This window comes from Saccoglossus kowalevskii, chromosome 1 (genome assembly GCF_978046115.1).
Source record: "Saccoglossus kowalevskii chromosome 1, keSacKowa6.1, whole genome shotgun sequence".
Lineage (NCBI taxonomy): Eukaryota > Metazoa > Hemichordata > Enteropneusta > Harrimaniidae > Saccoglossus > Saccoglossus kowalevskii.
The window spans coordinates 41,020,519-41,085,120 of record NC_140641.1 but is presented as its reverse complement, the minus strand read 5'-3'; the positions used below and the strand labels follow the sequence as shown (position 1 = coordinate 41,085,120).

Sequence of the window (64,602 nt, the reverse complement as noted above, 5' to 3'; positions counted from 1 at the left end):
AAAAACAATCTATTGGAGAGGAAAGCGAAGATGTGATAGACGAAAATGAAAGTTATTATGACATGGCGGTGGTTCGGCTATATTTTTGCAGATTGATACACAGAATGATTACAGTATTTTGACACAATTACAAGGTATAATATTGACATATTTGGTCTATTGAAAACATCATGTTTAGTACAGTATATTATAGATATATTTAATCTACTGAGTACGTCGTATTTACATTTTCGGTCAACTGATAACGGCGATTTCTACGTCAGCACTTTCAAACTTGCTATATGAGTAACGATATATACTTTTGCCCAGTTTTGCATGAATTGATGTTATTTGATTATTTTTTAGTTACGATATGACAGTATCAATTTCTTTATTTTGTGCAATATTTCTTTCTTTGAGCTTCATGTAAAGATGTGAATTTACTATGTAAATTGCTTTTAACTGCGTAATAAAAAACAGCAATGAATAGCGATATGTGTTTCCGATTCCCACGTCAACACGTACACACTTGCTATATGAGAGGCAATATATGTCTCCGATTTTCACGTCATTATGTACACACTTGATATATGAGTAGCGATATGTGTCCCCGATTCTCACGTCAACATGTACACATTTGCTATATGAGTAGCGATATGTGTTCCCGATTCCCATGTCAACACGTACACAATTGCTACATTAATAGCGATATGTGTTTTCGATTCCCATGTCAACATGTACACACTTGCTATATGAGTAGCGAAATGTGTCTCCGATTTCCACGTCAACATGTACACACTTGCTATATGAGTAGCGATATGTGTCCCCGATTCTCACGTCAACATGTGCACACTTGCTACATGAGTAGCGATATGTGTCCCCGATTCCCACGTCAACATGTACACACTTGCTACATGAGTAGCGATATGTGTCCCCGATTCCCACGTCATTATGTACACACTTGATATATGAGTAGCGATATGTGTCCCCGATTCTCACGTCAACATGTACACATTTGCTATATGAGTAGCGATATGTGTTCCCGATTCCCATGTCAACACGTACACAATTGCTACATTAATAGCGATATGTGTTTTCGATTCCCATGTCAACATGTACACACTTGCTATATGAGTAGCGAAATGTGTCTCCGATTTCCACGTCAACATGTACACACTTGCTATATGAGTAGCGATATGTGTCCCCGATTCTCACGTCAACATGTGCACACTTGCTACATGAGTAGCGATATGTGTCCCCGATTCCCACGTCAACATGTACACACTTGCTACATGAGTAGCGATATGTGTCCCCGATTCCCACGTCAGCATGTACGCACTTGCTATATGAGTAGCGATATGTGTCCCTGATTTCCACGTCAATACGTACACACTTGATATATGAATAGCGCAATGTGTCTCCTATTCCCACGTCAACATGTGCACATTTGATATATGAGTAGCAATATGTGTCCCCGATTCTCACGTCAACATTTACACACTTGCTATATGAGTCGCGATATGTGTCCCCGATTCTCACGTCAACATGTACACATTTGCAATATGAGTAGCGATATGTGTCCCTGATTTCCACGTCAATATGTACACACTTGCTATATGAATATCGATATGTGTCCCTGATTTCCACGTCAACATGTACACACTTGCTATATGAGTAGCGATATGTGTCTCCTATTCCCACGTTAACATGTACACACTTGCTATATGAGTAGCGATACGTGTTTCCGATTTCCACGTCAACATGTGCACATTTGATATATGAGTAGCGATATGTGTCCCCGATTCTCACGTCAACATGTACACACTTGCTATATGAGTAGCGAAATGTGTCTCCGATTTCCACGTCAATATGTACACATTTGCTATATGAGTAGCGATATGTGTCTACGATTTCCACGTGAACTCGTACGCACTTGCTATATGAATAGCGATACGTGTCCCCGATTTCCATGCCAACACGTACACACTTAAAGCTTGCTATATGAGTAGCGATATGTGTTCCCGATTCCCACGTCAACACGTACACACTTGCTACATGAGTAGCGATATGTGTCTCCGATTTCCACGTCAACACGTAGTACACATTTGATATATGAATAGCGATATGTATCTCCGATTTCCAGGCAAACACGTACACACTTGCTATATGAGTAGCGATATGTGTTCCCGAATTCCACATCAACATGCACACACTTGCTATATGAGTAGCGATACGTGTTTCCGATTTCCACGTCAACATGTACACATTGGATATATGAGTAGCGATATGTGTCCCCGATTCTCACGTCAACATGTACACACTTGCTATATGAATAGCGATACGTGTCCCCGATTTCCATGCCAACACGTACACACTTAAAGCTTGCTATATGAGTAGCGATATGTGTTCCCGATTCCCACGTCAACACGTTCACACTTGCTACATGAGTAGCGATATGTGTCCCCGATTTCCACGTCAATATGTATACACTTGATATATGAATAGCGATATGTGTCTCCGATTTCCACGTACACACTTGCTACATGAGTAGCGATATGTGTCCCCGATTTCCACGTCAACATGTACACACTTGCTATATGAGTAGCGATATTTGTCCCCGATTCCCACGTCAACATCTACAAACTTGCTATATGAGTAACGATATGTGTTTCCGATTCCCACGTCAACACGTACACACTTGCTATATGAATATCGATATGTGTCCCTGATTTCCATGTCAACATGTACACACTTGATATATGAGTAGCAATATGTGTCCCCGATTCTCACGTCAACATGTACACACTTGCTATATGAGTCGCGATATGTGTCCCCGATTCTCACGTCAACATGTACACATTTGCTATATGAGTAGCGATATGTGTCCCTGATTTCCACGTCAATATGTACACACTTGATATATGAATAGCGAAATGTGTCTCCGATTTCCACATCTATAAGTACACATTTGCTATATGAGTAGCGATATGTGTTTCCGATTTCCACGTCAACTCGTACGCACTTGCTATATGAATAGCGATACGTGTCCCCGATTTCCATGCCAACACGTACACACTTAAAGCTTGCTATATGAGTAGCGATATGTGTTCCCGATTTCCACGTCAACACGTACACACTTGCTACATGAGTAGCGATATGTGTCCCCGATTTCCACGTCAATATATACACACTTGATATATGAATAGCGATATGTGTCTACGATTTCCACGTACACACTTGCTACATGAGTAGCGATATGTGTCCCTGATTTCCACGTCAACATGTACACACTTGCTATATGAGTAGCGATATGTGTCCATGATTCCCACGTCAACATGTACAAACTTGCTATATGAGTAACGACATGTGTTCCCGATTCCCATGTCAACACGTACACAATTGCTACATGAATAGCGATATGTGTCCCCGATTTCCACGTCAACACGTACACACTTGCTATATGAGAAGCGATATGTGTTTCCGATTCCCACGTCAACACGTACACACTTGCTATATGAATATCGATATGTGTCCCTGATTTCCACGTCAGCATGTACACACTTGCTATATGAGTAGCGATATGTGTCCCCGATTCTCACGTCAACATGTACACACTTGCTACATGAGTAGCGATATGTGTCCCCGATTCCCACGTCAACATGTACACACTTGCTACATGAGTAGCGATATGTGTTCCCGATTCTCACGTCAACATGTACACACTTGCTACATGAGTAGCGATATGTGTCCCCGATTCCCACGTCAACATGTACACACTTGCTACATGAGTAGCGATATGTGTCCCCGATTCCCACGTCAACATGCACACACTTGCTATATGAGTAGCGATATGTGTCCCAGATTTCCACGTCAATACGTACACACTCGATATATGAATAGCGCAATGTGTCTCCTATTCCCACGTCAACATGTACACATTTGATATATGAGTAGCGATATGTGTCCCCGATTCTCACGTCAACATGTACACATTTGCTATATGAGTAGCGATATGTGTCTCCGATTTCCACGTCAATATGTACGCACTTGCTATATGAATAGCGATACGTGTCCCCGATTTTCATGCCAACACGTAGACACTTAAAGCTTGCTATAGGAGTAGCGATATTTGTTCCCGATTCCCACGTCAACACGTACTCACTTGCTACATGAGTAGCGATATGTGTCCCCGATTTCCACGTCAATATGTACACACTTGATATATGAATAGCGATATGTGTCTCCGATTTCCACGTACACACTTGCTACATGAGTAGCGATATATGTCCCCGATTTCCACATCAACATGTACACACTTGCTATATGAGTAGCGATATGTGTCCCCGATTCCCACGTCAACATGTACAAACTTGCTATATGAGTAACGATATGTGTTCCCGATTCCCATGTCAACACGTACACAATTGCTACATGAATAGCGATATGTGTCCCCGATTTCCACGTCAACACGTACACACTTGCTATATGACTAGCGATATGTGTTTCCGATTCCCACGTCAACACATACACACTTGCTATATGAATATCGATATGTGTCCCTGATTTCCACGTCAACATGTACACACTTAAAGCTTGCTATATGAGTAGCGATATGTGTTCCCGATTCCCATGTACACACTTGCTACATGAGTAGCGATATGTGTCCCCGATTCCCACGTCAACATGTACACACTTGCTATATGAGTAGCGATATGTGTCCCCGATTCTCACGTCAACATGTACACACTTGCTACATGAGTAGCGATATGTGTCCCCGATTCCCACGTCAACATGTACACACTTGCTACATGAGTAGCGATATGTGTCCCCGATTCCCACGTCAACATGCACACACTTGCTATATGAGTAGCGATATGTGTCCCCGATTCTCACGTCAACATGTACACACTTGCTACATGAGTAGCGATATGTGTCCCCGATTCCCACGTCAACATGTACACACTTGCTACATGAGTAGCGATATGTGTCCCCGATTCCCACGTCAACATGCACACACTTGCTATATGAGTAGCGATATGTGTCCCTGATTTCCACGTTAATATGTACACACTTGATATATGAATAGCGAAATGTGTCTCCGATTTCCACGTCAATATGTACACATTTGCTATATGAGTAGCGATGTGTTTCCGATTTCCACGTCAACTCGTACGCACTTACTATATGAATAGCGATACGTGTCCCCGATTTCCATGCCAACACGTACACACTTAAAGCTTGCTATATGAGTAGCGATATGTGTTCCCGATTCCCACGTCAACACGTACACACTTGCTACATGAGTAGCGATATGTGTCCCCGATTTCCACGTCAATATGTATACACTTGATATATGAATAGCGATATGTGTCTCCGATTTCCACGTACACACTTGCTACATGAGTAGCGATATGTGTCCCCGATTTCCACGTCAACATGTACACACTTGCTATATGAGTAGCGATATTTGTCCCCGATTCCCACGTCAACATCTACAAACTTGCTATATGAGTAGCGATATGTGTTTCCGATTCCCACGTCAACACGTACACACTTGCTATATGAATATCGATATGTGTCCCTGATTTCCACGTCAACATGTACACACTTGCTATATGAGTAGCGATATGTGTCTCCTATTCCCACGTCAACATGTACACACTTGCTATATGAGTAGCGATACGTGTTTCCGATTTTCACGTCAACATATACACATTTGATATATGAGTAGCGATATGTGTCCCCGATTCTCACGTCAACATGTACACACTTGCTATATGAGTAGCGAAATGTGTCTCCGATTTCCACGTCAATATGTACACATTTGCTATATGAGTAGCGATATGTGTTTCCGATTTCCACGTGAACTCGTACGCACTTGCTATATGAATAGCGATACGTGTCCCCGATTTCCATGCCAACACGTACACATTTAAAGCTTGCTATATGAGTAGCGATATGTGTTCCCGATTCCCACGTCAACACGTACACACTTGCTACATGAGTAGCGATATGTGTCTCCGATTTCCACGTCAACACGTAGTACACATTTGATATATGAATAGCGATATGTATCTCCGATTTCCAGGCAAACACGTACACACTTGCTATATGAGTAGCGATATGTGTTCCCGATTTCCACATCAACATGCACACACTTGCTATATGAGTAGCGATATGTGTTTCCGATTTCCACGTCAACATGAACACACTTGCTATATGAGTAGCGATATGTGTCCCCGATTCCCACGTCAATATGTACACACTTGATATATGAATAGCGATATGTATCTCCGATTTCCACGTACACACTTGCTACATGAGTAGCGATATATGTCCCCGATTTCCACATCAACATGTACACACTTGCTATATGAGTAGCGATATGTGTCCCCGATTCCCACGTCAACATGTACAAACTTGCTATATGAGTAACGATATGTGTTCCCGATTCCCATGTCAACACGTACACAATTGCTACATGAATAGCGATATGTGTCCCCGATTTCCACGTCAACACGTACACACTTGCTATATGACTAGCGATATGTGTTTCCGATTCCCACGTCAACACATACACACTTGCTATATGAATATCGATATGTGTCCCTGATTTCCACGTCAACATGTACACACTTAAAGCTTGCTATATGAGTAGCGATATGTGTTCCCGATTCCCATGTACACACTTGCTACATGAGTAGCGATATGTGTCCCCGATTCCCACGTCAACATGTACACACTTGCTATATGAGTAGCGATATGTGTTCCCGATTCCCATGTCAACACGTACACACTTGCTACATGAATAGCGATATGTGTCCCCGATTTCCACGTCAACACGTACACACTTGCTATATGACTAGCGATATGTGTTTCCGATTCCCACGTCAACACATACACACTTGCTATATGAATATCGATATGTGTCCCTGATTTCCACGTCAACATGTACACACTTAAAGCTTGCTATATGAGTAGCGATATGTGTTCCCGATTCCCATATACACACTTGCTACATGAGTAGCGATATGTGTCCCCGATTCCCACGTCAACATGTACACACTTGCTATATGAGTAGCGATATGTGTCCCCGATTCTCACGTCAACATGTACACACTTGCTACATGAGTAGCGATATGTGTCCCCGATTCCCACGTCAACATGTACACACTTGCTACATGAGTAGCGATATTTGTCCCCGATTCCCACGTCAACATCTACAAACTTGCTATATGAGTAGCGATATGTGTTTCCGATTCCCACGTCAACACGTACACACTTGCTATATGAATATCGATATGTGTCCCTGATTTCCACGTCAACATGTACACACTTGCTATATGAGTAGCGATATGTGTCTCCTATTCCCACGTTAACATGTACACACTTGCTACATGAGTAGCGATATGTGTCCCCGATTCCCACGTCAACATGTACACACTTGCTACATGAGTAGCGATATGTGTCCCCGATTCCCACGTCAACATGTGCACACTTGCTATATGAGTAGCGATATGTGTCCCAGATTTCCACGTCAATACGTACACACTCGATATATGAATAGCGCAATGTGTCTCCTATTCCCACGTCAACATGTACACATTTGATATATGAGTAGCGATATGTGTCCCCGATTCTCACGTCAACATGTACACATTTGCTATATGAGTAGCGATATGTGTCTCCGATTTCCACGTCAATATGTACGCACTTGCTATATGAATAGCGATACGTGTCCCCGATTTTCATGGCAACACGTAGACACTTAAAGCTTGCTATAGGAGTAGCGATATTTGTTCCCGATTCCCACGTCAACACGTACTCACTTGCTACATGAGTAGCGATATGTGTCCCCGATTTCCACGTCAATATGTACACACTTGATATATGAATAGCGATATGTGTCTCCGATTTCCACGTACACACTTGCTACATGAGTAGCGATATATGTCCCCGATTTCCACATCAACATGTACACACTTGCTATATGAGTAGCGATATGTGTCCCCGATTCCCACGTCAACATGTACAAACTTGCTATATGAGTAACGATATGTGTTCCCGATTCCCATGTCAACACGTACACAATTGCTACATGAATAGCGATATGTGTCCCCGATTTCCACGTCAACACGTACACACTTGCTATATGACTAGCGATATGTGTTTCCGATTCCCACGTCAACACATACACACTTGCTATATGAATATCGATATGTGTCCCTGATTTCCACGTCAACATGTACACACTTAAAGCTTGCTATATGAGTAGCGATATGTGTTCCCGATTCCCATGTACACACTTGCTACATGAGTAGCGATATGTGTCCCCGATTCCCACGTCAACATGTACACACTTGCTATATGAGTAGCGATATGTGTCCCCGATTCTCACGTCAACATGTACACACTTGCTACATGAGTAGCGATATGTGTCCCCGATTCCCACGTCAACATGTACACACTTGCTACATGAGTAGCGATATGTGTCCCCGATTCCCACGTCAACATGCACACACTTGCTATATGAGTAGCGATATGTGTCCCCGATTCTCACGTCAACATGTACACACTTGCTACATGAGTAGCGATATGTGTCCCCGATTCCCACGTCAACATGTACACACTTGCTACATGAGTAGCGATATGTGTCCCCGATTCCCACGTCAACATGCACACACTTGCTATATGAGTAGCGATATGTGTCCCTGATTTCCACGTTAATATGTACACACTTGATATATGAATAGCGAAATGTGTCTCCGATTTCCACGTCAATATGTACACATTTGCTATATTAGTAGCGATGTGTTTCCGATTTCCACGTCAACTCGTACGCACTTACTATATGAATAGCGATACGTGTCCCCGATTTCCATGCCAACACGTACACACTTAAAGCTTGCTATATGAGTAGCGATATGTGTTCCCGATTCCCACGTCAACACGTACACACTTGCTACATGAGTAGCGATATGTGTCCCCGATTTCCACGTCAATATGTATACACTTGATATATGAATAGCGATATGTGTCTCCGATTTCCACGTACACACTTGCTACATGAGTAGCGATATGTGTCCCCGATTTCCACGTCAACATGTACACACTTGCTATATGAGTAGCGATATTTGTCCCCGATTCCCACGTCAACATCTACAAACTTGCTATATGAGTAGCGATATGTGTTTCCGATTCCCACGTCAACACGTACACACTTGCTATATGAATATCGATATGTGTCCCTGATTTCCACGTCAACATGTACACACTTGCTATATGAGTAGCGATATGTGTCTCCTATTCCCACGTCAACATGTACACACTTGCTATATGAGTAGCGATACGTGTTTCCGATTTCCACGTCAACATATACACATTTGATATATGAGTAGCGATATGTGTCCCCGATTCTCACGTCAACATGTACACACTTGCTATATGAGTAGCGAAATGTGTCTCCGATTTCCACGTCAATATGTACACATTTGCTATATGAGTAGCGATATGTGTTTCCGATTTCCACGTGAACTCGTACGCACTTGCTATATGAATAGCGATACGTGTCCCCGATTTCCATGCCAACACGTACACATTTAAAGCTTGCTATATGAGTAGCGATATGTGTTCCCGATTCCCACGTCAACACGTACACACTTGCTACATGAGTAGCGATATGTGTCTCTGATTTCCACGTCAACACGTAGTACACATTTGATATATGAATAGCGATATGTATCTCCGATTTCCAGGCAAACACGTACACACTTGCTATATGAGTAGCGATATGTGTTCCCGATTTCCACATCAACATGCACACACTTGCTATATGAGTAGCGATATGTGTTTCCGATTTCCACGTCAACATGAACACACTTGCTATATGAGTAGCGATATGTGTCCCCGATTCCCACGTCAATATGTACACACTTGATATATGAATAGCGATATGTGTCTCCGATTTCCACGTACACACTTGCTACATGAGTAGCGATATATGTCCCCGATTTCCACATCAACATGTACACACTTGCTATATGAGTATCGATATGTGTCCCCGATTCCCACGTCAACATGTACAAACTTGCTATATGAGTAACGATATGTGTTCCCGATTCCCATGTCAACACGTACACAATTGCTACATGAATAGCGATATGTGTCCCCGATTTCCACGTCAACACGTACACACTTGCTATATGACTAGCGATATGTGTTTCCGATTCCCACGTCAACACATACACACTTGCTATATGAATATCGATATGTGTCCCTGATTTCCACGTCAACATGTACACACTTAAAGCTTGCTATATGAGTAGCGATATGTGTTCCCGATTCCCATGTACACACTTGCTACATGAGTAGCGATATGTGTCCCCGATTCCCACGTCAACATGTACACACTTGCTATATGAGTAGCGATATGTGTTCCCGATTCCCATGTCAACACGTACACACTTGCTACATGAATAGCGATATGTGTCCCCGATTTCCACGTCAACACGTACACACTTGCTATATGACTAGCGATATGTGTTTCCGATTCCCACGTCAACACATACACACTTGCTATATGAATATCGATATGTGTCCCTGATTTCCACGTCAACATGTACACACTTAAAGCTTGCTATATGAGTAGCGATATGTGTTCCCGATTCCCATATACACACTTGCTACATGAGTAGCGATATGTGTCCCCGATTCCCACGTCAACATGTACACACTTGCTATATGAGTAGCGATATGTGTCCCCGATTCTCACGTCAACATGTACACACTTGCTACATGAGTAGCGATATGTGTCCCCGATTCCCACGTCAACATGTACACACTTGCTACATGAGTAGCGATATTTGTCCCCGATTCCCACGTCAACAACTACAAACTTGCTATATGAGTAGCGATATGTGTTTCCGATTCCCACGTCAACACGTACACACTTGCTATATGAATATCGATATGTGTCCCTGATTTCCACGTCAACATGTACACACTTGCTATATGAGTAGCGATATGTGTCTCCTATTCCCACGTTAACATGTACACACTTGCTATATGAGTAGCGATACGTGTTTCCGATTTCCACGTCAACATATACACATTTGATATATGAGTAGCGATATGTGTCCCCGATTCTCACGTCAACATGTACACACTTGCTATATGAGTAGCGAAATGTGTCTCCGATTTCCACGTCAATATGTACACATTTACTATATGAGTAGCGATATGTGTTTCCGATTTCCACGTGAACTCGTACGCACTTGCTATATGAATAGCGATACGTGTCCCCGATTTCCATGCCAACACGTACACATTTAAAGCTTGCTATATGAGTAGCGATATGTGTTCCTGATTCCCACGTCAACACGTACACACTTGCTACATGAGTAGCGATATGTGTCTCCGATTTCCACGTCAACACGTAGTACACATTTGATATATGAATAGCGATATGTATCTCCGATTTCCAGGCAAACACGTACACACTTGCTATATGAGTAGCGATATGTGTTCCCGATTTCCACATCAACATGCACACACTTGCTATATGAGTAGCGATATGTGTTTCCGATTTCCACGTCAACATGAACACACTTGCTATATGAGTAGCGATATGTGTCCCTGATTTCCACGTCAACATGCACACACTTGCTATATGAGTAGCGATATGTGTTTCCGATTCCCGCGATAAAACGTATACACTATATGAGTAGCGATATCATTACAATGAATACAATGCAGAAACTAAGGCTCACTATTTCAGAATAATGCAAACAAATCTGATATCGATTTGGCGAGTTATTGAAAGAAGGAAATAGGAATACTTGTGATTGTAGGCGAACACATACCGTCACGTTGATGTACTTTTTTATTTATAGTATGATGAATATGTCAGTTATGACAGTATATAGCCAACCAGACAGCAATATATGTAGACATAGCCTCAGGATAAATCATTTTATCTGTTCCTGCTAGAGATTAAATTGGTGTGCACAGAAGTTGATGACAGCGAGCAATGGGAACAGCATACATAAGTACTAGGAAATGATGACACATCTCATCCTAGTATTACTGCTTAATCATGGTGTTAATGCGTAATGTTTTCGTAATTAGTGAATTCTAAGTTGAAGGGACGTATTAAAACGACTTGATCCTCACTTTTTCTAAAGAATAATAATATGGCATTGTAACATTTCATTGTCATTTTTGCGTCATAGAAAATTTAATTTACGCTGGAATATCCAATCAAATTTACGCTACGGTCTCGAAAATGAACTTGTACTAGATTTCACAGGAAAGCAAATCGTTGTTATCTTTATTTCAAAGTGTTTACAAATGTATACTTACATACATTGCATAGCAATGGGAATAAAACATATATATATATACAATTTCAGAAAGAAAGAAACACATGGCGTGTTAGTATTGCTTATTTATAAGACTTCAGAAAAATTCAGTACAAAAATGATGCACTCATATGAGGTATATTCTAGTTTCTTCGTCTTCTAATTTAACCACATACAGAATAATTTGACAGTCTAAAAATTTATTAGAAAGTAATGGACTGACTAGATGTTTTCGTCAGCAATGAACAGGCAAGAACAGGCACGATGTTAAAATAACAATGTACTTCTGATATGAGGTGCCTATAGTTTAACATCATCTGTAGAGTGGCATGTGAGAAAAGTATGCAATGCATAATTCAGTTTAAACTCTATAACAAATAGAACACAAATTCAAACACAGTCTTATTAATTTGTTTACCTTAAAATATGACACATTTTAAACTTTTCAAATACGAGGTTATTTCGATTTGTCACGGAAATTGTATGCCGATGCAATTCCTATTACCGACTGGACACGACTTTCATTTGTATGATGAGTTTATTATTTAGTCTAAATCATGCTGTTAGACAGTTTGCCGTCTAACCAGTTAATATGCATACATGTATTTATGTTTAAATCCACCGACGCACCACCATACAGAAAATAAATGGTCAGCCCAACCCTACAATATATATGCCATAGATCTGGTTTCCACAACAAATGTATGAATATCAAATTAAAATGATTGAAAAGATGGTAGGTAATGTTCATTTGTGTAAAGTAAAACAATTTCATCTATACCTGAGTATAAGGTATGTGACTGCACTGCACTTAATGTGTCGACATTGATACATTATTCTACTCATGACAGTGACAGTGACCTTCGTATACAGGATGGGTTATAATTATCTTGAGTTATTGTCCTTGAAATGAACATTGTATATGGATGATAGTGACAAGCATGGTAATAATTTTCTTGAAAACGATAGAATCGCATTATTTTATCATGGAATTTAGTTTATTTGAAATTTCGTGTGTCATCTAAAATGTAAATAATCTTAACTTAATTTGATTTAATTTCCACATAGTGACTCACATTACTTTGCAGTACGCTTTGCATGATGAATGTTTTATTACCACTATCGATGTTGTAACCAGAAAGGTGGCCTTGCCATCGGAAGAAGGTGCTGATGAACGATACTAATGAATAATGTATGCAATGAGTCGTTACCATTAATATCATCGTTTTTCATGTTTAATGGCAATGTACCTGGCAACTATCACAATATCTAGATAATCATCTATCCCAAGATGTATCGTTGTTATATCAACAACTTACATTGTCCTATGACGTGCGCTGATTTATTTTATAGAACCATGTAGTGCGGTAGCTATTTCCGGTTTTGACGTGAATCTGAGGTTAAGAGCATGAATATCTCGTGCAGTGTTTATTCAATTACCGTTCGTTCATCAGCCACTTGGTGTGATGATTCCATATCTAACAATAACATTTCCCGATGACCTGGCGGCAATAACACAACCTAGCACCATTCATTATATGACATTGTCTTCCATGTCTTTCATATGGTATTTCAAAAGGTCAAAACATAGCAAGAGTCATCCCAGATTGAGCACAAATTGGATGTATTCAATATTAATTTGGATTTGAAAATCCCGTTTTATAGCATTCGGTATTGGTATACGGTTCATATAAAACATCAAATTAGTTCACTTTCACTGCTGACGGAAAAGGTGGAACGTTGTGAGATGTTTCCACAGGCTATGTACGAGGTACGAGTTGTGCATCACTAGGTTTAGAAAACAAAAATTAGTTTACTGAAAAATGTCGGTGCTTTTCTATTCTTATCTGCTATGATTGGCGTCATATCTCCCCCATCGGAATGTTACGTGAGCGGCAAAATTATGCGAAATTGCGTATATGTGCATTATGGGAAAATAATGATGATATTAAAAGAGGTGTTCTTTTTATACAGATGTCAGTATAATATACATGTAGTATGTACAAAAATATCTCTCCTCCATGGAAGTCACGGATGATATGCATAGTTGAGAAATATTCCGTGTTCACATTGAAGACTGTCATGATTTTTTCAATAGACTGTCTATCGCCATTGTCTTCACGAATTCTGTAAAGTTTAGAAAAATATCAATAAATTAATAACGAATAATGAATTTGTGACCCTTTGGGAATATGTAGTCGAGTGTAACGTTAGAGAATATGGTGGTCACGTGGTACGTCGGTAAATATGGGCACGTGTTACATTGGTGAATATGGTCACGTGTAACATTGGTAAATATGGTCACGTGTAACATTGGTGAATATGGGCACATGTAACATTGGTGAATATGGGCACATGTAACATTGGTGAATATGGTCACGTGTAACATTGGTGAAAATGGTCACGTGTAACATTGGTAAATATTATCACGTGTAACATTGGTGAATATGGGCACGTGTAACATTGGTGAATATGGGCAAGTGTAACATTGGTGAATATGGACACGTGTAACATTGGTGAAAATAGTCACGTGTAACATTGATAAATAATGTCATGTGCAACATTGGTGAATATGGGCACGTGTAACATTGGTGAATATGGGCACGCGTAAGATTGGTGAATATGGGCATGTGTAACATTGGTAGATATGGGCACGTGTAACATTGGTAAATATTGTCATGTGTAACATTGGAGAATATGGACACGTGTAACATTGGTGAAAATAGTCACGTGTAACATTGGTGAATATGGGCATGTGTAACATTGGTGAATATGGGCACGTGTAAGATTGGTGAATATGGACATGTGTAACATTGGTGAATATGGGCACGTGTAACATTGGTGAATATGGGCACGTGTAACATTGGTGAATACGGACACGTGTAACATTAGTAAATACTGTCATGTGTAACATTGGTGAATATGGGCACGTGTAACATTGGTGAATATGGGCACGTGTAATATTGGTGAATACGGGCACGTGTAACATTAGTAAATACTGTCATGTGTAACATTGGTGAATATGGGCACGTGTAACATTGGTAAATATGGGCACGTGTAACATTGACGAATATGGGCACGTGTAACATTGGTAAATATGGGCACGTGTAACATTGGTGAATATGGGCACATGTAACATTGGTGAATATGGGCACATGTATCATTGGTGAATATGGGCACGTGTAACATTGGTGAATATGGGCACGTGCAACATTGGTGAATATGGGCACGTGTAACATTGGTGAATATGGGCACGTATAACATTGGTGAATATGGGCACGTGTAACATTGGTGAATATTGTCACGTGTAACATTGGTGAATATGGGCACGTATAACATTGGTGAATATGGGCACGTGTAACATTGGTGAATATTGTCACGTGTAACATTGGTAAATATGGGCACGTGTAACATTGGTGAATATGGGCACATGTAACATTGGTGAATATGGGCACGTGTAACATTGGTGAATATGGGCACGTGTAACATTGGTGAATATGGGCACGTGTAACATTGGTGAATATGGGCACGTATAACATTGGTGAATATGGGCACGTGTAACATTGGTGAATATTGTCACGTGTAACATTGGTAAATATGGGCACGTGTAACATTGGTGAATATGGGCACATGTAACATTGGTGAATATGGGCACGTGTAACATTGGTGAATATGGGCACGTGTAACATTGGTGAATATGGGCACGTATAACATTGGTGAATATGGGCACGTGTGACATTGGTGAATATGGGCAATTATGTAAAACCTTCTGTTCATAATTGTTAAAAATATAAAAAAAAAATTCTATTCATAGCACCCGCGCCATTTTGTTACTGCGTTAATAAATAAAATGACTTCATTTACATTTACCATTAACAAAAAATTAAATATCTGAAAATAATGATGACATTTGGTTATACTTAATAATGATAATGCAAATTATGATGGTATAAATGACAAACCTATCAACTTAAAAAATGTGCATCCCTTAATGACGACAGTTCATAAGTGGATGTATGTATGCCACGTGTCGCGTTGCAATTGTCAATGATATATGAATAAATTAGAATCATTCAAGCTATCAGTCACCATTCATTCTTCATGGGTGTTGAGAAATAAAGGCAGTCAATTACCATTCTTATATCTGTAGTACGTTATGTCTAACTGCGAAATGGACAACGGTACTCTGCATAAGTATACAATACGCTGTTAAGTGCTGTATTGAAGAATAGGCCGATACACCGTTTCCATGACAAAACCCGATTTCTGATTACCAGTTATCATGTTTTAACGCTTTCTTTTCACGTGGAATTATATCATAAAACGTATGTACTGCATTATGAATGTTTTTTGTTTAAACGTTGTTGCTTACCAAACCATTCATACCATTAGTTGTAACGGATTACGTTCGAATTTTAGAAAGTGAAATTCAATTCCTGTGAGAATATAGTACTAATGTTTAACCGTTAGGTTCTAGCCCATAGCATATTATCTCTGCACGCTGGATGTGCATTTACACTATACGTAAATGGCTGACATCGACATTGGTCTGAATATGCAATTTAAATGGGTATGAAGTGAAGTTGAATGCAAACATTACTGATTAAATTACTTTTCTGTAAAGAGGGTATTTTTACTTTCGCTTTGCTACCAGTAATTCCAATTTGTACAGACAATTGGCAACTGTCAGATGAAGGAATTCAATTGCCTAGTAAGATTTATGACATCCGTAACCTGTGTTCGATCTACTATCTATCGAATACAACTGAGATAAAAGCACTGAGAGCTTTTAATCGTTTCAATGATTACTTAGCATCATTGATTCTGTATCTATTTATTGCCAAAATATGTCAATCTAATGTGCTCTGAGCATTGCAAGTTATGCATTAAAATGGTCATTGACCTTTGACCTTCTCATCTGTGTGAGTTGGCAATACCTTCTCATCTGTGTGAGTTGGTAATACCTTCTCATCTGTGTGAATTGGTAATACATTCTCATCTGTGTGAGTTGGTAATACCTTCTCATCTGTGTGAGCTGGTAATACCTTCTCATCTGTGTGAGTTGGTAATACCTTCTCATGTGTGTGAGCTGGTAATACCTTCTCATCTGTGTGAGTTGGTAATACCTTCTCATCTGTGTGAATTGGTAATACCTTCTCATCTGTGTGAGTTGGTAATACCTTCTGATCTGTGTGAGCTGGTAATACCTTCTCATCTGTGTGAGCTGGTAATACCTTCTCATCTGTGTGAGTTGGTAATACTTTCTCATCTGTGTGAATTGGTAATACCTTCTCATCTGTGTGAGCTGGTAATACCTTCTCATCTGTGTGAGTTGGTAATACCTTCTCATCTGTGTGAGCTGGTAATACCTTCTCATCTGTGTGAGTTGGTAATACCTTCTCATCTGTGTGAGCTGGTAATACCTTCTCATCTGTGTGAGTTGGTAATACCTTCTCATCTGTGTGAGTTGGCAATACATTCTCATCTGTGTGAGTTGGCAATACATTCACATGTGTGTGAGTTGGTAATACCTTCTCATCTGTGTGAGTTGGCAATACATTCTCATCTGTGTGAGTTGGTAATACCTTCTCATCTGTGTGAGTTGGTAATACCTTCTCATCTGTGTGAGTTGGCAATACATTCTCATCTGTGTGAGTTGGTAATACCTTCTCATCTGTGTGAGTTGGTAATACCTTCTCATCTGTGTGAATTGGCAATACCTTCTCATCTGTGTGAGTTGGCAATACCTTCTCATCTGTGTGAGTTGGTAATACCTTCTCATCTGTGTGAGTTGGTAATACCTTCTCATCTGTGTGAGTTGGCAATACATTCACATGTGTGTGAGTTGGTAATACCTTCTCATCTGTGTGAGTTGGCAATACATTCTCATCTATGTGAGTTGGTAATACCTTCTCATCTGTGTGAGTTGGCAATACATTCTCATCTGTGTGAGTTGGTAATACCTTCTCATCTGTGTGAGTTGGTAATACCTTCTCATCTGTGTGAATTGGCAATACCTTCTCATCTGTGTGAGTTAGTAATACATTCTCATCTGTGTGAGTTGGTAATACCTTCTCATCTGTGTGTGTTGGTAATACCTTCTCATCTGTGTGAGTTGGTAAAACCTTCTCATCTGTGTGAGTGGGCAATACATTCTCATCTATGTGAGTTGGTAATACCTTCTCATCTGTGTGAATTGGTAATACCTTCTCATCTGTGTGAGTTGGCAATACATTCTCATCTGTGTGAGTTGGTAATACCTTCTCATCTGTGTGAGTTGGTAATACCTTCTCATCTGTGTGAATTGGCAATACCTTCTCATCTGTGTGAGTTGGTAAAACCTTCTCATCTGTGTGAGTTGGCAATACATTCTCATCTATGTGAGTTGGTAATACATTCTCATCTGTGTGAGTTTGTAATACCTTCTCATCTGTGTGAGTTGGCAATACATTCTCATCTGTGTGAGTTGGTAATACCTTCTCATCTGTGTGAGTTGGCAATACATTCACATGTGTGTGAGTTGGTAATACCTTCTCATCTGTGTGAGTTGGCAATTCATTCTCATCTATGTGAGTTGGTAATACCTTCTCATCTGTGTGAGTTGGCAATACATTCTCATCTGTGTGAGCTGGTAATACCTTCTCATCTGTGTGAGTTGGTAATACCTTCTCATCTGTGTGAGCTGGTAATACCTTCTCATCTGTGTGAGTTGGTAATACCTTCTCATCTGTGTGAGTTGGCAATACATTCTCATCTGTGTGAGTTGGCAATACATTCACATGTGTGTGAGTTGGTAATACCTTCTCATCTGTGTGAGTTGGCAATACATTCTCATCTGTGTGAGTTGGTAATACCTTCTCATCTGTGTGAGTTGGTAATACCTTCTCATCTGTGTGAGTTGGCAATACATTCTCATCTGTGTGAGTTGGTAATACCTTCTCATCTGTGTGAGTTGGTAATACCTTCTCATCTGTGTGAATTGGCAATACCTTCTCATCTGTGTGAGTTGGCAATACCTTCTCATCTGTGTGAGTTGGTAATACCTTCTCATCTGTGTGAGTTGGTAATACATTCTCATCTGTGTGAGTTGGCAATACATTCTCATCTGTGTGAGTTGGTAATACCTTCTCATCTGTGTGAGTTGGTAATACCTTCTCATCTGTGTGAATTGGCAATACCTTCTCATCTGTGTGAGTTGGCAATACCTTCTCATCTGTGTGAGTTGGTAATACCTTCTCATCTGTGTGAGTTGGTAATACATTCTCATCTGTGTGAGTTGGTAATACCTTCTCATCTGTGTGCGTTGGCAATACATTCTCATCTGTGTGAGTTGGTAATACATTCTCATCTGTGTGAGTTGGTAATACCTTCTCATCTGTGTGAGTTGGCAATACATTCTCATCTGTGTGAGTTGGTAATACCTTCTCATCTGTGTGAGTTGGCAATACATTCACATGTGTGTGAGTTGGTAATACCTTCTCATCTGTGTGAGTTGGCAATACATTCTCATCTATGTGAGTTGGTAATACCTTCTCATCTGTGTGAGTTGGCAATACATTCTCATCTGTGTGAGTTGGTAATACCTTCTCATCTGTGTGAGTTGGTAATACCTTCTCATCTGTGTGAATTGGCAATACCTTCTCATCTGTGTGAGTTAGTAATACATTCTCATCTGTGTGAGTTGGTAATACCTTCTCATCTGTGTGTGTTGGTAATACCTTCTCATCTGTGTGAGTTGGTAAAACCTTCTCATCTGTGTGAGTGGGCAATACATTCTCATCTATGTGAGTTGGTAATACCTTCTCATCTGTGTGAATTGGTAATACCTTCTCATCTGTGTGAGTTGGCAATACATTCTCATCTGTGTGAGTTGGTAATACCTTCTCATCTGTGTGAGTTGGTAATACCTTCTCATCTGTGTGAATTGGCAATACCTTCTCATCTGTGTGAGTTGGTAAAACCTTCTCATCTGTGTGAGTTGGCAATACATTCTCATCTATGTGAGTTGGTAATACATTCTCATCTGTGTGAGTTTGTAATACCTTCTCATCTGTGTGAGTTGGCAATACATTCTCATCTGTGTGAGTTGGTAATACCTTCTCATCTGTGTGAGTTGGCAATACATTCACATGTGTGTGAGTTGGTAATACCTTCTCATCTGTGTGAGTTGGCAATTCATTCTCATCTATGTGAGTTGGTAATACCTTCTCATCTGTGTGAGTTGGCAATACATTCTCATCTGTGTGAGTTGGCAATACCTTCTCATCTGTGTGAGTTAGTAATACCTTCTCATCTGTGTGAATTGGTAATACCTTCTCATCTGTGTGAGTTGGCAATACATTCTCATCTGTGTGAGTTGGCAATACCTTCTCATCTGTGTGAGCTGGTAATACCTTCTCATCTGTGTGAATTGGTAATACCTTCTCATCTGTGTGAGTTGGCAATACATTCTCATCTGTGTGAGTTGGCAATACACTCTCATCTGTGTGAGTTGGTAATACCTTCTCATCTGTGTGAATTGGTAATACATTCTCATCTGTGTGAGTTGGCAATACATTCTCATCTGTGTGAGTTAGTAATACCTTCTCATCTGTGTGAGTTGGCAATACATTCTCATCTATGTGAGTTGGTAATACCTTCTCATCTGTGTGAGTTGGTAATACCTTCTCATCTGTGTGAGTTGGCAATACATTCTCATCTGTGTGAGTTGGCAATACATTCTCATCTATGTGAGTTGGTAATACCTTCTCATCTGTGTGAGTTGGCAATACATTCTCATCTGTGTGAGTTGGTAATACCTTCTCATCTGTGTGAGTTGGTAATACCTTCTCATCTGTGTGAGTTAGTAATACCTTCTCATCTGTGTGAATTGGTAATACCTTCTCATCTGTGTGAGTTGGCAATACATTCTCATCTGTGTGAATTGGTAATACCTTCTCATCTGTGTGAGTTGGCAATACATTCTCATCTGTGTGAGTTGGTAATACCTTCTCATCTGTGTGAGTTGGTAATACCTTCTCATCTGTGTGAGTTGGCAATACATTCTCATCTGTGTGAGTTGGTAATACCTTCTCATCTGTGTGAGTTGGTAATACCTTCTCATCTGTGTGAATTGGCAATACCTTCTCATCTGTGTGAGTTGGCAATACCTTCTCATCTGTGTGAGTTGGTAATACCTTCTCATCTGTGTGAGTTGGTAATACATTCTCATCTGTGTGAGTTGGCAATACATTCTCATCTGTGTGAGTTGGTAATACCTTCTCATCTGTGTGAGTTGGTAATACCTTCTCATCTGTGTGAATTGGCAATACCTTCTCATCTGTGTGAGTTGGCAATACCTTCTCATCTGTGTGAGTTGGTAATACCTTCTCATCTGTGTGAGTTGGTAATACATTCTCATCTGTGTGAGTTGGTAATACCTTCTCATCTGTGTGCGTTGGCAATACATTCTCATCTGTGTGAGTTGGTAATACATTCTCATCTGTGTGAGTTGGTAATACCTTCTCATCTGTGTGAGTTGGCAATACATTCTCATCTGTGTGAGTTGGTAATACCTTCTCATCTGTGTGAGTTGGCAATACATTCACATGTGTGTGAGTTGGTAATACCTTCTCATCTGTGTGAGTTGGCAATACATTCTCATCTATGTGAGTTGGTAATACCTTCTCATCTGTGTGAGTTGGCAATACATTCTCATCTGTGTGAGTTGGTAATACCTTCTCATCTGTGTGAGTTGGTAATACCTTCTCATCTGTGTGAATTGGCAATACCTTCTCATCTGTGTGAGTTAGTAATACATTCTCATCTGTGTGAGTTGGTAATACCTTCTCATCTGTGTGTGTTGGTAATACCTTCTCATCTGTGTGAGTTGGTAAAACCTTCTCATCTGTGTGAGTGGGCAATACATTCTCATCTATGTGAGTTGGTAATACCTTCTCATCTGTGTGAATTGGTAATACCTTCTCATCTGTGTGAGTTGGCAATACATTCTCATCTGTGTGAGTTGGTAATACCTTCTCATCTGTGTGAGTTGGTAATACCTTCTCATCTGTGTGAATTGGCAATACCTTCTCATCTGTGTGAGTTGGTAAAACCTTCTCATCTGTGTGAGTTGGCAATACATTCTCATCTATGTGAGTTGGTAATACATTCTCATCTGTGTGAGTTTGTAATACCTTCTCATCTGTGTGAGTTGGCAATACATTCTCATCTGTGTGAGTTGGTAATACCTTCTCATCTGTGTGAGTTGGCAATACATTCACATGTGTGTGAGTTGGTAATACCTTCTCATCTGTGTGAGTTGGCAATTCATTCTCATCTATGTGAGTTGGTAATACCTTCTCATCTGTGTGAGTTGGCAATACATTCTCATCTGTGTGAGTTGGCAATACCTTCTCATCTGTGTGAGTTAGTAATACCTTCTCATCTGTGTGAATTGGTAATACCTTCTCATCTGTGTGAGTTGGCAATACATTCTCATCTGTGTGAGTTGGCAATACCTTCTCATCTGTGTGAGCTGGTAATACCTTCTCATCTGTGTGAATTGGTAATACCTTCTCATCTGTGTGAGTTGGCAATACATTCTCATCTGTGTGAGTTGGCAATACACTCTCATCTGTGTGAGTTGGTAATACCTTCTCATCTGTGTGAATTGGTAATACATTCTCATCTGTGTGAGTTGGCAATACATTCTCATCTGTGTGAGTTAGTAATACCTTCTCATCTGTGTTAGTTGGCAATACATTCTCATCTGTGTAAGTTGGTAACACCTTCTCATCTGTGTGAGTTGGTAAAACCTTCTCATCTGTGTGAGTTGGCAATACATTCTCATCTATGTGAGTTGGTAATACCTTCTCATCTGTGTGAGTTGGTAATACCTTCTCATCTGTGTGAGTTGGCAATACATTCTCATCTGTGTGAGTTGGCAATACATTCTCATCTATGTGAGTTGGTAATACCTTCTCATCTGTGTGAGTTGGCAATACATTCTCATCTGTGTGAGTTGGTAATACCTTCTCATCTGTGTGAGTTGGTAATACCTTCTCATCTGTGTGAGTTAGTAATACCTTCTCATCTGTGTGAATTGGTAATACCTTCTCATCTGTGTGAGTTAGTAATACCTTCTCATCTGTGTGAATTGGTAATACCTTCTCATCTGTGTGAGTTGGCAATACATTCTCATCTGTGTGAGTTGGTAATACCTTCTCATCTGTGTGAGTTGGCAATACCTTCTCATCTGTGTGAGTTGGCAATACCTTCTCATCTGTGTGAGCTGGTAATACCTTCTCATCTGTGTGAATTGGTAATACCTTCTCATCTGTGTGAGTTGGCAATACATTCTCATCTGTGTGAGTTGGCAATACATTCTCATCTGTGTGAGTTGGTAATACCTTCTCATCTGTGTGAATTGGTAATACCTTCTTATCTGTGTGAGTTGGCAATACATTCTCATCTGTGTGAGTTGGCAATACATTCTCATCTGTGTGAGTTGGCAATACCTTCTCATCTGTGTGAGCTGGTAATACCTTCTCATCTGTGTGAATTGGTAATACCTTCTCATCTGTGTGAGTTGGCAATACATTCTCATCTGTGTGAGTTGGCAATACATTCTCATCTGTGTGAGTTGGTAATACCTTCTCATCTGTGTGAATTGGTAATACCTTCTCATCTGTGTGAGTTGGCAATACATTCTCATCTGTGTGAGTTGGCAATACATTCTCATCTGTGTGAGTTGGCAATACATTCTCATCTGTGTGAGTTGGTAAAACCTTCTCATCTGTGTGAATTGGTAATACATTCTCATCTGTGTGAGTTGGTAAAACCTTCTCATCTGTGTGAATTGGTAATACCTTCTCATCTGTGTGAGTTGGCAATACCTTCTCATCTGTGTGAATTGGTAATACATTCTCATCTATGTGAGTTGGTAATACCTTCTCATCTGTGTGAGTTGGTAATACCTTCTCATCTGTGTGAGTTGGCAATACATTCTCATCTGTGTGAGTTGGCAATACATTCTCATCTGTGTGAGTTGGTAATACCTTCTCATCTGTGTGAATTGGTAATACCTTCTCATCTGTGTGAGTTGGCAATACATTCTCATCTGTGTGAGTTGGCAATACATTCTCATCTGTGTGAGTTGGCAATACATTCACATCTGTGTGAGTTGGTAATACCTTCTCATCTGTGTGAATTGGTAATACCTTCTCATCTGTGTGAGTAGGCAATACATTCTCATCTGTGTGAATTGGTAATACCTTCTCATCTGTGTGAGTTGGCAATACATTCTCATCTGTGTGAATTGGCAATACATTCTCATCTGTGTGAGTTGGCAATACATTCTCATCTGTGTGAGTTGGCAATACATTCTCATCTGTGTGAGTTGGCAATACCTTCTCATCTGTGTGAGTTGGTAATACATTCTCATCTGTGTGAGTTGGCAATACATTCTCATCTGTGTGAGTTGGCAATACATTCTCATCTGTGTGAGTTGGTAATACCTTCTCATCTGTGTGAGTTGGTAATACCTTCTCATCTGTGTGAGTTGGCAATACATTCTCATCTGTGTGAGTTGGCAATACCTTCTCATCTGTGTGAGTTGGCAATACCTTCTCATCTGTGTGAGTTAGTAATACATTCTCATCTGTGTGAGTTGGTAATACCTTCTCATCTGTGTGAGTTGGTAATACCTTCTCATCTGTGTGAGTTGGCAATACATTCTCATCTGTGTGAGTTGGCAATACATTCTCATCTGTGTGAGTTGGTAATACCTTCTCATCTGTGTGAGTTGGCAATACATTCTCATCTGTGTGAGTTGGTAATACCTTCTCATCTGTGTGAGTTGGCAATACATTCTCATCTGTGTGAGTTGGTAATACCTTCTCATCTGTGTGAGTTGGCAATACCTTCTCATCTGTGTGAGTTGGTAATACCTTCTCATCTGTGTGAGTTGGTAATACCTTCTCATCTGTGTGAGTTGGCAATACCTTCTCATCTGTGTGAGTTGGCAATACCTTCTCATCTGTGTGAGTTGGTAATACCTTCTCATCTGTGTGAGTTGGCAATACCTTCTCATCTGTGTGAGTTGGTAAAACCTTCTCATCTGTGTGAGTTGGCAATACATTCTCATCTGTGTGAGTTGGCAATACCTTCTCATCTGTGTGAGTTGGCAATACATTCTCATCTGTTTGAGTTGGTAATACCTTCTAATCTGTGAGAGTTGGTAATACCTTCTCATCTGTGTGAATTGGTAATACCTTCTCATCTGTGTGGGTTGGCAATACATTCTCATCTGTGTGAGTTGGCAATACATTCTCATCTGTGTGAGTTGGTAATACCTTCTCATCTGTGTGAGTTGGCAATACATTCTCATCTGTGTGAGTTGGTAATACCTTCTCATCTGTGTGAGTTGGTAATACCTTCATACTTCTTTTCACGTATACTAGCTTCTTTTTTAAATTTGGTTAAGTAAACAAGAGCGTGATTAACAGCTAAATCAATCTGGCTCTACCAACAATATGGGATAAAACATTGATTACAACTCATAAATAATAAAAACATTGCAATATAGTAACTCAACAGAAACTTTGAATTAGAAGAATTATTTCTAGTGACTATATGAAAAGAACAACAAATCTTCATTCTAATCTAGATTTATGCAAAGTGGGACCTTTGAACCCCTGTTAGTTTCTAGATATATACGCAATTTCTGCGAAAATAAAAAGGTGGTATCGTAGGCAATTTCATTCTCTAGAAAACTGTAATTTAGAGAGACAAAAGTCGTCAATATCGTTTCAGCAAGTTTGTGTTTGTGCTGAAGATAATGAGAGTTGAAGTAAAAATTAAAATTGAACACCGCAACCAGTAGATATCTTTAGTGACCTCAGTATGAAATTGGCTATTAAATTATATATATATAACAACGGACAGGTACATTTTACATGTACCATATATAAATTCAAATCAATGTACGTGTTCACAGATAAAACTAAGAAAACAATTACGAATATTGCAATTGAATAATAAGACAATGTGAACGAACTACATAATAAAATTAACTTGATAAAAAATATGTTGCCTAAATATACAATTTTAAAAAATACCATTACGTAGTTCAGAGTAATTCATGATACGAATAAGTTCAATTTAACTTAAAGCGACGAGACCTTAGTTTTAAAGAATATAGTCAAAATATAACATGCCACTCAAATTACAGTTGCACAATAATCACAGCGAAATAAGCAGCGTTCATACTACGTGTTATAGGTGGTAAACGTGATACCATGCTTCCCCCGAATGACCCATCAGCAGATTAATACAACCCCATTATAAAACATTATATAAGTTGATTAATGACAAGTACGATATACTAAGGTAGTAATTACAATTAGTAAATATATACGGTAGGTTTCGTTCCTTTAAATTTATAAAACGTGTACGTGAGAATTTAAAATTAATGGAATTTTAGTTTTCATGTGTTTAGATTATTATGAGTCGATTATAAAAATTCAGTACATATGACGTAGATATAATGACGTTTCGTTATATATGGAAGAACACAGCCCGACGAAATTTAACATGGACGATAATTTAAAAATAAAACGGCATATTCATACACACAATAAAACACCAAAGGAGTACTTTGTTAATATAATGCAAATGTATTTAAAATACTTTCAATCAATCACCATGGTGACGATAAAATAAACGAACTATATGGTCATTATAGACTCAACAATTGCATTGGCTATATTTAACAGAGTATATCGCAACTCCGTAATGTTCATTTCACAATCCAAACACGTTTGTATATTTGCGATGTCAGGTATAGTCGGAGATGTCAATTTGATACCAAGCCTTTTACAAGTATACAACTGTGACACGGTTTGACTTTCAACAATTTAATACCACCTGGCACACCACACCATATTTGTCATCCTATATTTCATTTAACACTATAGATAAATAAATAAATAAATAAATAAATAAATAAATAAATAAATAAATAAATAAATAAATAAATAAATAAATAAATAAATAAATAAATAAATAAATAAATAAATAAATAAATAAATAGTAACTATATAAGTAACCTTAACTTGATAAATAATGGTAAAAATAAGCACATCACTCAGAAAAAAATGTCATATTGCAAATTTCAAGAAGCAAAACGACTTTTGGTTTTTAACAATCGTGAAATTGCATATCTTGGACAGATTCGAAAATATAATATCCTAGTTTCCAATAATTATTTGTATCGGTAGTACAACACCAACATATGTTGTAATTTACTACATAAGGTGACACTGCAGAGTAGATACTAGTTGCTATAAATCACATCGTTAGGAATATTTAACCAACAGCTGGCAACATAACGAGAACATTAAGTTTTATTTAATTTCTTTTATTTGTTTATCATTATTACAGTCTCATTGAAAATGGACCTAGGTAGTATCAGTGTCTGAATGTAAATGAACATCATGCGCTAACATGCGCCAAATGCAACACATGGGTCTTTACAGTGTATCGACCTGGTCAAATAAAAATAAATTTCAATATACTAAGTGGTGATACGAATGTGGAGGTGGTGATGAATTACGTAATAAATGATAATTTGTTATAGTCTCATGGCAAAAATGAAAAAAATAGCAGTCAGTCCGTGAAAAATTATTATTATTTTGTTTATTTGATAATCAAAGTGAGACTCATTAATCAGTTATCTTTCTGAATTTCAGTTCTATAACATGAAGTACCAAGAGACTAGTAAATTCATCTTATTATCTCTGGCGTAATGCTAGTGGGATTATAAAAATTGCAGTGATTTCGATTAGTTGGCCAAACATTCGTGTTTCCGACAAGAACTGTCATGCATCCACTTTCCAATTTTAATAAAACTATTCATGTATGACGGCCACGAGCCTGTACCCGGATATTAAGCAACTGTCGACACTGTCTACATCACAACATAGATTACAGGGATATTGGTAGTTTTATTATTAAAAAGTGAATAATTTATACGAAAACATTAATTATGATCAATAAGCACATCCATAATAGCATTTTATGTCTGGTATATATTGATTTACGAATTATTACATTTCGTTTACAGTACTATACGTATTTTTTGCTGGACAGTAAGCACCTGCCGGATTGTTTTGGTCGTTATAACCAATATATCAAATCCAACAAAACTCATGAAAGAGTCTCGTAGTATTTAGATATGAGTAGGTGGTTTTCAAATATCCAATACCTTGCACGCGATTTTATTGTATAGTACAATGCTAAAGAATGAAAAATAAATAAAACATACGTGGCCATTATTTCTAAAATCGCTGAATAATTATATTTGCTTGAATGGCATGGCGTATAGACACGTTGTCACAAGGTTCTAGTAGATGCCGTTTTGTATGACAGTCGCCCGGACGACAGTTATGATGACACAAACACAATCATTTTTATATTGGCTGTATACATTATATTAACAACGATGTGCGACCTGTAGAGCTATTCTTGTCACATTTATACTGCTGTCTCTGAGCAATTTCATTGAGTGTATCAGCTGTGGTCGGCAATCGTACACAAGCATTATTATATTACAACAATACTCGGCAATGTAAATGGTTTTTAATTTCCCTTTCCATTAAATGCAATATATCAATGCATTAATATTGCATATTTAATTACATTTTATTCCTGTTATTTTACCTGAGTTGCCTCTATAATATTCAGCATTGCGAGGCACCGCCACGCGACAAACACCTGTTCTAAGAAAAGCGGCAGTTAACCCTTGATTTGACAAAAAAATAACTGAAATTACAACAAAACAGTAAAATGTAGTATGCACTAGTTTGAGATACCTTCATAATTGATTTTTCCATCTCCGTCAATATCTGCCTGGTTCAACATCTCCCTGACTTCGTCTTCTGGTAAGGTTTCTCCATATGTCGTCATTATATACTGTAATTCTTTGGCGGTGATGTAACCGTTAGTATCTTTGTCAAATACACGAAATGCTTCGCGGATTTCTTCGTCCACGTCTATGTCACGCAGCTTCTTCGCCATCATTGTGAGAAACTCCTCGAAATCAATTTCTCCGTTTCCTGCATAAAGAACGTAGTGCAGTTAGCATGTGTAATGGATCAATGAAATACCTGTGAGTATGTTTGCACTGCATTGCAATGGATGATTACATTTCAACGCGTGGATAACGTTGTTACATCTCAACACATATTATATTATAATATTATATGAAATAATACTTACATCAGTGTATGAAGTATACTGTTTTTTAATGTGTGAGCTTAAATCGTGTTCTGTTATCAAAGTTATTATCATCTACATAGTTTTCACAGTGTGACATAAATGTAACTATTTGAATGTCCCGCCATTTTTTCGACTGGAATTATATTTTCATATACGTTATAAATGTTTGTTACATTTCATAATTATACAATCTTTACCAAATATGATCTCAGTAGCGACAAAGTGGAATAGTTCAAAGAGTACTTAGGAAGATTAAAATATTATTTCAAAGTAGTATTTGTGACTTTTGACCATGCTAGAAACATTTCAACTTTGGTATATTAATGAAATGGAAGCACACTGTTATCTTCACGCGGGAGGAAGCTAGCATCGCCATTGCCTGAACTGTTAAATACACATATCAAATATTTATCTAGATAGTTGCACGAGACCGTAACGGTAACTATGGTAATATGAATAGAAATGATGTGTTTATTGTACTACACAAACGTATCCTAGGTAATGTACCTTTCCCAATCAAACTTGTACTCGGCAATCAGCCACGCTGTTATCGATTCCTCGATTGCATGGCATGCTAACGCATATGTTTAGTCTTATTGAACGTTATAACAGGAACAGTGTATTGCACTCAGATTAATTACAGACGAAGTGCCTTCAAAAATGAAAGAGACCTAACTGTTGCATTAAGTGAGAAGCATTTTCGATATGTCAGAATGTGAATGGGAAATCGGTATTACCCCCACTTTATCCATTATCGTTAATATACTGAAAAATATTTATTATTGAAAATAACGTGGCTCATTGTGCATTCCTAAGTGCAAAACACATTTTGCAATCAGTTTTAAAGAAAGTTCTGTAAATAATTTGATTATGAATGGAATTTACACAATAAAGCGGGGTTTTAATAATTTAATGAAAACCCAAGGTTGTTTTCCAATGTGATATTTTACAATGTCAAATATATGGCGTAAAGACGTAAAATGGCTTAAAATCTCACTTTAAACATAACGCCATGCATTCAAGACAATCTCTGAAGGTGCAGATAGCCGCCCGAGTCTGGTGAACAAATCGTCAATTATTTACGAGTTGGTATACCACAATGGATGTATAATACTATACAACTTGGTAAGTACTATCGACGTGCTAAGACCTGGGTACTTGGGCAGTTCTCGGAAAACCACACGTATTACATTAAGCGTTTTTATTTATATTTTTATCGGGAGTAAACAACATTCACATGTTTTTATGAATACTGTGAAATGCCTTTATTCGTGTTTCATTTCTTTGAACTCCCACGCATTAGTATTTGGTTGTCCTACACTTAAAAATCACGCTCGCAGACATAAATCTTTGATAACAGTACCATCAAGTTTAAGTGCGTTGTATAATATACAATTGCAGTTAATGGTGAAACGGACGTGATTGGAATTTTGGTAATTTGTTAGAATACTTTGGAATGTGTACATTTAACATTCTCCATACCTAAATATGCTGAGTATTTAGCTTTTTGATAAAACATTTATTTGAATAATCTTTAACTGTATATTTTTAACATCAACAATTATACTCTGAAATATACCCAATCACCATACTGTACCGTATCTAACACGTGACCACAATTATACTCTGAAATGTACCCATACACCACACTGTACCGTATCTAACACGTGACCACAATTATACTCTGAAATATACCCATACACCATACTGTACCGTATCTAACACGTGACCACAATTATACTCTGAAATATACCCATACACCATACTGTACCGTATCTAACACGTGACCACAATTATATTCTGAAATATACCCATACACCATACTGTACCGTATCTAACACGTGACCACAATTATACTCTGAAATATACCCATACACCATACTGTACCGTATCTAACACGTGACCACAATTATACTCTGAAATATACCCATACACCACACTGTACCGTATCTAACACGTAACCACAATTATACTCTGAAATATACCCATACACCATACTGTACCGTAACTAACACGTGACCACAATTATACTCTGAAATATATCCATACACCACACTGTACCGTATCTAACACGTGACCACAATTACACTCTGAAATATACCCATACACCATACTGTACCGTATCTAACACGTGACCACAATTATACTCTGAAATATACCCATACACCATAATGTACCGTATCTAACACGTGACCACAATTACACTCTGAAATATACCCTTACACCATACTGTAAAGTATCTAACACGTGACCACAATTATAATCTGAAATATACCCATACACCATACTGTACCGTATCTAACACGTGACCACAATCATACTCTGAAATATACCCATACACCATACTGTACCGTATCTAAATATACCCATACACCATACTGTACCGTATCTAACACGTGACGCAATTATACTCTGAAATATACCCATAGACCATACTGTACTGTATCTAACACGTGACCGCAAAGTATAAAATACAGTATATATGTCGCAGCCCTCAAACGTAATAAAAAATAATCCAGCGATATATCATTTTAACTACATGTTCCAATTCACAATTAATTGTGTTAGTAACGTATACGCTTTGAGTTGGATGTGCGTGCGGGAGTCATATCAAAATAATACAATGAAATAATTAGTATGTATGCCAAGTCGATGTGGCACTAATTAAACTTATCGGTTAATCGGTGGAGCGTGTATTCATTCCCACTGAGATTGTTGCTTTACTCGTCAAAAGTCAAAATCAGTCACGATTAAATGACTGATTCTTACCATAAAACGATGTCAGGTTGAGTTTATACCATCGTGTTCCATATACATATACACGGCAATAATTTTCTCATTCAATTGTAAATATAACATTTTACATTCACACATGCCACTTCATATCATGCTTGCATACAGTGTCAACTCACCGTCTTCGTCTACTTCTTTGATCATTTCTTGCAGTTCGTCTTCTGTCGGATTTTGTCCCAGAGATCTCATCACAGTTCCAAGTTCCCATATACTGATTGTTCCATCTCCATTTTTATCAAACAAGGAAAACGCTTCCCAGAATTCTGGAGCAACGGAATGGATAATTTTTTCGTGAGAAAAACCTACTATTCGACTACGTACTACTGTCTCTTGCTCGTTTCGTCTCTTAGTATTTGACTGATTATTACTACAACTGATGCCTGCCATACCTAACTGATAGCATTCACGTACCACCGACACTGTATGGATATGATGCAAACAGGCAGCGTGTCTCAAATTTAGTATCACCTTAACAATTCAAACGTTGAACGATCAGCGCTTGGTGTTTTTAGTTCACTGGCGCCCATCAAGACCTCTCACATATCATTTCACTTCGTCGCGAGTAGTCAGCCATCTAGCGAATGCGCAGTAGGTACATCCTGACTTATACACAAAGGAAAAATGACGTCATGCAAATATACTGCATATGCTGCGACTGTTTCATTTAACTTAAATGTAACGTTGCATGCCCGGTAATATTTGTGTTGCATTTGCCGTTCGATTATGTGAGGGCGCTCGAGGACATGTACCCTCATTATCGTGAACTCGACGTTGAATTCAGAGAATATATTAGGAATATTCGTCTAAGAGATTTAGCTAAACATAACTTAAATATGAAGACGTACTTGTTCATATGGCGACAATTTATATTATATTATACCGCCAACATACACGACAAACAAAACGTTTTGTGTGTTTGTCAGGGCAAGGGCATCAGTCAAACGTCTGTAATTACATCAGTGTGTCACAGTGATGTTGCCATAGCAATTTACTAGCATTTATTATTTTAAGGGTGAGGCATTTTTTTGCTGTATATTTATATCCTATGTGGAATAGTGTACAAAAACATTCAACTGAAAACCTGAGCTTTTAATGGAAGCGTTAGAACAAACACATCGTAGTTGACTTATCGAGCGATTCAATAAAGAACTTCAGGTATGATGTAAAGGTGCATGCAGTTTATAATGTTTATTTTAATGGCATACAGTCGTAAACAACGCAATTGAGTTTTGCCGGTGAGGGCACTCTAGTCGAACATCTTCAGCGCTTATAATAATTACAGTAAATGTGATATCTAACTATAAAAGCCATATGGTGTTGCACGGTAATTTCGGAACATTTTACTGGAAAAACTTGAATTAATCCAAGAGTAAGGAAATAGTTTCAGTTATAATACATAATACGCCCAGCGAAGCAAAGTAGTCTGAGAATAACGTCAGAATATCAAGGGTATATTGATAACTTATTGATGGAAATGAAGATGGAGCGGAGTAGCTTGGAGACATCAATGATGGAACTGGCGTCTCACAGTCTCATTTTGCAAAGGATTTAAACTGTATACAGTCTAGTGACGTAACGCGCTAACGTGACATGATTTAAATGAACTGGAATGCAAAATCCCAGTAATATACTAGTAGTTAGTATTTGACGAATACATATGTGATATCCAAATTACTATTATCGGTAAATTCAGATTCGATTCCTAGTCGCTATCCCAAGAGTACAGTATACTGTTTTAATAAATGTGTAGAGGATGCAATGAATGACTGCGAGTTACAATGAATGTGTGCATAATGCAGTGAGTGACTGTGAGATAAAATGAATGTGTACATAATGCAGTGAGTGACTGTGAGTTACATTGAATATGTACATAATGTAATGAGTGACTGTGAGATAAAATGAATGTGTACATAATGCAATGAGTGACTGTGATTTACAGTGAGTGTGTACACAATGCAATAAGTGAATGTGAGTTACAATGAATGTGTACATAATGCAATGAGTGACTGTGAGTTACAATGAATGTGTACATAATGCAATGTGTGACTGTGAGTTACAATGAATGTGTACATAATGCAATGAGTGACTGTGAGTTACAATGAAAGTGTACATAATGCAATGAGTGACTGCGAGTTACAATGAATGTGTACATAATGCAATGAGTGACTGTGAGTTAAAATGAATGTGTACATAATGCAGTAAGTGACTGTGAGTTACAATGAATGTGTACATAATGCAATGAGTCACTGTGAGTTACAATGAATGTGTACATAATGCAATGAGTTACTGTGAGTTAAAATGAATGTGTGCATAACGCAATGAGTGACAGTGAGTTAAAATGAATGTGTACATAATGCAGTAAGTGACTGCGAGTTACAATGAATGTGTACATAATGCAATGAGTCACTGTGAGTTACAATGAATATGTACATATTGCAATGAGTTACTGTTAGTCACAATGAATGTGTACATAATGCAATGAGTCACTGTGAGTTACACTGAATGTGTACATAATGCAATGAGGGACAGCGAGTTAAAATGAATGTGTACATAATGCAATGAGTGACTGTGAGTTACAATGCATGTGTACATATTGCAATGAGTTACTGTTAGTCACAATGAATGTGTACATAATGCAATGAGTCACTGTGAGTTACACTGAATGTGTACATAATGCAATGAGGGACAGCGAGTTAAAATGAATGTGTACAGAATACAATGAGTGACTGTGAGTTACAATGAATGTGTACATAATGCAGTGAGTGATTGGGAGTAAAAATGAATGTGTACATAATGCAGTGAGTGATTGAGAGTAAAAATGAATGTGTACAGAATGCAGTGTGTGACTGTGAGTTACAATGAATGTGTACATAATGCAGTGAGTGATTGGGAGTAAAAATGAATGTGTACATAATGCAGTGAGTGATTGAGAGTAAAAATGAATGTGTACAGAATGCAGTGTGTGACTGTGAGTTACATTGAATGTGTACACAATGCAATGAGTGACTGTGATTTACAATGAATGTGTACATCATGCAATAAGTGACTGCAAGTTCCAATGAATGTTTACATAATGCATTGAGTGACTGTGAGTTAAAATGAATGTGTACAGAATACAATGAGTGACTGTGAGTTACAATGAATATGTGCATAATGCAGTGAGTGACTGTGAGTTACAATGAATGTGTGCATAATGCAATGAGTGACAGTGAGTTGAAATGAATGTGTACGTTAGGCAATGATTGACTGCGAGTTACAATGAATGTGTACAGAATACAATGAGTGACTGTGAGTTACAATGAATGTGTGTATAATGCAGTGAGTAACCGTGAGGTAAAATGAATGTGTACATAATGCAATGAGTCACTGTGAGTTACAACGAATGCGTACATATTGCAATGAGTTACTGTTAGTTACAATGAATGTGTACATAATGCAATGAGTCACTGTGAGTTGCAACGAATGCGTACATATTGCAATGAGTTACTGTTAGTTACAATGAATGTGTGCATAATGCAGTGAGTAACCGTGAGTTAAAATGAATGTGTACATAATGCAATGAGTCACTGTGAGTTACAACGAATGTGTACATATTGCAATGAGTTACTGTTAGTTACAATGAATGTGTACATAATGCAATGAGTGACTGTGAGTTACACTGAATGTGTACATAATGCAATGAGTCACTGTGAGTTACAACGAATGTGTACATATTGCAATGAGTTACTGTTAGTTACAATGAATGTGTGCATAATGCAGTGAGTAACCGTGAGTTAAAATGAATGTGTACATAATGCAATGAGTCACTGTGAGTTACAACGAATGTGTACATATTGCAATGAGTTACTGTTAGTTACAATGAATGTGTACATAATGCAATGAGTGACTGTGAGTTACACTGAATGTGTACATAATGCAATGAGTCACTGTGAGTTACAACGAATGTGTACATATTGCAATGAGTTACTGTTAGTTACAATGAATGTGTGCATAATGCAGTGAGTAACCGTGAGTTAAAATGAATGTGTACATAATGCAATGAGTCACTGTGAGTTACAATGAATGTGTACATAATGCAATGAGTGACTGTGATTTACAATGAGTGTGTACATAATGCAGCGAGTGACTGTGAGTTACAATGAATATGTACATAATGCAATAAGTGACTGTGAGTTACAATGAATATGTACGTTAGGCAATGATTGACTGCGAGTTACAATGAATGTGTACAGAATACAATGAGTGACTGTTAGTTACAATGAATGTGTGCATAATGCAGTGAGTAACCGTGAGTTAAAATGAATGTGTACATAATGCAATGAGTCACTGTGAGTTACAACGAATGTGTACATATTGCAATGAGTTACTGTTAGTTACAATGAATGTGTACATAATGCAATGAGTGACTGTGAGTTACACTGAATGTGTACATAATGCAATGAGTCACTGTGAGTTACAACGAATGTGTACATATTGCAATGAGTTACTGTTAGTTACAATGAATGTGTGCATAATGCAGTGAGTAACCGTGAGTTAAAATGAATGTGTACATAATGCAATGAGTCACTGTGAGTTACAATGAATGTGTACATAATGCAATGAGTGACTGTGATTTACAATGAGTGTGTACATAATGCAGCGAGTGACTGTGAGTTACAATGAATATGTACATAATGCAATAAGTGACTGTGAGTTACAATGAATATGTACGTTAGGCAATGATTGACTGCGAGTTACAATGAATGTGTACAGAATACAATGAGTAACCATGAGGTAAAATGAATGTGTACATAATGCAATGAGTCACTGTGAGTTACAACGAATGTGTACATATTGCAATGAGTCACTGTGAGTTACAACGAATGTGTACATATTGCAATGAGTTACTGTTAGTTACAATGAATGTGTACATAATGCAATGAGTCACTGTGAGTTACACTGAATGTGTACATAATGCAGTGAGTCACTGTGAGTTACAACGAATGTGTACATATTGCAATGAGTTACTGTTAGTTACAATGAATGTGTGCATAATGCAGTGAGTAACCTTGAGTTAAAATGAATGTGTACATAATGCAATGAGTCACTGTGAGTTACAATGAATGTGTACATAATGCAATGAGGGACAGCGAGTTAAAATGAATTTGTACAGAATACAATGAGAGACTGTGAATTACAATGAATGTGTACATAATGCAGTGAGTGATTGGAAGTAAAAATGAATGTGTACATAATGCAGTGAGTGATTGGGAGTAAAAATGAATGGGTACATAATGCAGTGAGTGGTTGGGAGTAAAAATTAATGTGTACAGAATGCAGTGAGTGACTGTGAGTTACATTGAGTGTGTACACAATGCAATGAGTGACTGTGATTTACAATGAATATGTACATAATGCAATAAGTGACTGCGAGCTCCAATGAATGTTTACATAATACATTGAGTGACTGTGAGTTAAACTGAATGTGTGCATAATGCAATGAGTGACTGTGAGTTAAAATGAATGTGTACATAATGCAATGAGTCACTGTGAGTTACAATGAATGTGTACATATTGCAATGGGTTACTGTTAGTTACAATGAATGTGTACATAATGCAGTGAGTAACCTTGAGTTACAATGAATGTGTACCGAATACAATGAGTGACTGTGAGTTACAATGAATGTGTACATAATGCAATGGGTTACTGTTAGTTACAATGAATGTGTACATAATGCAATGACGGACAGCGAGTTAAAATGAATGTGTACAGAATACAATGAGTGACTGTGAGTTACAATGAATGTGTACAGAATGCAGTGAGTGATTGGGAGTAAAAATGAATGTGTACAGAATGCAGTGAGTGACTGTGAGTTACATTGAATGTGTACACAATGCAATGAGTGATTGTGAGTTGCAATGAATGTTTACATAATGCAACGAGTGACTGTGATTTACAATGAATGTGCAGGGGATGCAATGAGTGACTGTGAGTGACAATGAATGTGTACATAATGCAATGAGTGACTGTGAGTTACAATGAATGTGTACATAATGCAGTGAGTGACTGTGAGATAAAATAAATTTATACATAATGCAATGAGTGACTGCACGTAAGAAATAAATATATACATGATAAAATGACTGTATGCGTTAGGATAAATGCGTAATATGTGAAGTGAGTGCTACAATAAATAAATCTAGAGAGTATATGTGAGTTACAATTATGTGTACATGATGTTATGAGTAAATTTAACAGTAAGTATATGAGAGTTACAATAAACGTGAATCAAGCAGTGAGAATATGAGAGTTACAATGGGTTTGAATCAAGCAGTGAAAATATGTGAGTTACAATGGGTGTGATTCAAGCAGTAAGAATATGTGAGTTACACTTGGTGTGAATCAAGCAGTGAGAGTATGTGAGTTACAATGGGTGTGAATCAAGCAGAGAGAATAAGTGAGTTACAATGGGTGTGATTCAAGCAGTGAGAATATGTGAGTTACACTTGGTGTGAATCAAGCAGTGAGAGTATGTGAGTTACAATGGGTGTGAATCAAGCAGAGAGAATACGTGAGTTACAATGTGTGTGAATCAAGCAGTGAGAATATGTGAGTTACAATGGGTGTGAATCAAGCAGTGAAAATATGTGAGTTACAATGGGTGTGAATCAAGCAGTGAGAATATGTGACTTACAATGAGTGTGAATCAAGCAGTGAGAATATGTGAGTTACAATGTGTGTGAATCAAGCAGTGAGAATATGTGAGTTACAATGTGTGTGAATCAAGCAGTGAGAATATGTGAGTTACAATGGGTGTGAATCAAGCAGTGAGAATATGTGAGTTACAATGCGTGTGAATCAAGCAGTGAGAATATGTGAGTTACAATGTGTGTGAATCAAGCAGTGAGAGTATGTGAGTTACAATGGGTGGGAATCAAGCAGTGTAAATTTAGTTAACGTTGATTATATTGATTGTAAATGATTATATTATTACATTATTTCAATTCATAATCGAACATTCTCCATTTTAAGATAGTGTTGCGTGTCCGACAATGTTTTTTATTGTAAACGTTTTGTATAGCGTTTTTACTTGACAAATAATCTTAACTTTTACTGTCTGGATATTTACTAGTGGTCGGGAAACCGTATGCACCTACGCCGTGAGCAGATTGTAACGCGATTCTTTGGCAGTTAAACGAATGGTGTTCATACAACCGTCGCTGACGGCAGTATACACTTAGGTCGTTTCACTGTGTTCGGCATCCTGACAAAATCCTTGATGTTGTCTGTGTTTGCCTTGAATGATCAATTGTATCACCTTTATTTAGTTCTGTTTTATGGATTGAAAATAAGGTAACGCCTTCTCTACCCCTTAGTCTTTTGTAGTTATCTAACTATAATTGAACTCTTAATAGACGACAATGTGAAAATCAGGGTTATGTTAAAGCCATTGTGCTAAGCCCCAAATAAAAAAAAACTAAAAAAAAAACTGATTTGTTTAGTCTTTAAAATAAATCGAAAACAGACTCATACTACGTTGAAAGTTTCCGGTGAAATATAATGTTGTTTTTAAAACTTTACACTACGTGACCCTATGCCATGATACATTGTGGTGTGGAACCTATAAACATTATCATATGATATTCTCAGTGCCAGCAAGCCTCTCGTTATTTAATACAATTATAATTCGAAACTACTATTTCAGTTGAGTTTTAATGTCAATCATTCCGGTACTGTAATACTGCCGCTTAATATGTTTCTCTGGCATATTAAAGATTCAGAACATGTTCTTACTTAAATATCTAATAATAAACAACAAGTTTTCCTTATGTTGGGAAACCATGTGTTTACAGCAAGAGCAAGACGAAATTGGCATTGATTACAGCGTTTCCGATTTAATTTTTTTTAAATTTACAGCGGATGTCAAGGTACATTCAATGTTCAGCAGTAGTTATTTGTTACAAATTTTCAAATTTATTTTTCGTTCATACCCTATCCGATAAAGTTTTACACGAACTTAAATTGACGACAAATAAAAACTTAAACAAACAGATTAATATAAAACAATTTCTTGATGTTTTCTTACAATATTCTCGACAACACTATAAGAGCTTCCAATGCCATCTGACCATTGTTCGCGCTATATCAGGTTTTTAATCAAACTTCGGAAAAATATAAAATATCTACTAACCACTTTATACTTATAATTTATAGTTACGATACTGTAATGAAACTGTAAACTTACGATGAGTGTTAACATGTAATCAGTGATAACTTATAATGCACTTATAAGTTTGTGAATATTAATAGTGTAAAATATAAAATATGAAACAAAATAATAATAATTTTGTCTTACCAGCCTTGTCTTCATCGTTTAATCCAGAATTCTAGTGATAAAAAAAACGTAGAATTTATATTATATTATATTAAAATAAAATCGACGTTCAGTAATTTCTTTATGTTTTTATTGCCATCTTATTAGAAAAGTACGTCTGTTTATTTCTAAAACATTAAGCCTTGCCCACTTCAGCGTGGTGGAAGGTTATTTCCCACGCACTGCAATGATTCAAACATTAGTTTGCATTGAAATCAATTACACAGGCCTGATTTGAATGTTAATAAAATTCTGTCAGAGTATTACATAATACCAAAGTATATTCATATTGTCTGACCTTTCCGCCCCACTGCATATGCAATGCAATGACCATTATAAGTTATTGAAACCGGCAGTTTTCATCCAAATGGAAATGTTCTTTTCTGTGCGCGACTCGATTACACAAAGATGTCTGGTGATGACATACGTGATGCAATAGATGTATTTATCCATAGTAACTTCGGTGACACTGATAATCTACGTAAATCAATACAGTCTATGTACAATATACTCTATGTGTACACATTCAACTGAAGCATGAAATGAACACATTCGGATTATTTACTATTATGCTTAGATTTGTATGGCGGATCTCAATACACTGTCTGTATTACAGCCCAGTACACACTCTAGTCTGTGTCCGAATAATATGGTGTTCGTGAAAGTAAATACTCGCTGTAATTATTGATAATAACTGAACGTTTCAAGCAATGTCATAATTACTGGTGTATGGATAGACGGTATGATATCACTTCCGTTTGTTTACATACTAGTTTACTACATCTAATCGCCCCTTCATTGATCAGTACATAGTGTCAGATTCTCATATTTCAAGTATGCCTGCCACGTTTATATATTTTGTTGAAATGAGATGAGATGGAGGAGATAGAAATAGTCACAGCAGCTAACGAAAAAATAAACAGGAAAACAGTCCGAGCTAGAGAACCAAGACAGGCACACATTCGCACACAATCCATGCTTTATTTCCAATCCAGTTTTGATAAATTATGCAACATGGATGCATACAAGCTGCTACTAATGAATTCAGTGAACTGTGCCTCTGGTGATTTCCTTTTGAAATCTTGGATGTATGAGATCCTGGTATTTATTGTATTTGATAAGGAAATTGGTTTTCTTCCACTTGGTTTTAATTTCACATGTCACAAATGTTGTCACTCAAAGAAATTCGTTTGCCGAATTTTAAGAATAGGATCACGCTCGAAATTTGATGAGGCAAACCCGTAACTATGTGTTTTCTAGTTTTGTAAGATTGGCTTCCTAGAGAAAATTTAGTTTAAAGGTTACATATGTTCCGAGTTTGTTGTATTTCCATTAGTTGAAGACCTTCCGTCGTGTTTGTGGATGTTTGTAATTTGCGATGAATTCATTTTATCTGATAAGTAAATTAGATGGCTAAGCTGATGTTATTTGTCAAACACCATTCAGACACCATTGGCTGTTAATTGTTTAGTTAATTAGTTAATTAACTTAGCTTACTTTAAAAGAAATTTTGTATAGTTATGGATTCGGTTAACAAAATTTTATACTAATAATATATGTTGATGAATACATCGAGGGGTGTCTACCAAGCACATTATACATTTTTATTAAAGGTGTATATTAAGAAACGCCTAACAGAAATTTACAACTCATGAAAATCTTCAATTGGGGAGTTAATTTTTGTTTTACCATCCCAGGTCGACATAAGCTAAAGTCGGTTTGATAAGTTTAGCAAACAGTGAGAGAAAGAGTTAAAAAATGAAATTTGATTAAAGCCATTTTTTATTTCAAAGAAAGCAGTTTTTAGTGCTTTCTTTTTAGGTTGTTTGAGCCCCTTTATGAATTTACCATTGGCACTAATCTCCAATCCAAGATAATTGTAAGATCTAGCCATACTTATTTCACTACTTTGAAGAAGAAGATATCACTGTCTAAACATCTCTTTATTTATTGAAAATTAACAAATTAAGCGATTTTGTCAAGACTAGCTTGTAAACCCTGTTTTGTTTCCGATGATATGAAATATCATCAGCTAGAGCACAAATTGTTGACATAGGTGTTCTCTAATGTAGGTGGGTCACATTTATCAGAACTGAATATTTCAGGTAAATCACTAGACGCAGCCCTGCTTACTGTTAACTTTATAATTCACTTTGCTATACATATTTGTAATAATGTCTTACATTTATGTTCCAGTAATACCACACTGAAGTAGTTTAAGCATGGACCATTATGCCTAAACACTGTCAAAAATGGGCAGCTAGAAATTGCTATTCCTCTGTAGTTTGAAATGTCTGATTTAGAGCTAGATTTGAAAATAGGAATAAAAAGGCTTGTATTCCAGAGTTCAGGAAATGTACATGAGTAAATATTTTGTGAACTGCGCCTAGCAAATCTTGTTGGCCATGTATCTCCGCCTACAATTCCAGGATTAAAAAGCACGGACGTAGCTCATTCTACTCAGCTTGAATGTGGGCACAATTTTCTGTTTTTTTATGTCTATTTTCATCACCGAGAGGTAACTTTTCACCAGCAACGGCTTTTAACTCCTCTGTGATTTTTTTTGGCTTCGCTGATTTTGTTCCTACTTGACAGGCAGATCGTACTATCACTAATTGGAAAAAATTCCTGGCCCACCGCTACCATGGCAAGAGCCAAACACTTATTTTTGAATAATTTTGCCCCAAATGTACTACCTTTTACCAGTTCTGTAATAGCAGTGTTCAGATGATCATGCTTTTTATTTTAGCTACGTTGCGCACAGGTAAGAGATCACTGGCGCCGACGTTGTTACACTGTATCAATGTAATCCCAACGCAACTTTGAACTTTGAATGAACTGTAAATGTTGCCTTCAATCTAGAAAATACTATCGAAAAACGGTTAGAAATAATAAATGTAACAGCAGAATACGTCCTAGTAATGAAAAATGTGACTTCTAAAGACTGAATGTTTTTGCAAACTTCGTTTAAGGTCCCGGTTTTAGTTATAAACCGACGTTAGCTTCACGTTCATTTCCTACCATGGCAAAAGCCGAAAAAATGTTGCTTGTTTTTTGGGCGGAGCAGATCGCCAACCTACCGGTTGTTATTATTATACATCTGTAACCGTAACGCCATGAGTTACATCGTGCCGTAATTTTACGGGGTATTTTCATCCTACCATATTAGGAAATGATTACACGCGTAAGCGTCCTCTAATGATAAAAACAAACATGGCTGCCACCAGAGTTTGACCACATTCAACACAAAGAAGCTCGGTTATTCTGTTCTAAACATTTTGGATTTCGGCAATCCCATGGTGTATCATTGGAAGGAAAAGATGTATAATAATAAGGTTATTACGAGAATACCTCAAAGACAGTACGCTGCGCATCGATCTCCGATGCGCGTCGGTCGACACTCTCTAGCTGTACTGTCTTCGTGAATACTTTGAGCTATCCTCGTAATAACCTCATATTATATGTTATTTTATTCTTCCATCCGTTGTAGTATTACATTCAACTGAAATGTATCTCTAGTTTGCGATATTCGAACCCCCAGACCGTCGAAATGAATGGTGTAAAAAGTATTGTAATCATCCTATTCTGTTATGCTAAATTGATTCGTTCAGCTAATTCAATGCAATGCTCTTACAAATATAGAGCACCTGCTAAAACACTTCCTTAGTTGCTATTTTTATAACTTCATATGTGAATATAAATAATATTCATTACACGTCACTATTTGGTAATATTAATTGTTGCAGACCATTAAAGGGAAAAAAAACATTCATTATTTGATTTTGTTTTAAGGTTATTCAACGTGCATTATTTTTGCTATTGCATGTTTTTTATAGCCTGGGCATGAAACTGGAAGTTTGGCACTGTCAAACACGTAACGATAGTTTATACATTGGAGCTACCCAAAGTGACTGGCAATCAATTAAATTATTTGCCGAGTTCGTTATGTCAGCGAACAGTGCGTGAGGTGAGAACATTGTCTTCTTTGATCTCGTGTATTGTTGAATCAATGTAGTTGACAGTAAACTTGCTCGATATATTTTCTTGATTTAATGTGAATGTAATATACAATATCTAGATGGGGGTGTCATATTTCCACACACATACTGTGATGTGTCACTCTCGTTGTCTAGTATATATATATGTACATCGTTTTAGAGAATAATCAACCCATTGAGTGAATAACGCATTAAAATGCAGATCATTAATTCGAACACCTATAAATAACATCTGTTATCTGTTTATTGAACGTCCCATTTAAACATACCAGACTGTGAGCCCATTGCAATAAATGTAAAATTATTTACAACGTAAATACCTGAACCGTGTCTATTGATATTATAAACACTGCAGTCGGAGTCAACACAAACGTAACGAACAAAAGCTTGTGAGTGTAGCGTGTTGGTATGCAGGCTGCTATATGTGTATGTATGTAAGGAGTGATGGATGGATAACGCTTAGTCAATGACTCAGCATCCGTGACAAGAATTATTGATAACTTAACATCTTGTTACAAGTCTTGTCCCTTTTACAATCCTTGTTGTATCGATTATGGTAAATATTGTATTGATTTGTTTCCCTGATTAATTTTACGTAATTCTGTCGTTATTTTAGGCAATATTAAACATATATTTAGTTACATCTCCCGCTGAACCGAATCGATATTAATATTACATCAATATTTGTAATGCTTTCGTTGAATAATATCCGCATATGCACACATGTGTGTATCGTTAGATACAATTATTTAAAAAATAATCTATCCCATATATCATCCCAATACACATATATGATAAAACAGAAAAGAGGCCAAGGACATACAAATGGATGCACAATTTGTGAACGAATTCACCGACCATGTGAAAATAAATGCCCGATTGTAAACGTTGTATTGACAAAACCTGAGTGGCGTCGGTGCGTTAATTGTATACACCATTATCGAAAACAACCTCGGTCTTTTGAAAAATATAAGTGCTTAGTGGACAAAGAATTATGATTCACTCACGCAGTGGTTTAAACTTTGTTGATTTTGGTTTTCACTTTTGACGAGTCTAACGTAAGTCGTTCTGAACAGCCGCAAAACTTACGGTATTCTCAAGAACTAGCGGTAATACTGTTATTAATTAGACTTATTTCAACGATGTACAGACATATGCAACATACCATACATACTAAATGTGGCAAGTTGGGGCCCCTATTATGTACGTTGCCTTGCAGTCAAATCAAGATTGAAATATCATCGAACGTCCCTTACCATATTTCGACTCTCATGGCTAGCTCGGTGCGGCTGCTTTTCTTCCAGTCAATTTGCCGAGGTTTGGGTCATGAACAGACTCGGACGCGTTTGCTACGATGAATGGTTTTGACTATTTTCTATGCGTGTGTACCAACATGAGTTCAATAGACTTAGAGTGATTAGCATACGGTGACGATATGTCGGTTATTGTCGTTACGGTGTGAGCTGCAGTTACATATATTTACTCGTGTAAATAATATATGGATAATAATTCTGTATCAGTATTGATCATATTGATCGAAAAGTGTCAATGTTTATTAACATTAACATTAATACTTTGAATGACGTCACTGGTAAGTGGCAGTTATAATTTATATTGTGCGGCACGTCCTGTCCCCATGTTAGTGTGCTAATAACGGTCAATTGGACATTAGTTAAAAGTCAACACGGCAATGTCAGTGCAAACAGCACAGACTCCATCTTATACACGTAATGGGAATTTATATTTCAATGCAAGCTATCTGTGCTGATCATTTACTTTTAACAGTCACGGTCCATGCAGTCTCTTGTGACCCAATAATGAATTCGTATCTTTTATTAATGAACAACTCCGTCGGACAACTAGTCCAGTTCATATTTCATGAACGTATACTGAAATTAAGGACGTCATGGCGGTGAAATTGCTTATGAGTAAACATCTTTATGACATGCATGACCTTTGTGTCACATACTTAATGTGTTCAGAGTTTGGTAGTCTAAGCATATACCATTGGAATTACAAATAGTGCTAGTAAAGTCACTGCTATTGTTGGTGTTCTAATATAAGGCTGCTCGATTTCGGTGAGAGGAAACGAACACAATACACTGTGACAAATCTTTAGTGATGCAGTCCAACGTTCAACATTTATTCTCCCAATGCTGTTGAATTATAAACCGTAACAGTAGGTGGTAATATCACATCGTCCTCATAGTCAGTGTTTGCATGAAAATCTACGTACAACGTCTAGTTTCTTTAATGCTATTGTTTTACCGCTGTGATAATAATGTTAAGTGTTCTTATTAAAGTATTGTTATGAAAGAAGTCTATTGTTAAAAGTGAACCGCACCCTGCATTAATATATGTGTAAGGTTATAGTTCAGTCATAACAGTAAGTTGACAGTACCACGCATGCGCGATACTTGTTGCTGCACTCATTTTTATTTTCAGACAGTCCGCTAGAATTTGAGAAGAAATTTAGCTAAAAAACAAACAAACAAAGTTATTTTTTGTTTAGCTATTTTAAATAGTTATTTAGGACTACGATTACCAAATATTATCTTCTAGAATTTGAGAAGAGTTGCAGCCTACATTAAACGTATAAACTGAACTATAAAGTTTCATCAATCTCATATTCCATTAAGTTGGCCATATATTACGTAATATCCCTAAAATACCAGTGGTGGGATGAGTTTTGTTGAATTTGCTCTAAAATTTCTTGTCGTCTGTCATGTAACGACGGCAGCCAAATGAAGCCATTTGATTTTAAAAAACCACCCTACATTGGTTTGAGTTGTGAAACAATCTTGTGGTATAAATATGAGCGTGGTGTGTTGTATTTGCTTAATTTGTAATTGTTGATTAATATGTCATGACAGCAATAATCGCACAATCGAGAATACACTTGATTTATCCGTTACTAAGGTACATTTCAGTCACGTAATAGTCACGAAAATACTACAACCCTAAGCGTGCCGAGCCAGTAAAATGGAATGAACAAAATTGAAACACGTCTGGAATAAAGATACAATTCAATAAATGCGCTCGATAGGAAGATTGGGTCAAAATCAGACTAAGAATCTGTTTCTGGACAAGAAACAAGAGGATTTGAGAGTTCCAGGAGCCCAGAGAGTCTACATTGTGTGCACTACTCTTTGTATGGTAATATTCCTTAAAGGTCGAGAAAAGCATTAGCTGTTGAATAATTATACATTACACGAAATTATATTTTATTACATATATTAAGAATAATAATCTGGTAACCGTGCATTAGGTTAATTTGTTAGCATGGTTGACATGAAGTGTAACATGAAAATTCGAAGGTATTTTTTTTTTAAATGTATGTTACATTTTTGAAATGTATGTTACATATTCAGTAGATAAACATATTTTTAAACCAATTCCTGGTTGAGTATTGTCATTACAGACATGTATTACGTGTTCAGTAAAAAGGGGACTGCCATACAAGACAAAATAGCGTAGTATGACACGACTTGACACTCATCCACATTTAATATAGTAAAATTGCTTTCACACATTGGTACAAAATATTTGATATCACGACCATTATAAATTATTTATAGAACACACATTTTCTCTGCGTTTTTGTTATTTTCATCAATATTCACAGACAAACAGTACAATAGTAAGTTACATTTTTCAAAGATGTTTTAAACAATTACATATGTGTATTCCTAACTCTATATAAGCAGTTCTAAATTACTTAACATGGAGCGGGTTGGCAATGGTATACAAACTGGTAATTTTTCTATAATTTAACATACTTATTTTTTCGGATTTTCTAATCTTCAATCGCACCTCGGTATTGTATTTGAGTGAATATTGTACTGAGTCGCTTATATATCAAAACACCAAATGTCACAAGTAGTAGAGGGCGTCCCACTTACAGCTGTGAGTTTACTAACGATTCGCAAGCGTAGATTAGATCGCCACGTTGATCGACGCGACGAAAAGTTAAATTCGACATAAAACAGGAATATCACCACAGACGACAAACCATACGTCCAATCTCTGTTCAACCCCATGTATCCTCTTAACAGTGACGTGAGCAAATATTTAGTCACCGTTATTACTATTATTATTATTATAGCTTTGTGTATTTTCACCAATGTAGTGTAGTGTAGTGTAGTGTAGTGTAGTGTAGTGTAGTGTAGTGTAGTGTAGTGTAGTGTAGTGTAGTGTAGTGTGCATGTTTAGGTTTTTATGCTGTCCTGAATTTCGAAGAGACCTCTGTGTTTTGTTTTTTAGTCAGTATAAGTATTTTTCATGATTAATAAAACCTGTTTTGATTACATTCCCCCGTTTTTCCATGTGTGATTATATCTGACACTATTGTCGCGTAATATTTAAATATTACTCAGTCGGTAAGCAATTTACTCAATCCCACCCACACAATCTAGCCTCCGTCTCTGTCTTTTGTTTATCCTTCAAACACTATTTAAATAGTGTGTAATTAACAAGGTATAAGTCTGTTCTTATACATCAACAGTGTATACTCACGAATATTTTGTGTCAAGTATTTTCTGTTAATTAATTTATGACACAGTGAGTTTTTACACCTAATAACAATATTTTACATACTTACAACCAACTTCTCCTCTCCATTGTCATCACTGATTATGTTGAACGCCCCCATGCGGTCGAGTGCGGTGATTCAGTTAAGAGGCCACTCGCCTCTTCCACCGTCATCTTCCGCGATTTTTTATAGCCGATTAAATCGAAATTCTGATATCGTACAACGTATCGTGTCATTAAATATTACTCAGATGTGAGTAACTGAAAATTATTTAAAACATCATTAAATCATGCAAATATTCAGATGTAAAAGAATTATTGTATCAATTTAAAACATTCGTGAACTATCGACATTGTGCGTTGTCTGTGAGGATTGCTGTGTGTTTCAACTCGGGGACTATACAACCATAATTTGCTGTCAAACGGGCGGCCGATTATAAAAACAATATATATGGGCATATGATCTTAAATGTCTTTGTTTGTTTTTTTCGGTTCTGGGAATGTGTGGCTTAACCAAGAAATTGGAAATGAAAACAGATTCATAACATTATTTAAAGTAAGGTGTCGTGACATTTATTTTTAACACTGGTGAAAGGAATTGAGTGATTATTGCAATTAATAAGTTTTTAGAATGTGTTGAAAGGCGGCAGTCGTCGTGCCGCGTCCTGTTCAATATGGGACTCATAGCGACGTATACAACGCGTGTAACATACATTGTTTATTTACGTGTAATTCGAAGACGCGCTGCGCGACGACCACGGCGCTTTAAAGCCAACACTAATCACTGAGAAGTTATAAACTGTACAGAAAATGAATTGTATAAAGCGGCTTTATGTAAATTATGTATAGCGGCACGTGCCCCAAGTATTGAAACGGGCATATATTGCACATTATTTGTTAGAAAAAAAAATCGACAATGCATGCTCAGATAGGAATTTAATGGTTCGATTATTTGTATATCCAGTTTTCCTGAAAGCATGGAGTTTGGGGCAATATTAGGTAAAAAAACAAAAAAAAACTTATGTTGCCCTCAAGTCGGAAAATTGAAAAATTGGGTCGGTCGGTCGGAATTTTTTTCTTTTTATTCAGATAAATACAGATCAACCGAAGTTAAAAGTCGCCACTCATCCCCTGGGACCCTGGGAATCAAACAACGTTCCGGGATCGTTAATTTTTAGAGGAAACACTTTTTTACTGCTTAAAATGGCGAGTTTTTAATATTTGGGCCTATTAAAAAAGACAAAAAAAACCGCGACCCGATAGTTCATATTTTTCGGTCGGTCGCAATAATAAGTCATTAAGCACATGCGAAATGATACGAGATGATATATACAAACACGCTCTTTAAAATGTCGATAATATTGATGTATACTACGCATGGCTACTCATGGGCATATTTTCAACAAGGAATAATAATTAGTGCAAAAGTGAATTTATGATTATATTGTGGTTATATTTCTTTGCAAGTTGTATGGTTTTATATCGGCCACACTATAAAATAACATATGAACGTAAATAACTATAAAGCAAATATAGAAATATGCGAGTGTCTGTCCTTACGTGCCTAGCAGATGACCATCCCTCCCAGCACAACGTCTAGCTACACCACCTTCTACGTTACATCAGATTTAAAACTGTCGCAAGGTCGAAGTAGAGCAAGTAGGGCTTATTTTATGGTAGATACTATTTTTTTGTTTTGGGCATGTGGCAGATTTTAGCGCACATATCAGTGACAATAATTAATATCAAAATAGTCAATTGTGTGCAATCTTATTTTGATCTTTGTTAGTATGTTTTTGAAGAATAAAAACACTTTCCATAAATCACATATAAAGAAGACACGTCTGTCATTAAAGTTATATTAAGAACTATTCTAATTTAATACATGACCCTGTAAACAGAACATATCATGCTTTCGCCTCGTGTCATCAAACACAATGTTGAGATATTGAGATATGTTCGTACCAAAGGAAACAACGATAAACGATGCCGTAGGAACATCAAAGCTGTCTCTTTTTATTTGATATTGTACATCATTTTACTCTCTACGGTGGCCCTATATTTTTATTTGATTTGCTTCATCCATATAATATCAAAGACAATTATATTTTTTTGAATATTGGGTGGCGTTCATACCAAGGTACGACTGATTAGTGTCAAAATTACGGTCGTTATTGACAGGTCAACTGCCGGGCTAAATATTTAACGTTCTTGGTGAACCCTAACTATTCAGTGTCACGTGAGGGTCACACGGCGTGCGAATAGTATGCATGTAGGTGACATGAAATATACCATGGTAGTTTATGTCACTAAAATAGAAATACGTGTTTTATTATCCTGCTTATGATTGTATTGTAGATGGATACCAACTGATAATTGAAGGCATACATGATATGCAAACTGGCACCATGAAAGTACATGAAATATTCTATTGCAAGAACTGATGTTGTTCCTTAAGAATAAATATTACTGTGTCTTATTCTTATAATACACAGAACATTATTCAAGCCGTCGAACTTAGTATAACCAAACTGATTACTTGCAGAAACGTGTTTTGTTTAGAATATTTTATTTCATTTGCATAAAAACTTTAGTGACACGCCAATGTAAAACAATATATATCTGTATGTAAGAGGCAGTTTAGAATCTCCTTTATGTTCATAGATTGTAGTTTTCAAATATTTAGTAACTTGCTTTACGTGAAAGTAAATACATTATTATGTTTGATACAGTTTGTAACGAAAGTCTTTATAAAGCACGTAAAAGTGAGCCACGATGACAATTATTTTACCTTAGAATCTAACATGTAATCACAAAACAAACAATTGTCTAATTTATTATATTTCTAATTAGAGTACAGTGTGTTTCGCAGTAATTTATTACAATGTGTTTTCCAATTAGACTAATGACCACATCGTTTTTTTCTAACGTGAACATCAACGTTGAAACGCCTCATCAGCCAAGCATAACATACAATTACGCAACATAAACAACGCAACAAAACACAGAATAAAACAAAACGCAACATGATGGCATTACATATAACATAGAGACGTACAGTTGTTAAATTTGTTATAATGTGCATGGATATTGATCTCACCTGCTGTATCATATCATCGTGTTCTAACACTTGGTTCCACAAGGCGTTGTTATTGCCTCGCTGTGCGTGCTTTTGTCTTGTTTTCGAGAAACGCTTAAAACTTGTTATTCGTGAGAACAGTTTGAAACCAATATTGTCTCCAGACTCGATCATGTTGAGAGCGTTGGTGTTTGGGTCACTGTTTGCGCACCTCTAGTCTTCAACACGAACAGCGTATGCAATGAACCTAACAGAAACGCGGGTCGTATAATCAACACGTATCTACATGCATAATAATGGTTGTCACATGTTTGTCTGCATTTCTCGCTTCACCAGTCTGTCAAAGTGACCGAATTTATTCAATATGGGCAACAAGAGTAGTCGACATGTTCTTGTAAAATAGAAAGTAAAATTAACTAACACTGGTAAATAATTGTGAGTTACAATGTGATTAACCAATCAGATATGCCGTAACAATTGACAGCCGTGCAAAATAATCCGATATAACCAGATAAGACGGGTCATCGCATGCAGCATACGGTGGAGTGTTGTTTATTTTATGCCAGTAGTTTGCAATTTAACGTGTTAACAGCAGGTGTGTGGCGAACTGATGGCTGTCTGAATGATAATTGAGATGCATCTCAAAGAATAGACAATGACGATAACATTGTAGCATGTTTTATATATTCACAAATTGGATATGACAGTTTATTAATATGTGGTTAATTTTGGCAATATTGGCTTAATATTTAGACCTAAAACAGCATTTAAGGCCAGGAATTATGAAAAATAAATTATCCTGGACACATTTTATCCAAACTCATGGTGTAGAGGCCATTGATATTTCACTGCATTATCAGAGTGTAGAATCCGTCGCTACCAAACAAAAACGTGAGAAAGTGAAGTCCGTTTCTAGGCGAGTCTATCTATATTACACTGCAATGTAGAAGAGTAGAGCCCATCACTATTATACTAAGACGTGGGTAGCTTAGATATTACACTACAATGCGGAGGTGTACATTTTATTAATATTAAGCTACAACGCGAAGTTATAGAGCCCGTTGATCTTACACCACAACGGGAGGGAGGAAGTACATGTAGGGCCAACACTATTACACATTATTATAGAGAGTATCGCTATTAAACTACAATGTAAGGGACGACGTCAAAAGATCGATGTCGGATAAAAAACTTATTTCCTTTAGTTTGGGGGTGGGGGGTTTTGACCTCAAAAAGTTTCCATCCTACAAAAATGATTTTATTTTTTAATGAAGTCAAAAAAATCTTGGAGTATTTGTAGTTCGTTTATTTTTTCTATCAGATCATGGACAGAAATAACCGAAAAGGAAAATTGCAGAAAAATGGTTTGGTTCAAGTGTAAATCTGCGCGTCAAATGAGGTGCATTTGTAAAATCTTTTTACACCCACCCGACAACCAACTGCTATTCAATACTACTGTCCGATTATCAATTTGTATTTAATGGTGAATGTAGTCTGACGCCATGACCAATATTTATCAATTAAGTTTCAGTGGGAGGTAGAGGGGTTTAGAAAAAAACTAAAGGAATTAAGTTTTTTATCCGACATCGATCTTTTGACGTCGTCCCTTAATCAATAGAGAATGTCGCTATTAAACTACAATGTGAATCAATAGAGAGTATCGCTATTAAACTACAATGTGAATCAATAGAGAGTATCGCTATTAAACTACAATGTGAATCAATATAGAGTATCGCTATTAAACTACTATGTGAATCAATAGAGAGTATCGCTATTAAACTACAATGTGAATCAATAGAGAGTATCGCTATTAAATTACTATGTGAATCAATAGAGAGTATCGCTATTAAACTACAATGTGAATCAATAGAGAGTATCGCTATTAAACTACAATGTGAATCTATAGGGAATATCGCTATTAAACTACAATGTGTATCAATAGAGAGTATTGTATTGCGTCGCTATTACATCGCAATCTGTAGTTGTAGAGAGCGTCGCTATTACATTACAATATGTAGCTGTAGAGAGCGTCGATATTACAATATGTAGTTGTAGAGAGCGTCGCTTTACATTACAATATGTAGTTGTAGAGAGCGTCGCTATTACATCACAATATGTAGCTGTAGAGAGCGTCTCTATTACATTACAATCTGTAGTTGTAGAGAGCGTCGCTATTACATTACAATATGTAGCTATAGAGAGCGTTGCTATTACATCACAATATGTAGCTGTAGAGAGCGTCTCTATTACATTACAATCTGTAGTTGTAGAGAGCGTCGCTATTACATTACAATATGTAGCTGTAGAGAGCGTCTCTATTACATTACAATCTGTAGTTGTAGAGAGCGTCGCTATTACATTACAATATGTAGCTATAGAGAGCGTCGCTATTACATCACAATATGTAGCTGTAGAGAGCGTCTCTATTACATTACAATCTGTAGTTGTAGAGAGCGTCGCTATTACATTACAATATGTAGCTGTAGAGAGCGTCTCTATTACATTACAATATGTAGTTGTAGAGAGCGTCGCTATTACATTACAATATGTAGCTGTAGAGAGCATCGCTATTACAATATGTAGTTGTAGAGAGCGTCGCTTTACATTACAATATGTAGCTGTAGAGAGCGTCGCTATTGCATTACAATATGTAGCTGTAGAGAGCGTCGCTATTACATTACAGTATGTAGTTGTAGAGAGCGTCGCTATTACATTACAGTATGTAGTTGTAGAGAGCGTCGCTATTACATTACAATATGTAGCTGTAGAGAGCGTCGCTATTACTTTAACAATATGTAGCTATAGAGAGCGTCGCAATTACATTAAAATCTGTTGGTCTAGAGAGCGTCGCTATTCCATTACAATACGCAGCTGTAGAGAGCATCGCTATTACAATATGTAGCTGTAGAGAGCGTCGCTATTACATTACAATCTGTAGTTGTAGAGAGCGTCGCTGTTACATTACAATATGTAGCTATAGAGAGCGTCGCTATTACATTACCATATGTAGCTGTAGAAAGCATCGCTATTACAATCTGTAGTTGTAGAGAGCGTCGCTATTACATCACAATCTGTAGTTGTAGAGAGCGTCGCTATTACATTACAATATGTAGTTGTAGAGAGCATCGCTATTACATCACAATCTGTAGTTGTAGAGACCGTCGCTATGTCATTACAATATGTAGCTGTAGAGAGCATCGCTATTACATTACAATATGTAGCTGTAGAGAGCGTCGCTATTACATTACAATATGTAGTTGTAGAGAGCATCGCTATTACATTACCATATGTAGCTGTAGAGAGCGTCGCTATTGCATTACAATATGTAGCTGTAGAGAGCGTCGCTATTACATTACAATATGTAGCTATAGAGAGCGTCGCTATTACATTACCATATGTAGCTGTAGAGAGCGTCGCTATTACATCACAATCTGTAGTTGTAGAGAGCGTCGCTATTACATCACAATCTGTAGTTGTAGAGAGCGTCGCTATTACATTACAATATGTAGTTGTAGAGAGCATCGCTATTACATCACAATCTGTAGTTGTAGAGACCGTCGCTATGTCAATACAATATGTAGCTGTAGAGAGCATCGCTATTACATTACAATATGTAGCTGTAGAGAGCGTCTCTATTACATTACAATCTGTAGTTGTAGAGAGCGTCGCTATTACATTACAATATGTAGCTATAGAGAGCGTCGCTATTACATCACAATATGTAGCTATAGAGAGCGTCGCTATTACATCACAATATGTAGCTGTAGAGAGCGTCTCTATTACATTACAATCTGTAGTTGTAGAGAGCGTCGCTCTTACATTACAATATGTAGCTGTAGAGAGCGTCTCTATTACATTACAATATGTAGTTGTAGAGAGCGTCGCTATTACATTACAATATGTAGCTGTAGAGAGCATCGCTATTACAATATGTAGTTGTAGAGAGCGTCGCTTTACATTACAATATGTAGCTGTAGAGAGCGTCGCTATTACATTACAATATGTAGTTGTAGAGAGCGTCGCTACTACAATATGTAGCTGTAGAGAGCGTCGCTATTACATTATATTTGTAGCTATAGAGAGCGTCGCTATTACATCACAATATGTAGTTGTAGAGACCGTCGCTATGTCATTAAAATATGTAGCTGTAGAGAGCGTCGCTATTACATTACAATCTGTAGTTGTAGAGAGCGTCGCTGCTACATTACAATATGTAGCTATAGAGAGCGTCTCTATTACATTACACTCTGTAGTTGTAGAGAGCGTCGCTATTACATTACAATATGTAGCTGTAGAGAGCGTCGCTATTGCATTACAATATGTAGCTGTAGAGAGCGTCGCTATTACATTACAGTATGTAGTTGTAGAGAGCGTCGCTATTACATTACAGTATGTAGTTGTAGAGAGCGTCGCTATTACATTACAATATGTAGCTGTAGAGAGCGTCGCTATTACTTTAACAATATGTAGCTATAGAGAGCGTCGCAATTACATTAAAATCTGTTGGTCTAGAGAGCGTCGCTATTACATTACAATATGTAGCTGTAGAGAGCATCGCTATTACATTACAATCTGTAGTTGTAGAGAGCGTCGCTGTTACATTACAATATGTAGCTATAGAGAGCGTCGCTATTACATTACAATATGTAGCTATAGAGAGCGTCGCAATTACATTAAAATCTGTAGATCTAGAGAGCGTCGCTATTCCATTACAATACGCAGCTGTAGAGAGCATCGCTATTACAATATGTAGCTGTAGAGAGCGTCGCTATTACATTACAATCTGTAGTTGTAGAGAGCGTCGCTGTTACATTACAATATGTAGCTATAGAGAGCGTCGCTATTACATTACCATATGTAGCTGTAGAGAGCGTCGCTATTACATCACAATCTGTAGTTGTAGAGAGCGTCGCTATTACATCACAATCTGTAGTTGTAGAGAGCGTCGCTATTACATTACAATATGTAGTTGTAGAGAGCATCGCTATTACATCACAATCTGTAGTTGTAGAGACCGTCGCTATGTCATTACAATATGTAGCTGTAGAGAGCATCGCTATTACATTACAATATGTAGCTGTAGAGAGCGTCACTATTACATTACAATCTGTAGTTGTAGAGAGCATCGCTATTACATTACAATATGTAGCTGTAGAGAGCGTCGCTATTGCATTACAATATGTAGCTGTAGAGAGCGTCGCTATTACATTACAATATGTAGCTGTAGAGAGGGTCGCTATTACATTACAATATGTAGCTGTAGAGAGCGTCGCTATTACATTACTGTATGTAGTTGTAGAGAGCGTCGCTATTACATTACAATATGTAGCTGTAGAGAGCGTCGCTATTACATTACAATATGTAGCTGTAGAGAGCGTCGCTTTTACAATATGTAGCTGTAGAGAGCGTCGCTATTACATTACAATATGTAGCTGTAGAGAGCGTCGCTATTACATTACAATATGTAGCTGTAGAGAGCGTCGCTATTACATTACTGTATGTAGTTGTAGAGAGCGTCGCTATTACATTACAATATGTAGCTATAGAGAACGTCGCTATTACATTACAATATGTAGCTGTAGAGAGCGTCGCTATTACTTTAACAATATGTAGCTGTAGAGAGCGTCTCTATTACATTACAATATGTAGTTGTAGAGAGCGTCGCTATTACATCACAATCTGTAGGTCTAGAGAGCGTCGCTATTCCATTACAATATGTAGCTATAGAGAGCATCGCTATTACATTACAATCTGTAGTTGTGATTTTTGATTTACGGGTATGTAAAACGAAATTACATTAACGGATGTAACTGATAACTTTTCCAATGAAATCCTTAGCACCCCGTTGGCAGGCCAGTCACACTGGTTCTCACCACAAGAGGTTACGATCCCCCCTGCCAAATGCTAAGTACAACTGAAACTAATATCTGCATATTTACATGAAAAAATTGTCCACCTGTGCGGATCTATTTGTGCAGGAGTTTTACGACCGTATGCCCTTACTGACGTCAACCGAACTTGTTATGTGGGAAGTTGGCACCCAAGGCTCACAGGTGCTACACCTTGCCCAAGGGTGACCTGGAGGTAGTTGCGGCAAAGGGTAACCTAATTCTCCCGAGTACAAAAACTCCGCAACCGGATGCAATTTTAACGTCGTACCCTTGACATAAAAAATATGTTTTAAAGCTTAAAACCAACACTACTAAGCCATGAGGCCAAACCTGTAATAAACCGGGAGCGCTGAAAAGCACCGCGTTCACCCGCGCGTTCAGTGTGTTGAGGAAGATGACAAGCCAAGAGGGTGGCAAATCAGTGTTTGTGTGTGTAGACTGATATCCACCATGAGAACAAAATCCTCTGACACGACTAATGTCACGAAACCAGGGAGTACCACAACAATTACCAAAGCGGATAAAAGAAGACTAGATATGACTCAATAGGGCAAAAGCCCTAAACAGCGAAGTGGACAAGTAAAACCTAGGTTTACAGATGAATTTGAAGTGCATCATTCTGAATATCACATAACACACCGTCCACTGCCCAAAATGTTTCGAATTTAGGTAGCTGATTTTTAAAACGGTGGTATTCATATTCCGTTTGATCCTCAAAATAAGTCTCGTTTTGAAAATTTCTAGAGAATCACTGACACCTTTTTGTTGCCTCTTGTTTCGACGACTGGTGTGAATTGCAGCTTTCACCATGCTCGTTAATAGGCAAAACATTTGTTGTGCCTGTCGGGACAGAAAACCCTTAGAACGACGCTGTGGCAGAATTAAAAACCACCAGATTGGCATACGAAAGCCTGTTTGAAGCAGACCAGATGTGATTATTTTGAATGTATGTAATAGCTCGTTATTAGATGGGCATTCTATAAAGATGTGTTCAAGTGTATCCACCTCGCCACAAAAAATACACTTATCCGAGCTTGATAACCGAGCTTTGAAAAGGAAACTACCAGTTGCAAAGGCGCCATGGGATATGCGCCACTGCATATCTCCGTCATACGTCGTAATTGGTGCTTTATAACAGTCCTGAAAATTTGGTTTAGTTGTTTCAGGCAGACTAAGTATGTCACACCATACGTTTCTTGGTTGTTGTTGACGACCACTAGTACTGAGAACTTCAATTAAATATTTATATATTGCGCCTTTTTCAAGTTTATAAAGCGCTAGATTTAGCTCATCAGAAAAGTGTAGCTGAAAACTGAGATGAGAGAGAGCATGAGCACGCTTGTTTTTTCGTTTGAAATAATTGTTCACAGTATCCTTCCATTTGGTAGGCATGGAATCATGAATAACCTTGAGACTGAGCTGCAGAATGCGTTCAGAGTGTATATTTACTCTATCTGAGATGTTTGAAGCTTCCAGCCACGTTTGATTTGTTTCATGGACCAGATCACAGACTTTGGTTATACCAGCGTCCACAAAGTGACGGAGTGCAAAAGGTTCCTTTCTAATAGGATGATTAATAAATGCATTGTGAAAAAGTGGTTCATTAAAAATATCAATCGGATTATTGTCATTAAATGTACGCACCTTATCTACAGACTTCCAGCATTGAAGGAGTTCACGATAGAATGGTGGTATGCTCTTCAGTTTTAAAGGAAGGCTATTCGTGGTGCACAACAGCTGCCTAGTATAAGACATTTTGCTTGCTTGGATGAAGAAGTAGTCAGTGAACTTAAAGCAAAAATAATCAGTATTGCCATAAAGATATCTTTGAATATAATTAAGTCGCGTGGCGCTGATACGTGTGGGGAGATGGGTAACATTTTGTCCCCCCTTTTCCAGAGGAAGATAAAGTGTTTTAGCAGCAACCCAATGGCGACCTTGCCAAAAGAAGTCAAGTAACGACCTTTGTATATTCAAAACAACATCAGTGGGTGGCACTAGGCTAGTAAAGCGGTATAGTAGTTGGGATGAACATAAAGTTGTTAATTACCATAGAGCGCTCCCTATAGGACATACTGTGAACAAAGTGGTTCCAGAATTCAATTTTTCTATTTATCTTTGAAACCAACTCAGTCCAGTTCTGTTTGGTATACATTTTATCATTCCCGAGAAAAACGCCCAACAATTTTAACCCGGTGTTGTTCCACTTTATATTGAGAGGAGAAAACGTGTTGTTGCGCCAGCTACCAACCCATAAACCTTCCGACTTTTCGAGGTTGATTTTCGCATTTGACGCGCGTTCATAAATACGCAACCATGCAGCAAGTGATGCGAATTCTTGTTTATGTGTGATAAAAAATTCTATATCATCAGCATAAGCTGTAAGTTTACAGTGTTCATTATTGAGATGCGGTATTGTTAAACCTTTAATATTTCCATCATTTCTGATTTTATGGAGCAGTGGCTCAATGACAATAACATAAAGGGCTGTGGACAATGAGCAACCTTGCCTAATACCACGTGACAGCATGACGGGAGGGGTGAGAGCACTATTTATACGGATAAGGGACTGAGCATTTGAATATATAAGATGAATGTAAGAAATAAACTTGTCACCAAACCCAAAAGCATGTAGTGTGTTGAAAAGATAAGCGTGATTTACTCTGTCAAATGCTTTTTTCTTGATCTAAAGCCACGATGCCGAGGGGAGAGTTAGTCATATTAGCACAGTCAATGCTGTCACGTAATAGACTGATGTTGTCATGGATATGCCTGTTTGGAATACTACAAGTTTGATCTGGGTGAATTATGGAACCAATGATCCCGCGCAGACGTATTGCTAGTGTTTTAGTGAAGATCTTATAATCACTGCAAAGAAGACTCACAGGTCGCCAGTGTTTTAGTTGTGTAATATCACCTTTCTTTGGGAGTAGGGTAACAACTGCTCTAGAGCAAGAAAGTGGAAACACATTTTCTTCAGTGGCTTTACTGAACACGTCACAGAGGTCTTTCCCAATAAGATTCCAAAATTTTTGATAAAACTCGTTCGGAATCCCGTCAATGCCGGGAGTTCGCCCATGCGCAAGTTGCTTTACGGTGTTAGTAAGTTCGCCATACGTAATAGGCTCATCAAGGTCATCGCGGTCGGTATTACTCAGCTTTGGCAGGCCCTCAAGGATGGTATTCTGTGCATCTATATCAATATTATTTGTAGTATACAACTTAGTGTAAAAGTTGCGTACTATTTTGCGGATTTCAGCTTGATTTTGTGTGAGACTGTTGTCATGACTCCTGAGCTGAAAAATAGCTTTTTTGTTTCTATTCTTTTTCTCTATTTGGAAAAAGAAAGTATTACACACATCATTTTCATTTAGAAAATGGTGCCGCGCTCGTGTGATGAGACGTTTATTCTCATGTTGAACCATGTTTGAAAGGAGTCTCTTTTTTTCTATGTATGATTTTGTGGGCGGCGAATTCTGGGTGATATCGCGCTCCATAGCTCGGATGTCCCTTTCCAATGTTTGTTTCGCTTGTTTGTGTTTATATTGCTTGAATGCGCAATGCTGTTGAGTGATTAATTTTATTTTATTCTTTCCCACGTCCCACCAAGTTTGAATATGTGAATAGTTTTCACGACAAAGTTGCCATTCCAGCCAGAAATCCGTAATTTCTTTAACATATTCATCATCCTGTAAAATTTGTGTGTTCATACACCATACAGGACTTTTATTTTTACCATTGTTAATTGTTATTGATATACTAACAAGAGAGTGATCAGAATAAGCCAACGCCCCGTTAATAATTTCAACAGACTTGATTTTCTCACGCATACACTTGCTAATGTACATTCTGTCCAGGCGAACAAGTGTACCACTACGCCCCCAAGTAAAATTAACAGCATTCCCATGGTGGTGACGCCACGTATCAATTAGTTTTTGACGACGACTAACTGAAGTAAGGAGGTTAGCAGTACGCATGTCAGGCTCCCGTCCCCTATTGCGATCCATGTCAGGATCGGTTGTACAATTAAAATCTCCTCCCATAATCAGTGGGTCGTTATTTAAAGTAGGGATAAATTGTTTTATTTTATTAAAGCATTCCATTCGTTCCGCGCCATTTATGGATGCCTATACATTTATAATGTGTACAGGATTATTGTTTAATTCTACGTGTGTGTGCAGGACATAGCCTGGCATGATTTCACATTGTGATAAAATGTGTACAACTGTTGTTGGAGGAAACAATATAGCCACACCCGCGCGGTTAGCAGTGCCATGAGAAAAAATGCCCGTTCCGCGCCATACTAGCTTCCATATGTTTTCGTCGGACGCAAGAGTATGTGTTTCTTGTAATAAGTAAAAATTGCAGGGGTGATCACGCTTAATATAGTTGAAAACACTGAATCTTTTAAGTGAGTCGCGACATCCATTAACATTGTATGTTGCCCCAGAAATTGAACCCTCCATTATATGGTTTTGGTTTAAAAATCAGCTATAAATTTGCCAGTCCTTATTTGTTTTTTAACCTTTTTAATAAGCCTGTTCATGCGTATTTTCTCAGAAGCGTTTAGTTTCTGAGTGTTACGATAATTGATAAAATGCCACACCAACACTTTGAGATTTGGACAGAACTCAAAACATCTGTCAATAAACTTGCGGGAATGTCGTGTCGACAATAAAAAATCATTTAATTTTGCATTTGATATACTCTCCTCACTACTCATGATACCAATAGACACATTTGAAATGACAGATTCACTGTCACTTTCATCACTGGCAGTTTGGCAATCATCATTATTTTCTCTCGATGTACTTTGAGAATCAAAAAGGTCTTGGGATTGTTCATTCACATCACTGATGTCTACTGGCATTTCTGACAATGGTGAATAACTAGGGGAGTTGTCTGTAAAATCAAGGGAGGGCGTTGGTGGGAAAGAAGACAAATCAGTACTTTCTGGCTGGGGTACTGGTTTGAGTACAGTCACCTCTGCATACACATGTGGGGGTTGAGTGGATGGCAGCGGTGAGGGGGGTGAAGTGAATGGGTGTTCATTGGCAGTTGAAGGAGGGGATCGTACCCTCTCTTCATCGTTTGGTTGTTGTTCAATGTCACATACTATATTGCTTAGCGTACCATCACTTCGTTTTTTAATATTTGGTTTGATTATATTGCTATCTGTTGAGATGTCATTGTTATGACCTTCTCGAATCACTGGGGATTTTGATCGCGCACGTTTTTTGGTTGAAAGATTAACCATTTCAACATTATCTGTTATATCATTTTCATCAGTATCTATGTGGTTTTCATTACTTGTATTAACAATTTGATTACTATTGTTTTTATCAACTTCAACACTGGTCACATTTTGTTTATCGGTGAGATCTGTTTGCAAAGAGGGATCAGTTGTACCATTCACTTTACGAGTTTCATTAACACCTTGAACACCTGTAGAAATTCTTTGGGAGCCTTCATTGTTTTCCCCCATCACCATTTGCGTAACAATGCTTTGAGAATTTGGACATGATTTTCGTGTATGTCCTTTCATTTTACACTCAAAACAAACCAGTTCATCAGTTGAAACATAAATATTAAATATCTGACCCTGATAAGTGATTGGAAGTAAACCATTTATACTGACATCTTTCAAGTGAACATAAACCTGACGTCGAAATGATTTGACGTGTTTCAGAGACGGTCTCTTACATCCCAGCGGAATCGCTCGTACCGCACTCGTCACACGTCCATAACTTGTAGAGAGCGTCGCTATTCCATTACAATATGCAGCTGTAGAGAGCATCGCTATTACAATATGTAGTTGTAGAGAGCGTCGCTATTACATTACAATATGTAGTTGTAGAGAGCGTCGCTGTTACATTACAATATATAGCTATAGAGAGCGTCGCTATTACATTACAATATGTAGCTGTAGAGAGCGTCGCTATTACATTACAATATGTAGCTGTAGAGAGCGTCGCTATTACATTACAATATGTAGTTGTAGAGAGCGTCGCTGTTACATTACAATATGTAGCTATAGAGAGCGTCGCTATTACATTACAATATGTAGCTGTAGAGAGCGTCGCTATTACATTACAATATGTAGCTATAGAGAGCATCGCTATTCCATTACAATATGCAGCTGTAGAGAGCATCGCTATTACATTACAATATGTAGCTGTAGAGAGCGTCGCTATTACATCACAATCTGTAGTTGTAGAGAGCGTCGCTATTACATTACAATATGTAGCTGTAGAGAGCATCGCTATTCCATTACAATATGCAGCTGTAGAGAGCATCGCTATTACATTACAATATGTAGCTGTAGAGAGCGTCGCTATTACATCACAATCTGTAGTTGCA

The 64,602-nt window shown here is 37.5% G+C and overlaps 1 protein-coding gene across 2 annotated transcripts; it reads right to left on the bottom strand.

The window, feature by feature from the left end:
- Window positions 1-12,278: 12,278 nt before the first annotated feature.
- Window positions 12,279-52,594, bottom strand: LOC102806135 (neo-calmodulin-like). Of its 2 annotated transcripts, none has more exons than XM_078010962.2 (5): window positions 52,373-52,594; window positions 40,727-40,757; window positions 32,510-32,653; window positions 29,192-29,434; window positions 12,279-14,465 (listed from the first exon to the last, which is right to left on the bottom strand). In XM_078010962.2, exons 1-5 carry the CDS (start codon window positions 52,523-52,525, stop codon window positions 14,419-14,421), a joined length of 618 nt encoding a protein of 205 aa, XP_077867088.2. In that variant the 5' UTR covers window positions 52,526-52,594; the 3' UTR covers window positions 12,279-14,418. The 2 variants fall into 2 exon arrangements, with proteins under 2 accessions (XP_077867088.2, XP_077867089.2); XM_078010963.2 differs by lacking the exon at window positions 12,279-14,465 and adding an exon at window positions 26,973-27,289.
- Between the last annotated feature and the right edge of the window lie 12,008 nt (window positions 52,595-64,602).

Coding starts and splice junctions, on each gene's coding strand:
- LOC102806135 (XM_078010962.2), bottom strand. CDS start 52,525: ATGATCGAGTCTGGAGACAATATTGGTTTCAAACTGTTCTCACGAATA. Junction 40,758..52,372: donor ACGATGATATGATACAGCAG/GTGAGATCAATA, acceptor TTTTATCACTAG/AATTCTGGATTAAACGATGA. Junction 14,466..29,191: donor TGGAAAAATCAATTATGAAG/GTATCTCAAACT, acceptor TAAACTTTACAG/AATTCGTGAAGACAATGGCG.